This window comes from Oryx dammah, unplaced genomic scaffold, assembly GCF_014754425.2.
Source record: "Oryx dammah isolate SB20612 unplaced genomic scaffold, SCBI_Odam_1.1 HiC_scaffold_22, whole genome shotgun sequence".
In the NCBI taxonomy this organism is placed as follows: Eukaryota; Metazoa; Chordata; class Mammalia; order Artiodactyla; family Bovidae; genus Oryx; species Oryx dammah.
The window spans coordinates 24907565-24979653 of record NW_024070206.1 but is presented as its reverse complement, the minus strand read 5'-3'; the positions used below and the strand labels follow the sequence as shown (position 1 = coordinate 24979653).

Genomic DNA, 72089 nt, shown 5'->3' with positions numbered 1-72089 from the left:
AAACTGGTAGGATGGCAGATGGGAAAATTTTAAATTCCAGGACACCATGACATGGATTTTTAAACATACATTAAATCCTATAGCCTGACTCTGGAACTAACTTTACTCAATCTTGCTAACCTTCCAGAAGTCCAAAATAGAATTACAAATGGTACAGTAAGTGGTTGGACCAGAACTAAGTGCCTGAAAACAGGAAAAGCCTGTGTTATCACAATGAGACAGTATGAATCACTCTGTATCATCCAGAGATGCACTCCAGTGTATTTAAAGTAGACCAAGAAGGATGATCTATACATTCAAAAAGCACAGATTTGTAATCAGGGATCACCACTTTTCCTCCCCAACCAAACACATACACACATTGTTTGAGAAAACAAAACAATACCATTTCTTAAGATGTGAAATGCTCCCTATCTCATAGTAGGTGGGAAATTCCATCAGCCCTTGTTTGTAGTTCTACAGCTTTTATTAACAAAGCATACAAACAAACTTTCATTATTTTCTCAAAATTTTTATTTTCTTTTATCAGTTCAGTTCAGTCACTCAGTTGTGTCCGACTCTTTGCAACCCCATGGACTGCAGCACACCAGGCTCCCCTGTCCTTCACGATCTCCCGGAGTTTGCTCAAATTCATGTCCACTGAGTCAGTGATGCCTTCCAACCATCTCATTCTCTGTCTCCCCCTTTTCTTTTTGCCTTCAATCTTTCCTAGCATCAGAGTCTTTTCCAATGAGTCAGCTCTTCACTTCAAGTGGCCAAAGTATTGGAGTTTCAGCCTCAGTCCTTCTAGTGAATATTGAGGGTTGATTTCCTTTAGGATTGACTGATTTGATCTCCTTGCAGTCCAAGGGACTCTCAAGAGTCTTCACAAACACTATAGTTCAAAAGCATCAATTCTTCAGTGCTCAGCCTTCTTTATGGTCCAACTCTCACATCCATACATGACTACTGGAAAAACCATAGCTTTGACTATATAGACCTTTGTCAGCAAACTCATGTCTCTGGTTTTTAATACTCTGTGTAAGTCTGTCATAGCTTTCCTTCCAAGGAGAGGAAGTATATGAGAGCCATTCATTCACCTTACTCCTTGTTTCTTGCTTTCTTTACACCGCTTGTTTGCCAATTTGGTTGTAAACCCACATAAGCAGAAATGAATGCAGATCTACGCTATCATTCTCGCTGGACTTCAAAACTGAACTTGACTATGTGTTCTGTCACAAGTTCTGTTGGGTTTCTCAAAACTGCTTGCTATTTTTTGAATGATAATATCATTTCAATTATATAAATAGTATTTATTTCACCTGCAATATATCAAGCATTGAACTAGACAGTGGGAAAGCCAAAGGTGAATAAAAAATAGACCCTCTGCCTTCAAGGAACTAGGAATCTATTGGAGGAGACAAATAAATAAATGTGTTTCACAGTGATCTTCACTGAGGTCAGTGGGAACTCAGAGGGGCATCTTGGCCAACCAGCTGAGAACAGAAGGCCTGATGGAAGTGGAAAAGAACAGGAGAGATCAATTATCTTAAAGTCTTGCTAAAAGAGGAGATTGTTGAAAAAAAAATCTTTAGCATGGATAGTCAGAAGGAAATGAGGTGAAGCTATCCCAGAGGGGAGGGTACAAACCAAGGGGAAGAGGCAATAAACAGGGTGTTATGTTCAAGGAACCACAAACAGTGTGCAGCCACTACAGCATAAAATTCGAGGCAGGGAAAGCAGAAGATGACGTTATAGATGGTCCGTGATGGACTTTGAGGCGGATCCACAGGGGATGCGGATGAGTGAAGGCTTTACGCCAATGAGCACCATATTTGTTACCCACTGAACAGTCCGTCACCTGGGTAGAAGAGCTCCCTCAGTGACAGTTTACTAATAGGTCTTAATCCAGAGAAAAGAAGTCCTGTAGACACATTATCCAGCCCACGACCTTGCGTGTTACTGTGGTCTCCTGGCCAAAAAAGTTCATGTTCTTTCCTGTGTATGTGTATGCCAAGGAGATAGATTAATCCCTATCTAATAGTTTCTCAAAAACCACCTTTAGAAGAAAGTACACAAATATTATTGTGAATTATGTGGCAAAGACAGCAATGAAACCTTAGCTTATACTATAATTCTGAGAGCATATGATTCCGGAAGCAGTGTATGGAAAGGACTCTAACCACTATCACTCAGAGAACAGTGAGGTATAAATTGCTACTGAGACAGAAACCAGACCTGCTAATACAGTAATTACTGGAGGTCAGAATCTCCACAATTATCAGTAGTTCAGGGTCCACTCAGTTAAGGTGTCTAAATATAACAATCCCCTGAGGGGTTCTCTCAACTGAGGAACATGAGTCGGCCAGAAGTACTCATTGGGAATGACTCAACCCACACTCAAAGACAAAAAATATATATATATATAAATAGCAAGGCAATAAGGTTCTGAAATTGACTTTCAGGTCCTCTGAAGACACAGGCAAGCACACGTGGCTGGCATGACTAACAGCAGAGCATCACATGGTTCAGCAGGGACCGTCGTCTTCCTGGATGGCCCCAGACGTGCTGGGTATCTCTGTGCTGTGCTGCCCTAGGGCTGGCGCTACTTCCTTCCAGTATGGTCGGTCTTGGTATATGAAAATATTCATCATTCTTCTGCATCTGTTGATTTATACTGTTTCATACTAATATGCTTTGCAAAATGCTTGCAGTCTGCTTTACTCATTGTCTCTTGGAATAGCTTTTATTTGCCTACTGGCTCAGGCAGCTCTAACATGAACTTCACATGTTGAAGTCTCTAACAGGTGTAGAACTCTAGGGTGCTGGGGCCAAGAGGAAGGTTTCATCTGTTCCCTTGCCAGAAAGAGTTTCTATGGTGTCAGGGCTCCAGCTACAAATAAACCTACAATGTATATGCCCTTGATACTTTCTACCTTAATCATTCTGTCTCCAAGAGTAAAAACTCAGAAACAATATTGCATATACAGTACTTGCTACGTTCGGCATTCTCAACTTTCTCCCCAGTGTGACATATTTTACCTTGGTATCAAAAATTACTGTATTTTAAAAATATAACTGAGGAATCCAGCTTTTAGAAGCCACTGTCATGCTTTTCTGGGAAAAGAGACATAGTCCTACACTATAGTTTTTATATATTTTATCATGGAACTCTGTACAGTCTACCTCAGTTTCTAGGTCCCAACTTACCAGAAGCCAAATCTACCCAGGATGGGCTTGCTGATCTTGTACTCAGTAGTCTTCCAAATACTGATCCTGGATCTAAGTCTTTGTAGTCTGTAGTTTTTTTATGCTTTCTATACCATAATAAACTTCCTAGTTATCCAAACTTTGATTCTGAATTATTCTGCAACCAAATAGTTACAGCTGCCGCTGCTCACTTCTGCTCGCAACTGAGGGATATATTGAAAGTGTTAGTCACTCAGTCATGTCAGACTCTTTGCAACCCCGTGGACTGTAGCCCACCAGGCTCCCCTGTCCATAGGATTCTCCAGGCAAGAATACTGGAGTGGATTGCCATTTCCTTCTCCAAGGGATCTTCCCCACCCAGGGATCAAACCCACATCAAACCCTGCATCACAAGCAGATTCTTTACCGTCTGAGCCACCAGGGAAGCTCGTGAGGGATATATTGGGTTGCTTAATAATTAAGCACATCTTCCTCCACATGTTCACCTTTTTTGATCAGAAATTCAGGGGAGAGAATTCTATTGCTGCTCTGGTAAAATGCCTATGGAGGGCCATGAGTGTCCCATAATTTGAGAGGAGAGAAGGGTAGGAGTACTTATCCTATAAAGCCCAGAGTCAAGAAGATATGTTCTTTCAACTCCACAGGATACTGAAAATCTTCACGTCTCTAACAAAATGCTATAGTGTTCCTGGAACTCCATGAGTTGCAGAAACATTTATATATGTGTTTCTAAACAACTTACCACTCCAGACTTGGAGACACTGGCAACTATGCTACCAGTTCTGACTTCAGCTTCTTATACTGGCACTCTATTCCTACAAAAAAAAAACAACAAAACTTTCTTGTTACGGAGCTCTAGCCTTGACTTGTGGGAAACTGTCTCTGTGATGATGCTAATTAACTACCTTTCAGCTTCTGTATATGACTACGTTAATAAAACCTCACCCACATTCTGCATGGTGATGTTGTGATGGCAATTGATACATGTAGAAGTGCTTGGGAAAAAATATAACTTGATATTATATTATCAGCACTAGAGCAAGTAGTACAAACTACAGTGCCAGCTTGGTGAGGAAATGTGTTAAGGCAATGTGAGAGCTGAGGACCAACAGTGGGGAATTACCTCTTCCTCTAGCCACTGCCTGGCTTTGGTCCTCCCTCAAAGGCAGGGATGATTAATGGTAACCTTTGAAAGGAGAGATGCAGAAATGCATGCTTTCTTGCAATCACAGAGAGTTCTAAGTTGGTCTGGAATGGAGCATAGATCTTTGTTGTTACAGCATCTCCTTAGTTAGATCAGAGTCACATAACCCCAGAGACGGAAAAGATTCAAGTAACCATCTATCTCATTTAGCTGCCTCACTTTGCAGATGAGAACACCAAGGCATATGACCCAAACCTACATGGCCACCTACCAGCACAGTGCCTGGACCCAGTGCTTCCTCATCTTTACCTCATCACCTACTGCTCCCATGGTTCAGCATCGTTTTGTAATAGTTAGCAGAAAGGGCAACTGATTCGTTTATTCATTCATTCAACAAAAATTTACTGAGTCCTTATTTTGGACCAGGAATACTGAAGGCACTGGAACTGTAACAGTAAATAAAACAGTCAAGAATCATTGTCTTTGTCCCTTCAATAAGTGGCGCTGGGAAAACTGAACAGCTACATGAAAGAGAATGAAATTAGAACATTCTATAACACCATAAACAAAAATAAGCTCAAGACATACATCTTTGGTTAATTCATGCTGATGTGTGACAGAAACCCCACCAACGTTATAATACAATTATCAATCAATTCAAAATAAATATTTTTTAAAATAAATATATAAGGTCAAGATAGACTAAAGACCTACATGGATATATGGCAAAAACCAACACAATGTTGTAAGGCAATTATCTTCCAATTAAAAATAAATAAATATATATATTTTAAAAAGACCTAAATTTAAAACCAGATACTATAAAACTGTTAGAGGAAAACATAGGCAGAAAACTCTTTGACATAAATCACAGCAATATCTTTTTGGATCCACCTCCTACAGTAATGACAAAAATAGAAATAAACAAATGGGGCCTAATTAAACTTAAAAGCTGTTGCACAGCAAAGGAAACCATAAACAAAGCAAAAAGACAACCCACAGACTGGGGTTGATGCAACCAACAAGGGATTAATCTCCAAAATATACAAACACCTCATGCAGCTCACTATCAAAACAAATAAACAACAAACAACCCATCAAAAACTGGGTGAAAGACCTAAACAGTCATTTCTCCAATACAGACGGCCAAAAAGTACATGAAAAGATGATCAACATCTCTAATTATTAGAAAAATGCAAATCAAAACTACAACCAGGCATCACCTCACAGCAGCCACAATTGCCATCGTCAAAAATTCTGCAAACAATAAATGCTGGAGAAGCAGTAGAAAAAAAGGAACCCTCCTATACTGTTGGTGGGAATGTAAATTTGTGCAGCCACTGTGGAGAACAGTATGGAAGTTCCTTAAAAAGCTAAAAATAGAGTTACCATTTGATCCAGCAATCCCACTCTGGGGCATATATCTGGATAAAACCACAATTTGAAACGATAGATGCACTCCCATGTTCACTGAAGCACTGTTACAACATCCAAGACATGGAAGCAACACAAACGTCCATCAACAGAGGAATGGATAAAGACGTGGTACATATATGCAATGGAATATTACTCAGCCATAAAAAAGAATGAAATAATGCCCTTTGCAGCAACATGGATGGACATGGAGATTATCATACTAAGTGAAGTAAGTCAGACAGAGAAAGACAAATATCCTATGATGCCACTTACATGTGGAATCTTTAAAAAATGATACAAATGAACTTATTTACTAAACAGAAACAGACTCACAGACATAGAAAACAAATGTATGGTTACCAAAGAGGAAAGGTGGGGGAGAGGGGTAAATTAGGAGTTTGGGATTAGCAGATACATAGACGAAATAATCAATCAGACCTTATAACATAGGGAACTCTACTCAAAGCCACTGTTTCTGTGGAGTTTACCTTCTAAAATAAGGGACAGAAAAACAACTGCCAGGAGAAAATAAATAAATAAAGGAAGGTATGGGGGAGGAAATAAAAGTTGTACATAAGGCAGCCAGGGAAGGTGACTTTTAAGTAAAACCTGAAGGAATTGAGAAAATTAGCCAAGCAAATATATCCCAGACAAGCACTCCAGACAGAGGCAAGAGCAAAGGTTTTGAGTTAGTGGCTCCTGGTGTGTGCAAGGAACAGCAAGGAGGCTGGGGTGGCAGGTGTGAGTGAACAACGAGGGAGTCAGTGAAGTCCAAGAGGCTCAGCAGGGGACACGTGGATGGAGAGTTCTGTAGGTCACAGTAAGGACAGCAGTGGACTCAGATGGAGAGCCATGGAGGAACACCAGGACCATGTGTTCATTTGTACAATATCACCCTGATGATGTGGTTAGGAAGAGAACAAGAATAGCAGCAGGAAGGATTATCATAATAATCCAGAGAGATGAGAGTGGTTTGGGCCAGAATGGCAGCACTGGGGTGGTAGAGTGGACAGAGTTTGCTGATGACCAGATGTGCAGTGCAAGAAAAAGAAACGTACCACGCATGAGGCTGGAGTTTTCACACTGACAGCTGGAACAAGAGTTGCCATGAGCAAAGACAAGGAAAAATACAAGAGACGCTGGTTTGGAAAAGACATACTGAATATCAGGGGCTCCGTTCCTGACATAAATTTGCAGAGCTTATTTGATGTCTTTGTGGAGGTGTCAGCTGGGTGGTTGTGTATTTAAGTTTACAGTCCAGAGCACAGAGCCTAGCAAAGATACAAATTTAGGAGTAAAGCAAGTAGAAGGTATTGAAAGCCATGAGACTGGATCAGATCACCCACGGAGAGTGAGGACAGATGGAGGAGGGCCTCAATTACCAAGCCCCAGGGTTCTCCCACATGTAAACACTGAGCTGATGTGCTAGAAGAGAATATCAGGGTGCTAGAAACCCAACAGAATAATTATGACGAATTTTCTCTGAATCCCTATCTACACTCCACACATCCTTTCATGCTTAAATTCTTGTTCCCTTTTATTAGCTTACTATTGTATTATCCAACTTGATTGTTCGTCTTACTCATCAGTCTTTACTTCAAAGGACTTATGATATTTTCCAAAACCCACATATCCTCCTACTCTCTGGAAGAAAATATTTGCTGCCATCAATTACACTCAAAAAAATATGCCACAATAGCCTGGATAGGAGGGGAATTTGGGGGAAAATGGATACACATATATGTATACATGAGTCCCTGTGCTGTTCACAGCATTGTTAATCCATTATACTTCAATATAAAATAATAAGGTAACATTTAAAAAAAGAAAATGCCAACATGCCACAAGACATCACTAAAAATGTATAGTTTTCTCAGATGACCATATGAAGGGGGAAACAGTCATTTGTATACATAACTTCATGTGTGTATGTGAACACAGCTAATATTTATTAAGTGCTTACTAGTGCTGGTCATTCTAAGTAGATATGTATATATATCATCACAATATCTCATAATAATCACCTGAGGTAAACACTATTATTATTCACTTTTAGAGTTAACGGAAATGAGGCTTTCAGATGTTAACTAACTTGCCAAACTTATTAGCTAGGCTGGTTAAGAAGAACTGAGCCTGGACAGTTTGACTCCAGAACCCCTACTCTTTAAACTTTTGTCCAGAGTTTGCAAACTGGCCACCAATTTAGGCAATGGATTTAAACTCATATAGCTGTTTGGGTTTAGGCTGCAAGGTGTTTTCAAAAAAGAAATGTACTTTGAATGTGTTTAGGAGGTGCACGTGTTCATTGCATCACAGCCTGCACTAGTCCTTACAGGCTTCATCCTTCCCTCTTTGGCATGTAATTTGCCTGCACACCGAGTACATTTGAGTTGTTGACACTTGCTGTGCTATACATCTTTCTTTGATCTTTAACAGGCTTCTGAACCACATATTTTATTTCTTGCCCACATACACATACCACCAACTCGCCATCAGGAAAAATTAAACAAAACAAGGCTGTCCTTTCTTTCCATCCTTAATACTTTTCCCTGTGGTGGTCATTCATAATGTCTGAGATTATCACCTCAATTTTCCTCTCCAGACCTAGTTTGAATTTAACTTCCACAATGTAGGGGCAGCTTGATTTTTGCCTGGAAGCACAGAGCTGTACCCTGAGCATGTCCTATAACAGGAGGACTCAACCTCCAAAAGGGGCTTCATCTCATCATTTGTTTGATATTGTCAAAACTCATCTCTGAGCAGTAGCCTACGACACATATGTGCATTGTAATTGCGAGTAGATTCAAGTTATTTTTGTCTGGAAATGGCCAAATCACTGCTGACAAACATTGCCTTGTGAACTCTTGCTTAACCACACACCAATTAGACATTCAGGACTTAAGAATATTTTCTTACATTACCTACATCAGGAAGCTAACGTGTTTCTTCAACTCCTTCTGCTTCTTGAGTATCAGGAAGGGCACTATGGTTCTAGCTCTATTTTGGATTTAGAGGGGCAAAATCTGAGTTCTATGTGTAGCAATTTTTTTTTTTTTTTGCTTTCTTTACAGAAAGTAAGAAGACACTTTAACGAAAGCCAGATTGAAACTCTTTTTGCTATAAAAGGAAATGATGGAAGATATTATTTATTTGTGCACCTAAACTGTTGGGTATATTATCTTAGCAAATATTAAAACCAGTTTTTCAGAAGCTGCTCTTTGCATTTCGAGTTCCAGCAGAGCAAAATAAAGCCGGGTGCTGAGCACCAAATTGGGCATATGCCTTACCCACCTAATGGGCTGATTTCTGCACCTGGGGCACTGAAAGAGCACAGTTATTAACCGCTATGAGTTTTTCTCTTTTTGCCAGAGGAAGGGTTGGATTTCTTTTCCCTTTATATATTAGAACACAGACATGATTTTAACCTTCGACCTAAAGCATCACCTACTACATGTTTAATGATTCAGTTCATTAATTAGAACACCAGAATTCATTCTCATTTAGAATTGATTAAATACTTTACATATATAAAAAAATAACTAACACACTCTGCCAAGTTTGCACATGCAAAAGTGATTCTAATAATAAACAGCTATAGCAATTGCCCCCATTTCATACATGCAGCAACTCAGAGAACCAAATGACCCTCCCAAGATCCCATGGCTCCAAGTGATAACTGCAGAGACTCCAAGCCATGTCATATCATTCCAAAGCTCATGTTTCTTCCATGAGTTGGCTGTCCTTGTTGCTTGGCTGCCCTGATGCTGGTGGCAGACTCGTTAGATCAGTGACCCACTGTCTCAGCACTCTGAGTCAATAATTTGCATTAGAAATGGATAAGGAGAGCAGAAAATTATTTGCTTGCCATCATCTGACAACTTTCCCTGAGTCAGTAAAAAACATAAAAAGCTCCCACAGTTTGTTCCTAAATCACAAGGACAGTGTTCCCCAGGGGGCATCAGCTCTGCAGGGTGTGGCACACAGAGGAGTTTTGTGATCACATTTCCATTCCTTCCCTTCATCAGTGTGCTACTGGGCACCATGATGCTCCTGGAAAAGGGTCTAGTACAACATGTTTCCCAGGTATATTTCACCACAGAACCCACTTCATCGAGTAACCAGACAGATGAGTGTCCCTTGGATTCTCACGGGGAGCTGCGGTTCTTACGAATCCCGCAACTAACGAAATTTTGGAAAGTGCGTTCTCGGGAGCATCTCTCATGGCCTGGAAACACACTGTGTAGGACAGTTGGAAGTAAACTTAGAGAATTCATTCTCTTCCAAAATTTGGTATAGAATAAAAATATAAATAGATTCAGAAGCAGCTCAGAACAAATTTGTGAAGGGCACATTTATCATAGCTTACCGAGGGAGACTAGCAATGATGCAACCTAGTGTCCAGGCAAATGTCACTTAGCCAGCTTCTACCCCGCCACTCCGTGCCCCTCCCTGGGGTTAGGGTTCCAGACTGTGTGGCCCAGGCCTGACCCAGGAAGACAGCTCTTGGGTTCTTAACTCAAATTTACTTCAGGGTGGCACTGAGAGCTGTATGCATTCTTGTTAGCCATGATGAGAGGAACCCAAGGCTTAAAAATAAGTATATTTAAATTTAGACTCATCTACATTTAGAATGTCTCACCACATCCCAATATATTCTTTGGAGCGAATACTTATTATTTCTTATTCACTTTCCTTCAGAACTGAATAAAATAAGAAAGCAATACTTTATAAGAAATATTATATGGAACTCCCTTCTTTCCCTGAAATGAATTCCAGAGACAATATATAACTTACTTGCATACACGTAATCTTTAAAAAAAAAATCAATAAACCATTCTAACAGTATCCTAAAGGAGAAACGATAATTCATAATGGAACTATATGAATTTTCACGTACAAATGCTCAAGCATTGTAGCATTTCAGGATATGGAGAAATCCTGACTCACGCCCACTAAATAAGAGTAGCCCCACTTTCATTGTGACCACTCAAAACATCTCTTTCTCCTTTTGAAAATGCCTCTACACATCCATGTCTTCCCATTTAGAAGCAGAGTATTAAATAAATTTAAGTAGGAATCAATATGTTCCAATTACTGCCTTAACAGATCACTCTAGCTATTGAGTGGAGGGAGAAGGGTGCAAACAGTAAGACTGGCCAGGAGGCGGTGTGATCATCTGAGTAATAAATGCTACATTAGAGCAACTGACAACCACATCTACAGTTAGTCTGTTTTGTGGCCAGAAGCCCATTGGAAGCTGGTGATATGTGAAATATTTCAATCCTCAAATTAAATTTTAGAATCCCCCCATTCTCCTACAACAAAATAGCATCTCTAATTTTAGCACCACATCCATCCTGCATATCTTTTCTGCAGCATCTCTTGAATTTTTGCTTTGCTTTACATCCAGTCTGGGATGGCAATCTTTGAGCCATTCTAGGAACTTAAATTTTCACTGAAATCACCCAGAAATTGCAGCGTAAAGGTTCCTTTCCTTTCAGACCAGAAATTAACATTGAAAGAAATAGAGTTTTTGCTGTATTCCAAATAGGTTACTCTCTCTAAAACCAGAAACGTAACTTTTTTATCCTGCTATTAAAAGTACATTTCAGTAAAAGGGTATCAATAAAACATGCAGTTATAAAAAGAACATTTTGGTCAAACCCTCAAATGTTAATCACACAGAGAATTCCAGAGACAGGCTTTTCATACAATAAAAGTATAACAAAGGGGCTTGCTACTGGCGCTAGTGGTAAAGAACCTGTCTGCCAGTGCAGGAGACACCAGAGATGCGAGTTTGATCCCTGGGTTGGAAAGATCTCTGGAGGAAGACATGGCAACCCACTCCAGTATTCTTGCCTGGAGAATTCCATGGACAGAGGAGCCTGGCAGGCTACAGTCCATAGAGTCACAAAGAGTCAGACACCACTGAAGCGACTTAGTGTGTATGCAGTATAACAAAACTTTATGTGGCTTATTGTTTTCCTTGGCTCTTTAAGAATGCACCACATTTGGAGAGAAGGGACAAAGGGGAAAGACATTATCAGAGATGTCCCAGATCCCTTTCTTGAAGTGAGAGACAATAAAAAGCCACCGTGAAGCCTTCTTGTATAAAAAGAGTATCTGCTCGCGTAATTCCCGAGTCAGTGCAGAGGGTGGATTTGAATTCACAGCATTTCCAGCTGTCGGGACACAAGAAACAAGCAGGCTTGGTTCTGTTCCCCTCATGTTCAGTGACTCACTCGTCTGAACCTCTCCTCCAGGCGTCTGGGATCCACTGACCAGTCTCATCCTTTCCTCCAGCTCCCACTGTGGTCCTGGACGTGACTTCCTGGAGATAATGGTCCCTCGAAAGAACCTGCAGAGAGGCAGGATTCTGGGCCCCAGTCCATCTCAGAAGGATGGCGGCAGAAGGAGGATCGCTTTATCAGTCACTTTTCTGCAATGCAGTGGGAAGTCTGAGCTCTACAGTCAGGGCAGTAAAGTTCTGCTTGAAAACTCCCTGATTTTCCAGAATAGTGTGGCCAGTTCCCCCCAAAACAGACGCCCTCGGGGCAGAACTCACTTATAGCCTGTCCAGCTCAACCTCTGCCCCACAGGGAACTTTCTCCTTCTATGAATTTCCCCAGCAAGTGATTGCAAAGTGCAAACGTTGGCCCTTGTTAAAACCTGCCTTGCATTAATGCCTGAGCAATATCTTGTCAGAGAAACTGTGAGCTCCTATCTCCACATCAGCAGATAATGTCTTATATATCCTTTTCAAGTCCAACACATGCATGTATTAAATCAATATCAAACGAATGAATCAAGGTATTTGGGAGAGGATGGCTTTTAACTAGCTTAGAACTGTTCCCAACATCTCTGTGCAGTTTAGTGAAACGTCTTTAGATGTTCATCTCTGATAATGAAACCATTTTAAATGTTTTTAATTCATTCATTCAGTATGCACTGCCTGCCCTTCAAGGGTAAGGATGCCATGGAAGGTACAGGCAGAGTCCAGGTCATGGAGACCCTCGTAACTTATCTTTTAGAAGTCAGAAAGTCACTGAGGAATTTTGAAAAGTCAAAGTGTTAGTTGCTCAGTCATGTCCAATCCTTTGCGACCACACGACTATAGCTGGCTATGGGGCCCTCCATCCATGGAATTCTCCAGCAAGAATACTAGAGTGGGGTGGTAGCCATTCCCTTCTGTAGGGGATCTTCCCAACCCAGGGGTTGAACCCAAGTCTCCCGTATTGCAGGAAGATTCTTTAGCATTTTAGCCACCAGGGAAGCCCCTTTATGAGGAATTTTTTATGCACAGCATAAAATGGTCAGTTTTGCTTCATCCTCTGCTGAGCATATGAAATATGAATTTGAAGGGCAGAACCGGAAGCAGAGTATGAACTGGAAGCAGGAGAAAAATGATGAGGACTTCAACTACAATAGTCACAAGGATGTAGAAATGGGAACAGGTATAAGATACAAAATAAATACAATTTGATGAGCTTTAGAGGTCAAAATTCAAGAATGACAGTCAAATCTCTAACTTGGGCGACTAGGTGGTAATGGTTTAGGAAAATATAATTAGCTTCACTTCCAAAAAGAACTCTAGATTTTTCTCATGCCTCTTTCATAACACACATCACCCTGGAAGTGCCATGTGTCTTCACTGTGTGCCCAGGCTCAGTCACTGAGTCAGGTCCGACTCTCTGCAACCCCATGGACGCTAGCCTGCCAGGCTCCTCTACCCATGGAACTTCCCAGGCAAGAATACTGGAGCGGGTTGCCATTTCCTTCTCCAGGGGATATTCCCAACCCAGGAATGAAGCCCGCATCTTCTCTTTGGCAGGTGGATCCTTTAAAACTGAGCCACCTGGGAAGCCCATAAGTCTTTATTATTAATACCAGCCTACACTCTGCAAGAGGTCCTGAACCACCCTGCCACATTTACCACTGTCTCTGTCACCAGGTACAAGCTCCAAGACATTCTAGACATTTGCTAAATACTCCTTGAGTTAACATCAGCATACTGATTTGAGGTAACTCCTATATATCTAGGAAAAAGAATGTTTGGTAAAAAAAAAAAAAAAAAAGCCACTTTTAGCTCTGAGAAGTGACTTAGCAGCAGCAGCAACAGCTACCCACGTCAGCTTCAAGAGCAAGAAGTGCATTCTGTTTTCACTATCATTCCCTCCAAAAATAAAATTTCCACAGTCTCTCTAACTTAACACTTTCATGGTTAAGCAGAACTCACTGTCAAAAACCTCTTCCTAGAATATGGTACAAAATCAACGTGTTTCCATTTATTCAAAAATTCATTTCATGAGATAAACAGATTAGCTTTTTTAAAGCTGTCTCGTCACAGGAGTCAATAAAGATTGAAAGGAGACACACCTCAAAGAAATGCAAGTAAAAGCTAAAACCCAAGTAACAGCTTTTTGGCTGCACACACAAGATTTTATTTTCCTTAAGAATAAACTCATAAAAGCATGCCAGTTACATGGTCTTTGAAATCCTAACCATCTTGATTTAATATTCTTCTAGGTAATAGAAAATAATACTTTCTTTTTTGTGAGGTTAAGCATTAAACACTGATCCAACATAAATATAACAACATTCTGTGCTTAATATACACATTGTTAATAACTTTGATTTCTTGTGGATTAATAGAATTTTTACCAGAGTCCCAACAGGAAACAGGTGGCACGCTTCAAGTAGGCTAATTTGAGAGCTTATTCACAGAGATGAATTATAACGGCAATGCTGTTTGGGGAACCACAATATACAGGAGAATCACCAAGGGCTGGAAGCAGCCTGTGACCACGGCTGTGCCAGAATGAAGGAGGGGCTCAGAGACTACTGAATCTGCAGAGAGTCAAGGAGAGGACCAGAGACTTCTCTTGGAAGACACAGAATCAACTTCACAGTGTGGAATCCACAGGAATGAACACCCAGGCAGCTCTCTCCTCCTTCCCTCTGATCTTCTACCAGACCTCCCCACCTGAAGACCCCTCTGAAGACCAAGGAAATGCGAGCCATTCCAGTCAGCCTCCTGGAGCAGAGAACAGGTAGAAAAAGGTGGAAAGTGGATCTGGAGGAGCAAATAGAAAATATCAACTCAGAGTTATTCATCTGAGATTTTCTGCCTGGAAAAGACTACCTTGGTCCATTTTCCAGGGTTTAAAATGTTATCTATCACCTCCTCTTGCAAAGGAGAAATTTTCCTGGGTTAACATTAAATTTCTAAGTAAACAGTTATCAAAAATCTTGTGTTCCTCCAGCATAGCAAGCAGAAAATCTAAAAGATGAGTGTAATTATAGAACATTGGGGAAATAAGTACAGAGAAAGTACAAAGCAAAACACACAGTAAAACCATAAATAAACATTTATACATCAGAAAAAAGTCTTTAGAATTGTTTAGAAACTCCAGTACTCTTGCCTGGAAAATCCCATGGATGGAGGAGCCTGGTAGGCTGCAGTCCATGGAGTCGCTAAGAGTTGGACACGACTGAGCGACTTCCCTTTCACTTTTCACTTTCATGCACTGGAGAAGGAAATGGCAACCCACTCCAGTGTTCTTGTCTGGAGAATCCCAGGGACGGGGGAGCCTGGTGCGCTGTCGTCTATGGGGTCACACAGAGTCGGACACGACTGAAGCGACTTAGCAGCAGCAGCAGCAGCAGCAGAAAGTCTTTAGAATTTAGGGATGGCTTCATAGTTTGTGTCAGATGGCCAGAAACACACATATCAGGATTGTTAGATTGGAGCTAAAAGAGTCTTTCTTTTATCTCTTTTTGAAGATTTAAAATCCCCTCACTTGTGGAACTGTACTTCAACAGTCCTTTTATCTAAATGCTTAGATACTTCCTTAAAAAATACTGTTTCAAGTCAAAAAAAAATCATTTTTGTTACTGATTTCTACTGATTAGCAATAATACAAAATATTTTTCTTATCTTGTATGTCCATTTGTTATAATACGTCCGCTTATTATCATAATACAATATGTCCAAGGCATTAGATTTACATCTAGCATTTTCTTGAAGTAACTGATATGTTTATTGCAGAGCATGTCACTTAGTCATGCATAGATAGTTAGTGTAATGGTAGTAGGTAATTGTTGCTCTCATTTGTTCCTCTCTTGAAGACACAGTATTTTTTTCAAAGTATGCATTCAGAAATGCACTCTTAAGTGTGAGATTATGATTGATGTTTTGTCTTACAATATGCATTGTCATTAATGCAAAATTTTTTTTTTTTTAAATGCACTGCATTCTCTTACTGAGTATCTTAAAGTTTATGGTAAAGACAGTAAAATGCAATGGGCCACAGAGATTCTAGGTAAAGCCAGATGGACAAGAACTCTAAAATCAAAATAGTAACTCTAAAATATAGTTATTTTCTTTATTCGCATATTTACTGATGCTGAAGCTGAAGCTCCAATACTTTGGCCACCTGATGGGAAGAGCTGACTCACTGGAAAAGATGCTGGTGCTGGGAAAGACTGAGGGCAAGAGAACAAGTGGGCAGCAGAGGACGAGATGGTTGGATGGCATCACCGACTCGATGGACATGAATTTGAGCAAAGTCCAGGAGGTAGTGAAGGACAGGGAAGGCTGGCATGCTGCAGTCCTTGGGGTCGCAAATAGTCAGACACGACTGAGCGATTGAACAACTGGAGCACTACATCCTGCCTTCTCTTGAAAAGAAATGAAAGGCTTCATTGTCGTTTCCTCCTCATTTTCCCTGTCTTTCCTTAGATTAGAGGCTGACAGCTTAGATCACGTTCCGAGAGAGCAATGAAACCACAGCCTGGCCGTGTGTTATTTGAAGGCTTGGGTTTCATTCACTGTGGGTAAAGTTGGCCCAGAAGTGAGAGAGCCTGATTTGCATCACTGGGGCTGCCAGCAGGACAGAGATCTTAGCCCCTGCCTCCCATCGTGAACAAGATCTATAAAGGAAGCTGAGCCTCGATTCTTCCCACCAGGGCACTCATTTTATACCATACCAACTGACAGCATTTTCAAAAGCAGAATTTCAGCTGGTTAAACAAGAAAGTCCCTCTAACTGGTTTATACTATAACTAGTCAAAAGAGAGGAAATAAAGATTCATAGTGTAACCTCTCTCAAATACTAAACAGGTAACAGGTGTTGGGGGGGCAGTGAGGAAATGGCTGTTATTTAGAATCAGATATTGCAAACACCATTCAGAACAAGAGCCATATTGTTTAAACTTTCACTTGAAGTGCAAAATTTTAAATGTTTATCTCATTCACCGTTTCACGAGACTTTCATAACCAACCTACTTATACTCATGTTTAGCAGACCCAGGTTCAGTCCCTGGGTTGGGAAGATCCCCCGGAGAACAGAATGGCAACCCACTCCAGTATTCTTGCCTGGAGAATCCCTTGGACAGAGGAGCCTGATGGGCTACTGTCCATAGGGTCGCAAAGAGTCGGACACAACTGAGCGACTGACACTTTAACTTTTACCATAACGGTGCTACTTTAAAATATGCCAGTTCCCTCACCAGCAGCTGTACTGGCCAAAGTCTATCTTAACTGGTCCTCTATGACACTGACTTGAATAGCACCCCGAGTGTCAGTATTCTCAAAGTAGCTTTAATGAAGGATTTTTATCAACCTATTTTATTGTTAAAGGTATCAGATCAAATTCCACAGCTTTATTTCTACTTAGAGTGTAGAAAATCATAATATTGCTTCTGCCATAATAAGAAAACACCAGATAAACTATAAAGTATGTTTTCCTTTAAAACCATCAAATAACAGTAAACACAAAGAAATCATATTTATGGAGAGGAGTGAGCCCTTTCTAGGCGAGTTAATGGTGTCTGCTTTCATACGTGGGCTATGTCACATCTGGAGCTATCAACAGATGGAGGAGTTGGGCTGCCATAAGCATTATTTTTGGGGACAAGAAGAAAACCGAAAAAAAAACCCTGTAAGACTGTATGATCTAGAAATATAATGTAAAATCTAATTATCCTAATTCAACAATTCTTCCCCAATCTAGCTACTCAAGTAGCAACTGAGGCCAGGGGTCAAAAGTAGAGAGAGATATAGCTTTCAAGTTCCCAAGTCACAAATTTGTGCTTGTGAAGTGGGAGTGAACTCGCTCATAAGATATTTTAAAACAGAGATGATCTGAAATTAACTAAAGCTTCAACCTAGCAGTGACTTAGCTCAATTCTAATAAAGCAAAAAATATCAACCCTTCACCCCAGCTTTCTCACAAAGGGAAAGGCATGTCCTCTATTTTTTGAAAAAGTCTATCTCAACTATTTCTGTTTTTTACATACAATATCCAGTGTACAATAAAAAGTTATGAGATATGGGCTGAAATATGAAAATGTGACCCATAAGGGAGAAAAGAGTCCACAGAAGTAGATCCACAGTTAATCAAGATGATGTTATTAACAGACTTAGATTTTACAATATCTATTGTAAATATTTAGAGAACAGAGGAAAAATGGAAAAATGAGAAGAGCAAGTTTGGAGGAAAAAAATCAAGAACTCATTCTCAGATGTGTTAAGTTTGAGGTATCTATCTGATATCCAAGCAAAGATAGTTTAAGAAAGAGATCTAGACTGGAAACATACATTTTGGAATTATCAGGATACAGATGTTATTTAAAGCTACGAGACTGGGTTAAGTTTACTTAGGGGAAAGGGTGGAGAGAAAAATTAAGAAGTCTAAGGACTTAGACCTGACATATTCTAAAATTGGGAAGATACGGATGTCAGGAGGAAGTAGTGAACTGGGGTGAAAGAAAGCACCCTTCTTTTCCAGATATATGCCCTGGAGTGATATTTCTGGATCATATGGTAGCTCTTAATTTTAGTTTTTAAAGGCATTCCATACTGTTCTCCATAGTGGCTGTACCAATCTACATTCCCACCAACAGTATAGCAGGGTTCCCTTATCTCTACACCCTCTCCACCATTTATTATTTGCAGAGTTTTTTTCATGGCCATTCTGACCAATTCAAGGTGATACCTCACTGTAGCTTTGATTTGTACTTCTGTAATAATTAGTAAGGCTTCCCTGGTGGTTCAGTGGTAGAGAATCCACCTGCCAATGCAGGAGATGCCTGTTCAATCTCTGGGTTGGAAAGATCCCCTGAGGAAGGAAATGGCAACCCCCTCCAGTATTCTTGTCTGGGAAATCCCATGGACAGAGGAGTCTGGCAGGCTACAGTCCATGGGGTTGCAAAGAGTTGGACACAGCTTAGTGACTAAAACAACAACTGTTTATGTAAATTGGCAACTAATACATAGATTCATTCTTATCGAACATTTCAACAATACAGAAATACCTAGAATTAATATCAAAACTCCTTTTCCCCACATCCATCACAATTCTCTCCCAGAGGAACCGTTTTCATCGCTTGGGGTGTATTCCTCCAAACATTTCTCTAAGCATTTTCATACATGATGTGATATATTGGCTTGGTTAAAAGTGATTTTTCATAAAAGAATTCATGAATACATATTGCTCTTTAGCTTTCTTTTCACATATAATGAGGTATTAGTCGTATTTCTATGTCAGCACTATAGCTCTAATCCATTCTTCTAACTCCTACGTGGATTGTACCTATTCAATTGTGTGTAAAAAAAGTTTAAAAAAAGATATATCCACACCCCTTGATTGAAAGAAAGCTAAAGGAGCTTCAGTTTTATCTTTTGGACTTTGAGCGCTTTCCCTTTATTATTTTTTGCTTCCAGTGTTATCCTTATTCCCTGAAATTAAACTGTTTCATGTGAATGTCTGTCATGTCTTTCTCTTTCCTTGAAAAATATATTTACAATAGTTGCATTTTGCAGCATTTTTCTAAATTTAGCTCATTTCAGTACTTCATCATGTGATTAACTGTAAATCGTCTAACTCTTTAGGTGCTGTGATAAGAAGGGGATTTATCATCATAGATCAGAAATTATTGATGAGCTGCAAACAAATGAAGCAGAAAAAAATGGTGCATCCATCAAGTATGTATAAATACTTTAAATGTTTTTCTATGTGCTTGAGTCAGCATAGCATCAGACCTTCTCTGCATTGTTTATTAAATGTTCTTAGTACAAATTTACAATATTAAGTGGTAGTTCTCCCTAGGGAAGATTAGAAATTAAGGAGGAGCTCAGTGACTGAAACACATTCACACATTTCTTCTTGGTTTAATCACACTTTGTTGATGGAGTTTGTCCCCTAATTCTTGTTTCCCATATTTGTTTCATTCTGATGAAGACTGCCTATGGCTCAATTTGGTTGAAAATGAAAACTTGTTCTTACTGATGGTGATAGATACCTTATTGCATAAATTATGGCCTTTGAAGTTTACATAGTAGATTGGATTAGTTCTTTAGAGTTGAAAGATAAGCAAGTTTCTGATGGCTTGTCAATAGGATCAAAGTAGAAGTAGTGTTTCCATTACATAAGTTTGACATGAAATCCAAATAAGCAAGCACAACAGCAAAACACACATAGACACACACATACATATATGCTTTCTGTTAATAATTTTCAAAAATTTAATGAAAATATTTATATTATATAGGCCCTTGTGATTAGTCAGTTTGCCAGTGACTGAATAAATAAGATTTATGTTGTTAAAGAAAAGTTTTTGACGTGTGTGAATCATCACTACATTTTCTCCATTCTTCATCATAGTCTGTTTGAATATAACATAACGCCAAGTTCACTAGCACTTGCATTTGAAATGGTTTGCCATGCCACGTGCCTTCCTCACAAAGGAAAAGGCATGTCTTCTACCTTTAAAAAATATCTAGTTCAACTATTGCTGTTTTTTACATACAATATCCAGAATACAATAAAAATTATGAGACATGGGCTGAGTATGAAAATTTGACCTGTAATTAAGGGAGAAAAAAGTCCACAAAAGCAGAAAAGATGAAAACTTCTAATTTGAAAAGACACATGCACCCCAGTGGAAATAACCTAAGCATCCATTGCAAATGAATGGATAAAGAAGATGTGGTATATATACATATATATATATATATAATGATATATTACTCAGCCATTAAAAAGAATCAAATAATGCCATTTACAGCAATACGGATGGACCTAGTGAGTATCATACTAAGTGAAATAAGTCAGACAGAGAAAGATAAATATCATATGACATCACTTATATGTGGAATCAAAAAAATGATTTATTTACAAAAAAAGTTCGTTATTTACAATGAACTTATTTACAAAACAGACTCACAGACATAGAAAACAAACTTACGGTTACCAGAGTGGAAGGGATAAATTAAGAATTTGGGATTAACAGATACACACTACTGTATATAAAATAAACAATAAGAACCTATGTATAGCAGAGAGCCTATATTCAATATATTGTAATATTGTAATAATCCATAATAGAAACAAATCTAAAGTATATGTATATATATGTGTGTGTGTATATGTGTGTGTGTATATATATATATATACATAAAACTGAATCACTTTACTATACACGTGAAACTAACATAAAACCAAATATACTTCATTTTTTTCAAAAGTTCCTGTTTTACATACATACTCATACCATGAATTTATATATGCACAAACAGCCTTCAAGAGGAGCTCAAAACCAGAGTCATCTTTTGCACCTCTCTACAACCTTGACTTCAGCACTTAATGAAATGAAGTCTTAGCTTTGTTACCAAATAAGAGGAAGTAACGATTTGTGCTTATCTTTTTTAATTTATTCATTTTTAATTGGAGGATAATTGCTTTACAATGTTGTGTTGGTTCTGCCATACATCAACATGAATCAGTACATATGCCCCCTCCTAAACCTCCCGCCCACCTCCCCCCATCCCATCGCTCTAGGTTGTCACAGAGCACCAGCTTGAGCTCCCTGCATCATACAGCAAGTTCCTACTGGCTATCTATTTTACATACGGCAATATATATATTTCAATGCTAGATTAGTGCTTATCTTTGTTCACCATATTATGCTTCAATTCCATCTGGTATACCTCAATTAAATTCTGGTATGAACGATGTGGGGTTAACACAGACCCTACCAGTTAAAGGGCCCAGCCTACAAGAAGATTGCCTCACTTCAGACCAATGAGCTACAAACGTGGAGGGGATCCCACAAGCCCCCTAATGTTTGATAATTCACTAGAATGACCCACAGAATTTAGGAAAATGCTATCTTTATGATGACAGTTTTATCAAAAAGGAGTTGAACAGCCAAAAAAAGAGACAGACAGGATGAGGTCTAAGATGGTCCCAAACTCAGAGCTTCTGTGCCCTGTTTTCATGAAATCAAGGTATATCACCCTCCCAGGACATCAACATGTTCACCAACCAGGAACCATCACCGAGTTCAGTGTCCAGAATTTTAACTTGGGTTTCATTAATTAATGAAATTAAATTAAACCCAATTTTTACTTGGGTTTCATTACATAAGCATGAGTGATTGAAACACTGGTCACATGACTTAACTCAGTCTCTAGCCTCCGTCCCTCCCCAGAGGTCAGGCTGTCTCAAAGTTTCAATTCCATAATCATACGGTTGGTTTTTCTGACCCCATCTTGAAGCTTTTTAAGGACCCACCTCATTATCATAAACTCATATGTGATATAAGGGGCTCATGAATAACAAAAACACTCCTATCACTTGGGAAGTTCCAAGGGTTTCAGAAATCCCCAGCAAGGAACCTGGGACAAAGAAGAGAAATTTTATAATAAACAAAGCAAACCTACTGGGGACAGTACTTAAATTTGACAAATCCATCATTTTTACATTATCAATCTAGAACTGCCAGCATGTGTGTTAATCATTGTCATGTCCGACTCTTCACAACCCCAAGGGCTGTAGCCCACCAGGCTTCTCTGTCCGTGGAATTCCCTAGGCAAGAATACTGGAGTGGGTAGCCATTCTCTTCTCCAGGGGATCTTCCTGACCCAGGGATTGAACCCAGGTCTCCTGCACTGCAGGTGGATTCTTTGCCATCTGAGCTTCCAACATAGCATCCTTGAATATCTGTTCCATTGATTAATCATCTTTCAGCAAATACTGTAGTTAATACTTCAAGCTTGTAGTTGCTTTATGTATCCATAATCCTGACAGGCAGGACAGCATCATGGGTAAGTGTTATAAGCTACAGAACTAGATTTCTTGGGCTCAAATCTAGGACTCTGCCACATCTCAGTTCTTAGACAAATTACCTTTGTGTACTTCTGCCTCCCCAGAGGCAGAAAAAATGAGATATAAAATGAGATATAAAAATTACACCCATTTCCTATGGTGACTGTAAGGAATAAAAGTGCTAATACAGACAAAGATTTTAGAATGGTACCTGGCACTCAGTAAATGTTCACTTTTATTGTTGTTACTATACTAGAACTATTGAACACTCTTTACTAATTGTTTTATCTTGGCACAAAGAGCCTTGATGTATACTTAATTATCTTTAAAGTTGGAAATCTTTTCCCAAAAGCAAATAAATCATTGAGTTCTAAAAATAAAAGTGTTGGAGTAAACAATCTTAAGGACTCTTACAACTCAGAAACGTTATGATTATATAACTGGCCTCTTGACAGCTAAACAAGTTCTAACTATGTAGCCTAACTGGTGTGATATTCTTATATATTCCTTTCATTTCTCTGTCAACTCATTGCAAGTTATCATGTAATGCAGTGCTTCATAACTGATTTTTCACCATTGTTATTTGAATATGAAGAAATAATCTTTGCCAATATGTCCCAGACAGACTCTATTTCAGAGCCATATTGGTGAGATACGAGACAAAGATTGAGGACATACCCAGATCTGCAGGTGTCTATCAAGGTGGGAAAGAGCTATTTTCTCTTTTCTACAAAGGAAAGTTTACTTTATCCGCCTCCATTTGGGAACAGAGAAGGAAACCTATCTTCTGCCAAACTCATCCTTTATTATTACATATCCTCTGTGTTTGTCTTTCACTCTTTTTTTTGTCTGGAACCGGTTCAAACCAGTTGATGTGACAGATCATAAAATTTCATTAAAACCACTTAAAATTTCTAGCATCCTGCCATCTCTTTGCCTCAGGTTTTTTCTTATTATTTCACCTGTAGACTAGAATCCCACAAGCTACATCTGGATAGGAGAAAATTAAATCAATTTCTCCATTTCTATAGATCAGTTTCTGGAAGATAAAATGCTTTGTTTTGGTTTCTTTAGAAAGCTAACATTCAAATGTTAAGAACCACTCGAGCTTAATGCAGAAGAGGCATGATTCTTAATCCTCATATAAATAATCAGCAAGTAACCAAGCATATCATTTCCTTTGAGTATATATCTATGTGCCAGCACAGCTTCAGTTATGTGGTCCATTCAGAATGCCTCAAATTGATGACAGAGCAGAGTAATGAGAATGGATTTAAAAAGTACTTTGGGGGAAAAAATGACCAAATAGCTTAATTAAACATAAATGAAAATAATAGAGAAGAAATTAGGGGGAAAGTCAAATATTTAAGAAGGGAGTATTATATTAGAGAATGCTGTCTATGCCATATATCTTAATATTAGACATCTTTTCCATTAAAATGTGAGCTTACTGGTTTGCATGGCTAAAACACTGAAATTTTGGCTGCATGAGTTGCATGGATCCAAGGCCAGCTAACCTGCATGAAGTATCCAGAATGTTGACTCATGGCTAAACACCCACCTGGAAGATCTGTGCCATGCCATAAGACTCTGACCTTGCTCCTGTTTCAGTCAACAGCTATGTCATTTTTATCTAAATGAAGATATCCTTATCAGATTCTCATAGAAAGTCAAATAAAGCACTAGGGTGATGATTGATGGACCCAATTTCAAAATTATCTTGGTGCTTGAAACTACATCAAACAAAATTAAACAAAAATAAAATAAAATTCTATATTTAAATTTGGTTGCTTTTTTTTTTAATTGCACAAGAATAGCATAAGGAATCTGCTTTAACTGCATTTCTTATGAAAATTACCTGCTAATTTATTTTAGGATAAAATCAATATGAGCCAACAGTATAAACTAGCCTAAATAGGATGATGAAAATGATTTGCATTAGTCGAAAAAGCAGTCCAGATCAAGAATCTGAAAACACTATGTGCTCATGGTGCTGTGGTTTGGGTTTCATTTTGGATAATTATCACGAGGTCATTAAGAGGAAGACTGGCCACCAAGTGTACTTGGATTTAGATTTCAGAAACTGGACTAGGTTCTCTATCATTTACTCTGCCACAGAGAGTTTTTCCCAGTGCTGCTGAGAAACTAACAGCAGGGGTCCACCTCTCCTCCATCTTCTGTTTGTTCTGAAAAGAAAAACAGAGAGAGAAAGAAATGGAGAAGAGGGAGAGAAAGGGCACTGGTGTTTCTTCTCGGTCTTAACTTATTTAGTAATATTAAGGGTCAGACATGTCCCCAGAAGTTGGAGATGCAAACCATCTTCAAATAGGCTCCATCCTGGAACGGCTTTTTAGAGAATTTCATCTCGTACACTGGATGGAGGGAGCAACCTGTGCTGTCTTCCCCTCACCCAATGTGGAGGGAACCTTATTCCCCCACGTCTTGCACTCTAGGCCTCCTGTCCAAATGGATGCTTTCTATGTGTTATTACAGATTTTTTTTATTTGAGGCACACAACATCAACCCTCAACATATGTGTAATATTTTAATTTTGTTAAAATAAATTTTGTTAAATTGTTAAATGCACGTTTATTTTGTTAAATCAATGCTTGTGAGTAGATATGAATTTATACTACACAGATATGATGTATATTCTTAAATACAAATGACTTTATAATTTTACTCACTAAACAATCCATCCACATAAACTGTATTTTCACAGAATTCTCAAAAGGAAGTAAAGTAATTTAAAAGGGTATCGGGTAAATTAAAAAGAAGGGGAGGTTACAAGTAAAATTCTCCCTGAAAACCTTTCTTCAGAATAGAGATAACAAAGGAAGAAAGTGTGAGTGGAGAAGAATCAGGTTAGACATATTCTTCAAACTATTGAAAGACTCTCAAGAAAGAGAAGATGGACATACTCTCATTATATCAACTAATGATCAGAAATGACAATGACAGAGCTTTCTATTCAATGTAAGAAGAATTTTCAACAATGAAAAGATCTTCAGCTAAAATAGCAAGCTCTGGGAAGAATTCAAGCAGGGGTTAGGTAATCTCTCAATGATACTGTAAGAAGACACAAAATTCATGGAGTTCAAGGTTGATTAGAGGATCTCTAAGGGATTACCAACACTTAAGAGTCTGTTATCTGTGTGTATGATAAAACACAATAAAAACTTTTAAATGTAAAAATTATAAAAGGGATAATGTCAAGACTTTGCTCATAATTGTACAATTGCATTACTCAAAATATGGCTATTGTTGATGAGTTAAATGATAGTAACATTACACAGCCAAAGACTGCAGTACATGTTGTATAATTTTAAAGACTATGGTTGTATGAGAACCTTGAGAAAGGATGACAAATTTTGTGAAGCATACTGGGTTTTTGTTCAAAAAGAGATTTAAAATTATGTTTAATGAGCTCAGGAGGAAAAAAAAAGCAAATAAGACATTATTTAAAGGAAAGCAAGTGAACGCAATCCTTCTTTGAAACACTACTAAATGGTAATTCCAATCAAAGACAAAGTAAATCAAAACAAAGAACTCTGAAACAAAGAAGCCAAGGTAAAATGATGATAGTGGGAAGCTTTGAAATTGTTTGAGTAAATACAGACCAAAGGCTAAAATGACCATAGGGATTATGGCTCCATGTGAAAGGCACCTTCTCTCTACCAAGAGGACAGAAGACATCCTTATCACCAGAGACTGGGGATTCAGGGCCCAGGAGGCTGTATAAACAGACCTGTTAGGTTAACCCTTATCTTCCTAGTTACTACATTTTAAATTGGAGTATAATTGCCTTACAATGTTGTTCTGGTTTCTGCTGTGCAACAGTGAGAATCAGCTGCAGAGTATGCGTACCCCTCCTCCTGGAGCCTCCCCCACATCTCCCCCTTCCCACTCGTCTAGATCCTCACAGAGCACGGAGCTGGGCTCCCCATGCCATGCAGCAGCCTATTTTACACACGGTGGTGTCTCGTCACTACTTTTCCACTATTCACTACCCAGAGCCCAAACTCCTTTGTCATGTGACTTCTTCGCAAATTTATTACTTCTTTGTCTAAAAGATAAAAAGCTTCCAGCTCTGGTCACTTCATGTCTTCATTCCCTTGTGAAGGCTTCCCTGTTTATGTAAAAAGTCAACAAAATACATGTATATATACATTTCTCCTGTAAATCTGTCTTGCCTGCTCAGTCTCTTCTCAACCTCTTTGTGACCCTATGGAATATAGCGCGTCAGGCTCCTTGTCCAAGGGATTCTCCAGGCTAGAATACTGGAGTGGGTTGCCGTGTCCTCCTCCAGAGGATCTTCCTGATCCAGGAATCAGTGTAATTCTTAGGCCCAGACATCCAAGAGGGTAAAAGAGAGTTCTTCCTCCCTACATAAATAGCTCTTTGTGATTATGAATTCATTGCTTTGTTTCTCCCTGCATAGCTGGGTGTTGGCATTATAAATAAATAATTTTTTAATTATGAGTTTCAATATAAAAGTTTAAAGAATACGTTAACCTTGATCAATTTTGAAATAAACAGTTCACTAATGGAAAAAATCTACTTAGTTATCTCTACCCAATAAACTGTTAGGGCTTTCCGGAACAGGACTTCTAGAATTGTAAGTTACTAACATCAGAAGATAATAATAACAAATGCTATCCATAGTGTATGAGACTGTTATAGTTGAAATTCTTTGTTTAAAGGAAAAAAACCTTTCATCTGGGATGCTCAAGGACTCTTTCAAAATCTACGAATATGAAAAAAAAATCTAAGAATGTGCTTATATTATAAACAAGAGGAAGCAAAAAAGTGATAAGTATGTAGAAGACCTAAACCAAAGCTGCCACTGGGGTCTTGGTAAAGAGGAGACAAAGCCAGTAAGTCTGAGACTCAATAACTGGCTGGACAACTGAGACTGAAGAGAGGAGCAATAAATGGTAACTACAATCCTGAGAGCAAAGAAGGATGACAATACTCAAATCAGAATAAAGTTAGAGGCAGCTTGGTTCAAATCACATCTTGTTTTGGGGGTCAGTCAACATCTGAGGACAGCTGTCCGATAAACAGCAATAGGTAGAAGACTCAGAAGAGGACAGAGGTCAGGATTAGAGAGGTGCATTGACATTCATTGTCCCTCCAGACCCCCCCACAGGACACCCCCCACTCCCAAGCATGACGGATCTATGCATGCGTGTGCGCCAAGTCACTGCAGTCATGTTCCACTCTTTGCAACCCTATGGACTGTAGCCCTTCAGGCTCCTTTGTCCATAGCATTCTCCAGGCAAGAATAATGAAGTCTGTTGCCATCTCCTCCTCCAGGGCATCTTCCTGACCCAGCACGGATCGAACCCACATCTCATTATGTCTCGGCATTGCAGGCGGGTTCTTGACCACTAGCACCACTGGGGAATCCCCTATGTACCTATGACTGGATTACAAAACCCACAAAAACTACAGAAGTCCCAAATGGTTTAAGAGCAGAAAACACTGAGAGAGAATAATTTCTTTCTTTATTTTCTTCTAAAGAAATACCTACAATATAAGAAAGGGAAAAGAAAGAAACTCTCTAGTGGAGCAAAATAGATAGACTATGACCTTATAATGTGATTAAAGTCTATTGGTACTGATAAGAAAGGTGACACTTAATTACACAGTGCTTTTCATCCTCTAAGCACATTACAAGTATTATATCAACTAATTAACAATGGGAAACTTGATGTTTCTGGGGAAAGACTGCTTTGACTACTTTTTTTCACCCTTTAGATGAACTTTTTCTAAATCTCAAAATACAACTTGCACAAAATGGGTGATATTTATGCTTTTCAAACCAGTGGTTATGCCAAGCAGTTCATTTTCCTGGTACTTCAGAGCCAAATTACAATTTAAAAGGGATGTAGGTAAGCTATGTAAAAAGAAAAACAACTCTACTGCTCATAAAAGCCCATCTGGGGAGACAGCACCACTGGGCCCTGATAAATGGTAACATGAAGATGTTTGCTGTTGGCCTGTGACTTCTACATCCTCCAGAAGCAGATGGAAAAAGGGCACCGATTCCACATGCATTGAGGGCTCAAGTGTGGGTTCCAATTCAGACTTTCTTTTTCACCTCCAGTCATTTTAAAATTAGTGATCATCTGCTGGAGAAGACTCTTGAGAGCCCCTTGGACTGCAAGGAGATCAAAACCAGTCAACCCTAAACAAAATCAACCCTGGATATTCATTGGAAGGACTGATGCTAAAGCTGAAGCTTCAATACTTTGGCCACCTGATGCGAAGAGCCAACTCATTGGAAAAGACCCTGATGCTGAGAAAGACTGAAGGCAGGTGGAGAAGGGGATGGCCGAGGACATGATGGTTGGATGGGATCACTGCTTCAATGGACATGAGTTTGAGCAAACTCAGGGAGTTGGTGATGGACAGGGAGGCCTGGTGTGCTGCAGTCCATGGGGTTGCAAAGATCGGACACAACTGAGCAACTGACCAACAAAGCATGTGTCACAAGAAAACTGGGCTAATACAGTGTGTTGAACACCCTTTGAAGACAAATTTTTGTTCATGAAAAAGTCTCTTACGAGCATGTTTAAGAATCGGGATCAGAATTTTCAGCTCTTCCCTCATTCAACTAAAGGGTATTAAATACCTATTATGAGCAAAGTACTCCAAGGAGGGTTAGCCTTGTTTAGATTTGTAGGGGCACCTCTCTAATCACCTGAAGAAATAGGTAGCTATCATTCCTACATACTCTCCTTCTGTCTGTCCATAAAAATCCTGTCTGCCTTGGCTAGGCTTCAATTCCCAGTCGAGTGGAAGGCAGCATGAGATAAGGGAAAATCAGCAGGCTTAGGTTTATACATGAGCTCTGCATATACTGCTCTAGCAGTAAAAACTGAGAAAGTTATTTACCTCCTCTGGACCTTTGCTTCCTCATATAAGGTGAACATGATAACGCTTTCATGGCAGCATAAGCAGAGCATGTATATAAGGTGCAATTTGTTTGTCCCTTTGATTACGAAAAATGCTTTTTCATTTCTCTTTTTTTTTCTTTTCTTAAATGTATTTATTTATTTTAATTGGAGGATAACTACTTTACGATATTGTGATGGTTTCTGCCATACATCAACATGAATTGGCCATAGGCATACATGTGTCCCCACCCTCTGGAAACCCCCTCCCACTTCCCGTTCCACCCTCTCCCTCCAGGTTGTCCCGGATCCCTAACTGGATTCCTTCTGCTGAAATGGCTGGTTTCTTCAAAAATTATAAATAATTATCATTTCTTCGCAAGCTTACAGTAACTATTAAATAAAATAATGTAAGAGAAATGCCTAGCCAATGATATAGCATAGTAAAATATATAGGATTTAGAGAGGATTTAACAGGTAGACCTGGTTATAAATCTTGATTATGGCTTTTAGTGAGTAGGCGCCATGGATTATGCTTTCCTGACATCTCATAGTACCTTTCACAATGCTAAGTATACAGTAAACACTAAGTTTTGGTTGACTGACATTGACTTATTTGTCGGTCAAGTAAAATACACAGCCACTTTACCTCTTTCCAGATATACAGAAACAGGTAGGGTCTACCAGAGCCTTTGAGCTCCTTCTAGCCTGAGAACATTGACTCTAAAGTTACTGGAGTCAGAAATACCACTTTCTTTTTTTTTTAATATTTCTTTATTTGGCTGTGCTAGGTCTTAGTTGCAGCATATGGGATCTAGTTCCCGGGGCAGGGATCGAACTCAGGCCTCCTGTATTAGGAGTGCCGAGTCTTAGCCACTGGACCACCAGGGACCACCACCTTTCTGAAGCACATACATTGTCAGCTCAGCAGCTCCAAAATGAACTCCAAGGGGCAATAGAAGGCCTCTCACTTATCTTGTGACCTGAGCCTTAGGAATACAGATACATCTAATAATTCTCAGTCTATGTATTGTTCCAGCTCAGATATCTAAGGAATATTCTTTCTGACCTCTGCTTATGTGCCCTTCAATAATTTATTCCAGAGGTCATGGATTGCAGAGGCATGGATTATAATTCCAGTAAATATTTTCTTTGAATTGTTCTTTTCCCCATTCTTCCTAGTCATTCTTTAATCAAAACAAGACCTGAGCAGACATGCACAAATTCTCATTTGTTCTATCCAGACAAATTCTCAATTCCTCTTGCCTATATCTAACTTTATTATCTATATTTATGATATAATATGTTATATCTATATACATCTAGGGAAGAGCGATTGCAAAATTTATCAAGAATTCTCTTCAGAAAACTCCTCTCATAATAAGAACAAATTGTTAGCATTTATCACCATATGATGTAATCATATAAAAGCCTTTTCTTCTACCCTCATCCCCATAAGGTACCTCTCTATTACATTATAATGATAAATGGCAAAATGTTTTGCATGACACTTAAACTATTACAGAATTCTACAGGAAATGCTAGAATGCTACCCAGGGTTTCTGATAAGCAGCTACAGCTAAAAGTCAGCTTCACATTCTTAAGTGAAGAATGTTTATCTATCTCACACTGTTCATTTCCACAAAACAATTTGCAAGTGAATACAACTACATCGTAAGGTCAACACAAACATGTATTGGGAGTAAACATGCCATTGGGTGTTTAAACAGGTACTAGTTAAGTATTCAGCTTGGGGACAGACATAACACTTTGTTTCAGTTGAGAACAATCTAAGCCAGTCACGTTATTCCATCCTGCAATGCAGCTAACTCCCAATTCTCGCTGGTGATTTGATATAAGTAATTAGGTAAAGCCCAGATTTATATTAGTCAATAGCTAAGTCCCAACCATCTACTGCTACTTGAAGGAAGCATCCCCTCTGGTGTGTGAGTGCCCGGTTGCATCTGACTCTTTGTGACCCCATGGACTGTAGCCTGCCAGGCTCCTCTTTCTGTGGGATTTTCCAGTTGGACAACCCAATACTGCAGTGGTTTGCCATTTCCTACTCCAGGGGTCTTCCCCAACCCAGGGACCGAACTCACGCCTCTTGCATCTCCCGCATTGGCAGGCAGATGCTTTACCACTGCGTCACCAGGGAAGCCCAGCTAATATTTACTGCATATGTAATCTGTGCCAGCCACTGTGCTCATTGCTTTGCCTCCATCACTCATTTAGCCCTAGGCAAGTCCTATTATTATTCGCATTTAACATCAGGCAACTGAGACCCAGAAGGGCTAAACAATTTTCCCAGCTTCAGCCAGGTACTAAGAGATAGAAGAGAGAAAAACACCGAGGCAAATGGTTTCGGAGTCTAAGTTCTCAACTCCCCCCTGTATTTCTTCTTTGTCGCTGCTCAGATTTCAATCTACGTCTATAGACTTACCTCGTATATGTCCAGGGTATATTTGAAAGAATTAACTTATGGCTGATTCATGTTGATGTTTGGCAGAAACCAATGCAATACTTAAGGCAATTACCTTTCAATTAAAAGTAAATAAATTTAATTTTTTTTTAAAGAATTTTATGAGTAAACCATACGACAGCATTTTAGACCAAGCTGCACTGACAAATAGTTTAACCAATAAGAGACATGACAAAACAGACAATAAACAGGATTGTTTTACTGGTAGGATGGTCACCAGGACCTGAGTTCATTCCCCCTTCCACTCTGATGTATTAGTATTGCTTCTCTTCATGGTCCCCAGAGGCTGCAATTAAGCATCACAGTTGTTGAACAACATCCAGAGAAGAGGGGCACTGCATACTGGTGTCTGTTCTTGCTTGTTTTTTGCTGTTTTCTTTTTGAGTTAAAGAAACCTTTCCCAGAAGCTCCCCAGCAGACTGAACCTTGAGTTCCATTGGCCAGGAATGGGTCATCTGCCCACTGCCGAATCAAAGGAGGTAAGACCACATGATTAACTCTTGATAGATAGATAGATAGATAGTATTCGACTGATAAATAGAAGCACAAATTGTTAGCTTCTTACACCACACGATATAATTGTATAAGAGCCTTTTTTAACCAAAGTGCCAAGAAAAACCTCTTCCAGAGGAGTTGTTGTCATCCACCATGAGAAGTCAAGGCTTTTCCCTCATTGTGAGATGAGAAGCTGTTAAGAATTACAGTGAAAGTTTGGGTCCTGACCTGACTGTTAAGATTAGCTTGAAAATAAAACAGAGACACTATTCCACTGATATTATGTCTCCACTAGAGTTTCAAGGCCTGTTGTCCTTATTTTTCATTAAGAGCCTGCCTCGTCTCCTTCCCTCACCCCCAAAAAGCTTTATGCTCTTTGTCCTTCTAAAGAAAGAGCAACAGACAAGTGATTGACGACTGTGGGGGTGCGGAGACAATTGCAAACCTGACAGGGAGGGGAAGGAGGGAGCAGAGAGCAAGGAGAGGCAGAGAAACTGAGGTCCAGGCAGGGAGAGAAGAAGGACATGGAGTCTGGAAGTCAAGGGAAGAGAGACTGCCCGCAAGGAACCTCCAGAGCCTGCCTCGACAAACCAGTCTCAACAAGTCAGAGAAACCACAGCCACCGCACTCTCTTCTGGAAGCAAATCCAGGGCTTGTCGATAACGACAAAGACCTTTTCATTTCTTCTCTTCTCCCTAAGCATCCCCTTAGCAAAACCCTCACCTCAGATCCTGTCTTTGTGATCCTCCAGTCTCCGTGTTCCTTTTTCCAACCTCTGACAACCCCGAAGAAAGATTTTCTAACGAAATTTATATGTCACGTTCCAGCTAGAAGGCATGGCAAGCTGAAGCGTCCTAATATAAAAGCAACTAGTGAGTAACCCCACTTTACACTAAATTTATTTTTCATCCCCAGAGCAAACACACTTAAGCTGTATAGTCTTTAAGGCTATAAAATATATCTTTTAATATCTCTAGGAAATTTTCATAGGCAGCTTTCTGATTTCACTCTCCGCAAGCACTTAGGGAGCAGAATAGGGGTCGATCATACCAGCTGTTTCCCAGGTGGCACTAGTGGTAAAGAACTCGACTGCCAATGCAGGAGACCAAGAGATGCAGGTTCACTTCCTGGGTGGAGAAGATCCCCTGGAGCAGGAAATGGCAACCATCCCAGTGTTCTTGCCTGGAGAATTCCTGGACAGAGGAGCCTGGCGGGCTACCGTCCATGGAGGTCACAAAGAGTTGGACACGACTGATCACACACTCTATATTCTAGCTGCAAATTCATTTATTCAGCCAGAAGAGAAGAAAATGCAAGAATCTGTGGTTGGGGTTTGTGACACTACTGAGATAGCAGAGGCATTTTCTCTATCCAATGCTGACATGAGCTCTAAGGGCAAGGGAGTCTGTGTAGCAAAGATTCGCACAGCAGTTAGAGTCTGTGTAGCAAAGGCTGCATGGATGGTAAAATAGAGAAGCACAGAGAGTTCACATTTAGGACCCAGGGAATCAGAGAGCAAGGGAGTGCAGAGCAGGGGGGGTGGATGGGCAGCAGGGTACAAAGGACTGAATGGAATGAGCATGTGGGGCCAGAGCTGAGCCAGGCCCTGCAGGAACTGGAATGTCAGGATCAGAGCAACCTCCTACAGCTGGCTCTCCTGTTCCCTGCATCGCACTCACTTCTGAAAATGCTCCTTTGGCTGTTTCCTTCCCACAGCACATCTTTTTCTTCTCGCCATTTTCATAAGACTTCACCAAGATTTGCAAACGGAAATATTTCACCCTCTCTGCTATTTCCTTTCTGTTTCTAATTATTGTTACAGGAATTATTTCCCCATTTTTCTCCACAGCTAGATTTTTCAAGTACTTCACAGTTTGCCAGCAGCCTTATCTTTGTCTACAACTGAAGTGAAGTGAAGTCGCTCAGTCGTGTCCAACTCTTTGCGACCCCATGGACTGTACCCTACCGGGCTCCACTGTCCATGGGATTTTCCAGGCAAGAGTACTGGAGTGGGTTGCAATTTCCTTCTCCAGGGGATCTTCCCGACCCAGGGCTCAAACCCGGGTTTCCCGCAGTATAGGCAGACGCTTTACTGTCTGAGCCACTGTCCACATCTGAGAACTCCCAAAAGCAACTCCAACATTCTTAACCTTTTCCATCCCTAAAATTTCCATACTGTGCCCAAATCTTCAACAAAGCAAAGATAGCAAATTCCATATGCTATGCTTCTAGAATAGCAAATAGAATTATCTCTTTTGGAAGCTTATCAGTTAAATTGTGCCACACTCCCGCCACAAATTCATATGATGTAACTGCATTTGGAAATAAGTTGTTTACAGTGGTAATCAAGTTAAAATGAGGTCACACAAAAAAAATGAGGTCACTAGGGTGAGTCCAATACAACTGGTGTTCTTTTAAAAATGGGAAATTTGGTACTTCCTTGGCAGAGTACATCATGAGAAACGCTGGACTGGAAGAAACACAAGCTGGAATCAAGATTGCCAAGAGAAATATCAATAACCTCAGATATGCAGATAACACCACCCTTATGGCAGAAAGTGAAGAGGAACTAAAAAGTCTCTTGATGAAAGTGAAAGAGGAGAGTGAAAAAGTTGGCTTAAAGCTCAGCATTCAGAAAACTAAGATCATGGCATCTGATCCCATCACTTCATGGAAAATAGATGGGGAAACAGTGGAAACAGTGTCAGACTTTATTTTTGGGGGCTCCAAAATCACTGCAGATGGTGACTGCAGCCATGAAATTAAAAGACGCTTACTCCTTGGAAGAAAAGTTATGACCAACCTAGATAGTATATTCAAAAGCAGAGACATCACTTTGCCGACTAAGGTCCGTCTAGTCAAGGCTATGGTTTTTCCTGTGGTCATGTATGGATGTGAGAGTTGGACTGTGAAGAAGGCTGAGTGCCGAAGAATTGATGCTTTTGAACTGAGGTGTTGGAGAAGACTCTTGAGAGTCCCTTGGACTGCAAGGAGATTCAACCAATCCATTCTAAAGGAGATCAGCCCTGGGATTTCTTTGGAAGGAATGATGCTAAAGCTGAAGCTCCAGTACTTTGGCCACCTCATGAGAAGAGTTGACTCATTGGAAAAGACTCTGATGCTGGGAGGGATTGGGGGCAGGAGGAGAAGGGGACAACAGAGGATGAGATGGCTGGATGGCATCACCGACTCGATGGACATGAGTCTGAGTGAACTCCAGGAGATGGTGATGGACAGGGAGGCCTGGCATGCTGTGATTCATGGGGTCGCAAAGACTGAGCGACTGAACTGAACTGAATTGGCAGTCCAGTGGTTGAGACTCCATGCTTCCCCTGCAGGGGGCCCCAATTCAATCCCTGGTTGAACAACAAGGATCTCACCTGCCGAGTGGTGAGAGTAAAAAACAATTAAAAAATTTGTGACTGTATGATTACCCTTGTATTAGGTATCTAAAGTAATCAAATTCATAAAAGGAGAAAGTGGAATGGAGATTTTCTGGGGCTGGGAGATGGGGAAGCAGGGGTTGCTAGGGATTGAGTTCTGGAGATTTGCTACACAGCAAAGTGAATATGCTTAACACTGCTGAACTGTGCAATTAAAAAAAAAAGTTAAGATGGTTCTTTTTATGCTGTGCTTTTTTTAACCACAAATAAAATTTAAAAAAAAAACAGAATGAAAATGAAAGTGGGAAATGTGGACAGGGAGATATGCATAGAGGGAAAAAAGCAAGGGGAGGAGGAGGCATAGGGCGAATAGAGCCATTTACACACCAGGGAGGGGAGCCTGGAATGGCCTTCCCCTCATGGCCCTCAGAAGGAACCTGCCAACACCTTGCTCTGAGACTGCCAACCTCCAGATGGTGAGACTACAAATTGCTGTTGTTTTAACTACTCAGGCTGTGGGATTTTCTGCCATCATAGTTCTAACAAACTAATATAGAGTCACATCATGGAAAGGATAGAAAGGCAGGGTTCCAGCAGCAGGTGGGCCATCTGGAACATTCCATCCCCAGTGGAAGATGAAGACACGGGATCACATCTACAAAGCACACAACAGTGCTGACGTCCCATCAGAATACATGGGCTCTCACCACCATTCCAGGACCATACGACATAAACTCCACTCTTACTGCCCCATGAGATGACTGATGGGCTCATCCACCCAGAGAGAGGCCCTGGGGCAGGCTGCACAGGTCACCCATTAAGCCTCTCCTACCAGGTGAGAAAAGACCCTAGACCTTCAGTTCACATCGTCAAATATAATGAAACCACTTAATGAAGACACTGGGATGGATATTATGGGACAGACAAAATCAACAAAATAAATTCCTTCCTTCAAAGAGAACAGGTTCAGAGATATCATCAAACTAGAGACCACCTGGGGAAACGAATCCATAGGTTCACTACCATGCACTGAGCACGTGCAGATACTTCACAAAAACATCACTTTCAACTCCCAGGAGTTACCAAGATGACTCAAAGACTACTCAAAGCATCCTTGCTTGCTAGGAGCCCAGCACTTCCTGCAAGAGAGCATGGTGTTAATCTGCATGTACGCATGCTTCACAAATAACAATCCCAGAGGGACAAAGAAGCCACATGGCTCAGCATAAGGTCGTAGCATATGTCTGTTTTGGAAGTTCTAGTACATTAGTTTCTCATTTCTGCATTCTGAGAAATATCTTCTTGAAATAAAAACATTTAGTACACATATTTTCAGACATATTCAATAGTAAAGTGTGAAAGTCACTCAGTCGTGTCCAACTCTGTGACCCCATGGACTGTAGCACACCAAGCTCCTCTGTCCATGGAATTCTCCAGGCAAGAATATTGGAGCAGCTGGTAGCCATTTCCTTCTCCAGGGGAATTTTCCCAACCTCGGGGATTGAACCTCGGTCTCCCACATTGCAGGCAGATTCTTTACTGTCTGAGCCACCAGGGAAGCCCATTCAGCAGTAAAGAGAAGGGTATAGCAGACTCCCCAGTCCCCATGTATACAACACCCGGCTGCATGTCATTTTCAGGAGACTATTTCATCTATTCCCCATCCTCCTCCCCACCCACTAGATCATAAACCCCAAACACATCATTTCATTCACATGTACTTCAGTACACATCTCTATAAGACAGGACGCTTAATCAAATATCACACTTAAAATTATAGCAGCTCCTTAATATCAACAAATTTTTCCCATTGTTTTGTAACTTTTATAGTTTATCATTTTCACAGTTGGTTCTAAACCAGAGATTTGGTTGACAGTTCTCTTAAGTGTCTTTTCATCCAGTTTTCTCCTCCCACTTTTTTCTTATATCATTTAGTCATGGCAGAAATTGAGCCATTTGTCCTGCATTTCCCACATTCTGGGTTACTGATTACATCCCTAAAGAATAATGTAACATGTTTCTCTGAACAGTAGTTAAATATAAAGGCATGATTAGATTCAAGCCCAACACTTAAAAAGAATGCTTTATAAAAGGTGCGGGATACACACTGTCTGATTGCCTTTCTGCGACAATGGCGTGATCCAGCTAGCTCGTATGTTGGCAGCCTGTCAATCCATGGTAGTGTCTGCCCTACTATCTCTTCCCCCAAGTAGAGGTTGGAGTGAGAACATGGATGCAGCAGGTTTATTGGGGAGGTAATCTCAGAAAGCAGCAGTGAGCAAGCAGGGCCAGTGACGCAGAAGAGGAAGGAAAAAGCAATGAAAGTGGATACTTGCAATTCCACTGAGGCGCCCGCAAAAGACCTCCAAGAGTGGTCCATCAGGAAAACAGGAGACAGGAGCATCTGTCCCTTAGCTCCCATCTCTGGGATGAGGGTTGCTTCTAGAGACACTAACTCTTCCACACTCAGGACTGACTGACAGCTGGAGCCAGGGAAACTTGTGGGGTAACCCAGAGAAGGCTCTGGAGCAGGAAGTAAAATGACTCCATGTGCCCTGAGGGACACTGATAGGATAGTGGGTAAGGAATCTGAGTGCAGCATATCGTCTACCAGAGCGGAGGCTAAACTCAGAGGTGGTCCCAGAGGATACTGCATGAGCTTCAGAGACACCGGACACAGGCCCCATCAGGCTTTCCCTAATGCTAATGATTTTAGCAGTACTCTTGCCTGGAAATTCCCATGGACCGAGGAGCCTGGTAGGTTACAGTCAGACATGACTGAGCAACTTCACTTTCACTTTTCACTTTCATGCATTGGAGAAGGAAATGGCAACCCATTCCAGTGTTGCCTGGAGAATCCCAGGGACAGGGGAGCCTGGTGGGCTGCCGTCCATGGGGTCGCACAGAGTTGGACACAACTGAAGAGACTTAGCAGCAGCAGCAGCAGTGGTGAGCATTGCCTAGATGCATTACATAATTAAATTAGGGGCACAAAATGAAGGTAGTTTAATTGTGTATTATTCTTTTCATTTGTTAGGCAATATTCCTTAAAAAGAGTTTTTCCTACATGAACTATGTGGTTACCCTGAAATACTGTTGCTCAGGAAGCACTCTGCAGTAGTTTGAGTTTCCCCCCTTTATTCACCTGTTTTCAGAATAATAATATAATGACCAATAGGTGTTTTTTTCATTATTATCCTTATGGAATCATGAGTTTTTAAACATTTTCTATGTGTTTCAGTAGACTTTCTGATATTATTATTCTTTCCAATATTCAAATTGTTCATCATTAGTGGAAAACCTTCCAAGTGAGTCCTTTTGACATGACCCCAGTTGTCCTGAGAGTCACTCTGCTGTTTGATACAAAATGTTCCATGTCATCTTGAGCATTTTCTCCGTAAGATCTGAAATTAGCTCTTCATCCAAGGAATCTTGGTTCCTTTTAGGAGACACAGCCTTTTAGGAGATATTCGTAGACCAAAATCAGGTACCACAACAAGGTACTCTTAGCTACTGGGCTGATCATTGTTTCTAGATGTTTTGGGGAGCAGATGTAAATATACATCATGAGTCCACATTGAAATTTCCAACTCAAATTTAGGAGATTCATGTAACTATTTGATTTTATATTTTTATCTCTTTTCCTTCATGCTGAAAAAAAAAAGGTTCTTCATGACATCATGAAAACTACTCATTTTAGCCAACTCCATGTATAGTGTATTTTCAAAATAAGAATACCAGTATTATCAGCAATGGTATGAATCCTCAAAAAAAGTTTGATTTCTTTATGTCTTTAGGTTACATCCCACCAGTTTCAAATTGATGTGTCATAAATTCACTTGAAATATTTTTTCTCAATGTGGGTAAGCTACCAACTGTAAACACAAGCTCATTTGCTTCATTTTCCTTTCAGTTACTTAGAAGTGCTTTTTAATGTTGATTTAATTTTGTTGTATAATTACCAAAACTTTACATAACTCCCAGTTCAAAAGTAAATCAAGGTACATTCAGAGAATTCAAGTTTATATATCTGTTACCTCCATTCCCTTATAGAAAACCAATTTATTTAGAATCAGTTTTGTGGTTTTTTTCATTTGTTGAATTTTTTTTAAATAAAAGCAAGTACATTGTGTATAATATTCTTTATAGCTGTGATGGTTAATTTAATGTGTCAACTTGGCTGGGCCACAGTGCCCAGAGTTTTGGCCAAATACCATTCTGGATGCTTCTGTGAGAGTTTTTGGATGAGATCTGTCTATATCTACATAGTAGTCCCTCAGGTAACTGCATCAATATTTATTCACCAGTCCTCTATTGATGAATTATTGGGCTATTTCCATTTTTTCCTGTTACAGATGGTGCTGCTATAAATTACCTTGTGCATCAGTCATTTTGTTTTTTTGCCAGTGAATCTTAATAAATTTTAGAAGTAGGATTGGTTGGTCAAAAAGAAATAAATGCATATATAATTTTGCTAGATATTATCATATCCACCCTCACAGGAGTTATACAGCTCTGCATTCCACCAGCAATATATGAGGGGGTCTCCCAGGTGGCTCAGTGGCAAAGAATCTGCCTGCCAGTGTAAGAGCTGCAGAAGACAGGTTCAGTCCCTCAGTGGGGAAGGGCCCCTGGAGAAGGAAATGGCAGCCCACTCCAGTGTTCTTGCAGGATAATCCCATGGACAGAGGAGCCTGGCAGGCTACAGCCCATGGGGTCGCAAAGAGTTGGACACGACTGAGCGACAGAGCACATCACAACAATATACGACAGTGCCTATTTCTACCTAGACTCCGCCACAGAATATGAGTGTCAAACGATTATATTTACAAGAGCAGGTACTTTTGATAGGTAAGAAAAGGTATCAGTATAATTTTGATTTGTATCTCTCAAGGTGAGCAAGGTTGAATATCTGTTTACATATTATAGGAAATTTTTACTCCTTTTCCTATTAACTTCATGTTCAAATCTTGTGCCAACTTTTCTATAGAGTTTTAGAATTTTTCTTCTCTATTTTTAAAAGCTCTCATATATTTTTTAATGTTTGTTTAAGTACTTACATTTTCTTCCCCCTTTACTTTTTTGGTGGTGGTGGTGGTAGGTTTTATTGTTTTCGTTCTTATTTATTTTTAGGCCATGCCAGAAGGCAATGGCCCCCCACTCCAGTCCTCTTGCCTGGAAAATCCCATGGATGGAGGAGCCTGGTGGGCTGCAGTCCATGGGGTAGCTAAGAGTTGGACATGACTGAGCGACCTCACTTTCGCTTTTCACTTTCATGCATTGGAGAAGGAAATAGCAACCCACTCCAGTATTCTTGCCTGGAGAATGCCAGGGACAGGGAAGCGTGGTGGGCTTCCGTCTAGGGGGTCGCACAGAGTCAGACACGACTGAAGCGACTTAGCAGCAGTAGCAGCATGGGATCACACAGCATCGGACATGACTGAGCAACTTTCATTTCACTTCACTCCATGTGGCATGAAGGATGTTAGTTTCCTGATCAAAGATCAAACCTATACCCCCTGCATTGGGAGCACAGAGTCTTAACCTCTGGACCATCAGGGAAGTATTAACCTTTTGTCTGTGATATGTCTATTATATTTTTCACAGTTTATTTTGTTTCACACAAATATTTCAAATTTTTATCATTATTTTCCCCTAGTAACTACATCACATAAATGCCAGTGAGTTGTTATTAAAAGTTAATTCCAACCACAGAGAAAACCAGACATTGGCCTCATAGCATTTATGGCACTGTGAAATGTACTTTCACTTTCTATTCTCCGCGTTCAATTTCTGCTTTGATCTTTCACATAAGCCTGCTGTTTACCTTCTACCACAAGTGCTTAGGGTCAAATTCAAGATCACTATTGTAAAACAGAATTCCCTGTCCTCATTCATCTCCCAGGGAAGAGAAGTGCCTTTTTCTACCAAGCTAAGGTAGTCCAATCAGCCTAGACACCAGCCTCTTAAGTTATTAGCTATAAAAAGTAGAAGGGACACATTTCTTTTTTCTCAAAAGATTTTTAAATGTGTTGTAAACAAGGGATTTATTTGGGACCTTGATCCTGAATGATTTAAAGTCGAGAAGCCAAAACCCTGGGGGGGATTGGCTCTTGCAAGCAGAGTGCACAAAAGCTGGCAACTCTGACAAGGGCTCTTTCTGATTCATGAAAAAAGGAGTGTGTGTGTGTGTGTGTGTGTGTGTGTGTGTGCCCGCGCAAGCACACACACATGCCCAGGAGCAGTGGGATTGAGGGGAACACATCATTCCTGTGTTGGCTCATAAAGGCCAGGGCATTCCAGCAGCCCATCATTTCTCGGGTCATTCACATGTCATGAGACACATGTAGAGATGGGAAAATGCTGATACATTCTCCAACTGTAAGTGTGGAGAGTAGACAACTTCAATCAGTAAACAAGTGAGAAAAGTCTTTGAGTATGACCCTTTAATTCACCAAGTGAGCAGATACAAAATCATAACTTCTCCAATTGACTGATGGTTTTTGAAATTTTTCTTAGTGAGAACAAAACCGTTGATTTCTCTAACAGAATTAAAAAAAAAAAAAAGCCTTTAAATGTAAATACTCCCTGAGAGGTGATTCTGTGTATTATTGACTGAAGGCATCATTAAGCATTTCACTTTTTCCTAAGGGCCATTTTGAATTGGGGGTGAGAGGAAGGAGGGCAGCGAGTGACAGGTGAAAGTGAAGTAAGAAAGGAAGCTGTGAGGGAGGGGGGAAGGAGTAGAAGAGAGCCTGGAGGCACGAAAAATCAACTTCTCAGCTTCAACATTTTGCCTAGAGCAAGCCCAGGGTGTTTGATTTCTTAGCCTGCCTTAAAAATGAAAAAGAACTTCCCCTGAAAGCTTCATTAACTCCATAAGCCAGTGATTATAGCGGCCTTTAATAGAGGAAGAATGACTTCCCTTTTCACAGAAAACTTAAGGGAAGACAACTCAAATCAACTTCTGAAATGTCTGGAAGAGAAATGGGAAGGGGTAGGAGAGAGGCCAAGAGGAGAGGAGACGAGGGAAAAGGAGAAAGAAGGCAGGAGTTGAAGGGAGATGAGGCGGGTCATGGCAGAGCAGGGTCCACAAGGCAATCACGGTTAGGGTTTGGGGAGGGGAGGAGGGGGAACAAACTCCAAGATGCCCCCTAACAAAGCAAGGAGCAAAGACTCTTCTGGTTAATCATTCCAGCCTGCAGGAGGTCCAGCCACAACATATCAAGAACAAAAACTGTCCTGGACAAGTGTCCTTCCTTTTGTCTACTAGACAGTTGAACCCCTTCTTAGCTGTGGGCCTCCTCCATCCTGTGGATATGGAGGTGAAGCTGAGCTACCTACAGCGGTAAAGGCTGAAATACCTGCAAATTTGCCTCCCAGCCTCCTTGGCAGGTATGGGTATGCTACATGGACAAGCACTTCTCCCACTTCAGTGGGCCTGTGCTCAGTTGCCCAGTCATGTCCTACTCTTTGCATCCCCACGGACTGTAGCCCGCCAGGCTCCTCTGTCCATGGAATTTCCTAGCAAGAATACTGGAGTGGGTGGCCGTTTCCTCCTCCAGAGGATCTTCCCAACCCAGGTATGGGACCCTCATCTCCTGCATTGGCAGGTAGATTCTTTACCATGGAACCATCTGGGAAGCACTTATGTAAACTATCATCTTCAGTTAATAATAATTTATTGATATTGGCTTGTTAAGTATCAAACGTACCACACTAAAACAAAATGTAAATAATAAGAGAAACTGTATAAATAATAGGGGGAACTGTGCAGCAGAAAAGAGGACCTATAAGAACTCTGTAGTTTGGGCAGTTTTTCTGTAAACCTGAGACTGCTCTGTAAAGTAAAGTCTATTAAAATTTTTAAATCTCTGAACAAACAGTACTGCTTTCACATTGAAAATCTCAAAGCAAAAGTAGAACGTGCTTTACCAAAACAAAGTGGTGTCTATATGTAATTTTACAAGGGTGTTTTTCAGTAAATAGCCCTAAGCTCTTTTCTCAGACTCCAAGTAAATAAGCCAAGTTTGGTATATAGCTTGTGATTCATCCTGGCCTATTTTCTACAAAATAGAAAAATATTCCCCATGGTTACTTCGCTGAATTACTTCTTTATGTCTCATGCCCCAGAACCTTCTACCTCCGACATTTTAAAGCCCTTTCCTATGTGACATTTATTCTCTTACTTTTGTTGTTGTTGTTCTTTGATATCATCCTTCCACTTTCCTTCAACAGAACAAAGTTCATGTTCTCTTCAAGTGCCACGTGCTCCACTGTGTCCAACTCTTTGCAACTCTATGGACTGTAGCCCTCCAGGCTGCTCTCTCCATGCAGTTTTCCAGGCAAGAATACTGTAGTGGGCTGCTATTTCCTCCTCCAGCAGATCTTCTCAACTCAGAGATTGAACCAGCATCTCCTATGTTTCCTGCATTAGCAGGTGGATTCCTGAGCCGCTGAGCCATTGCGGAAGCCCCATATTCTCTTAGTCCCAAGATTTTCTTGCACATCTCAACATCTCACAGAGATTCCCTGGATTTCATGCCTCGTTATCTTCCTTGCAACTCTATCCTATCTTCCATAAATTATTTCTAGTTTTTGAATCCTTTCCTGAACTCTTTCTCTATTTCGTGAATTCTCTGAAAGTGCTGGTTCATCAAGCAAGTCTCAGAGAACTGACTGGGGTTAACGTATGACTAAGAAACTTTAAAATACAGTGGAAATGAATTACAGTGAGATTAAGTGATTCTTGGCTGAAGATCAGAGTGAGTAACTTTGAGGCTGAAATTAGACTGTGTCTTCTTTATTTCAATCTAATCCTCTTCCATTGGACAGCATTACCATTTTAAAGAAAGAGAAGAACAGCATGCATCTGCTCTCACATCATACAGCAGAGAGGAGAAAGATGGCTATCAGAAATGCTTAAATAATATTTATTCATAATGATCAGTATTATCCAGGAGCAAAAACTAAAACTTCTTGTCTGGAGCTACATATTTCAAGTATAAATTAAATTAATACTGTAGTCCCTGGGGTTCCCTGGTCGGTAAGATAGTAAAGAATCTGCCTGCAAAGGTTCAATCCCTGATCAAGAAGATCACCTGGAGAAGGGAAAGGCAACCCACCCAGTATCCTTGCCTGGAGAATTTCATGGACAGAGGAGGTCACAGACAGGCAGAGAATTTCACGGACAGGCTGGTGGGCTACAGTCCTGGGGTTGCAAAGACTCAGACATGACTGAGCAACTAACACACACACACACACACACACACACACACACACACTCCCATTTTATCTGTAGGGGATAATGCCCAAGGCCCCCCAGTGGATGCCTGAAACCACAGACACCATGAAATGCTACATGTACTATGTTTATTCCTACACATACATACCTATGATAAAGTTTAATTTATAAAATAAGCACAGTAAGAGATTAACAATTTATTGGCTATTGTTGGATTAACAGCCAATAAATAAATAAAAAGAATTTTTAAAAATTCTTACTGAAGCAGCCCCCAAACTTTTTGGCAAAAAGGACCAATACCTGCTAATGCCGAAGAAGCTGAAGTTGAATGATTCTATGAAGACTTACAAGACCTTCTAGAACTAACAACTGAAAAAGATGTCCTTTTCATTATAGGGGACTGGAATGCGAAAGTAGGAAGTCAAGACATACCTGGAGTAACAGGCAAATTTGGCCTTGGAGTGCACAATGAAGCAGGGCAAAGACTAACAGAGTTTTGCCAAGAAAATGCACTGGTCATAGCAAACACCCTCTTCCAACAACACAAGAGAAGACTCTACACATGGACATCACCAGATGGTCAATACCAAAATCAGATTGATTATATTCTTTGTAATCAAAGATGGAGAAGCTCTATACAGTCAGCAAAAATAAAACTGAGAGCTGACTGTGGCTCAGATCATGACTCTTATTGCCAGATTTAGACTTAAATTGAAGAAAGTAGGGAAAACCACTAGACCATTCAGGTATGACCTAAATCAAATCCCTTACGATTATACAGTGGAAGTGACAAAGAGATTCAAAGGATTAGATCTGATAGACAGAGTGCCTGAGGAACTATAGACGGAGGTTCGTGACACTGTACAGGAAGCAGGGATCAAGACCATCCCCAAGAAAAAGAAATGCAAAAAGGCAAAATGGTTGTTTGAGGAGGCCTTATAAATAGCTGGGAAAAGAAGAGAAGTGAAAGACAAAGGAGAAAAGGAAAGATATACCCATTTGAATGCAGAGTTCCAAAGAATAGCAAGAAGAGATAAGAAAGCCTTCCTCAATGATCAATGCAAGCAAATAGGGAAAAGTAATAGAATGGGAAAGACTAGAGATCTCTTCAAGAAAATTAGTGATACCAAGGGAACATTTCATGCAAAGATGGGTTCAATAAAGGACAAAAATGGTATGGACCTAACAGAAACAGAAGATATTAAGAAGAGTTGGCAAGAATACACAGAAAGATCTTCACGACCCAGATAACCAATATGGTGTGATCACCCACCTAGAGCCAGACATCCTGGAATGTGATGTCTGGGCCTTAGGAAGCATCACTATGAACAAAGCTAGTGGAGGTGATGAAATTACAGTTGAACTACTTCAAATCCTAAAAGATGATGCTGTGAAAGTGCTGCACTCAATATGCCAGCAAATTTGGAAAACTCAGCAGTGGCCACAGGACTGGAAAAGGTCAGTTTTCATTCCAATCCCAAAGAAAGGCAATGCCAAAGAATGTTCAAACTACCTCACATTTGCACTCATCTCACACGCTAGCAAAGTAATGATCAAAATCCTCCAGCCAGGCTTCAACAGTACGTGAACCATGAACTTCCAGATATTCAAGCTGGATTTAGAAAAGGCATAGGAAGCAAAGATCAAATTGCCAACATCCACTGGATCACTGAAAAAGCAAGAGAGTTCCAGGAAAAAAAACATCTACTTCTGCTTTATTGACTCTGCCAAAACCTTTGAGTGTGTGGATCACAGCAAACTGTGGAAAATTCTTAAAGAGATGGGAATACCAGCCCACCTTTCCTGCCTCCTGAAAAATCTATATGCAGGTCAAGAAGCAACAATTAGAACTCGACATGGAACAACAGACCAGTTCCAAATCAGGAAAAGAGTATGTCAACACTGAATATTGTCACCCTGCTTATTTAACTTAAATGCAGATTACATCATGCAAAATTCTGGGCTGGATGAAGTACAGTTCAGTAAAGTTCAGTTGCTCAGTCGTGTCCAACTCTTTGTGATGCCATGATCTGTAGCATGCCAGGCTTCCCTGTCCATCACCAATTCCAGGAGTTTACTCAAACTCATGTCCATTAAGTCAGTGATGCCATCCAACCATTTCATCCTCTGTCATCCCCTTCTCTTCCCACCTTCAATCTTTCCCAGCATCAGGGCCTTTTCAAATAAGTCAGCTCTTCACATCAGGTGGCCAAAATATTGGAGTTTTATCTTCAGCATCAGTCCTTCCAATGAATATTCAGGACTGATTTCCTTTAGGATGGACTGGTTGGATCTCCTTGCAGTCCAAGGGACCCTCAAGGGTCTTCTCCAACACCAAAGATCTTCAGCACTCAGCTTTCTTTATAGTCCAACTCTCACATATATACATGACTACTGGAAGAATCAAGATTGCCAGGAGAAATATCAATAACCTCAGATACGCAGATGACATCACCCTTATGGCAGAAAGTGAAGAACTAAAGAGCCTCTTGATGAAAGTGAAATAAGAGAGTGAAAAAGTTGGCTTAAAGCTCAACATTCAGGAAACTAAGATCATGGCATCTGGTCCCATCACTTCATGGCAAATAGATGAGGAAACGATGGAAATAGTGACAGACCTTATTTTGGGGGGCTAACCCTAAAGGAGATCAGTCCTGGGTGTTCATTGGAAGGACTGATGTTAAAGCTGAAACTCCAATACTTTGGCCACCTCATGCGAAGAGTTGACTCATTGCAAAAGACCCTGATGCTGGGAGGGATTAGGGGCAGGAGGAAAAGGGGACAACAGAAGATGAGATGGCTGGATGGCATCACCGACTCGATGGACATGAGTTTGGGTAAACTCCAAGAGTTGGTGATGGACAAGGAGGCCTGGCGTCCTGCAATTCATAGGGTTGCAAAGGGTCAGACACAATTGAGCAACTGAACTGAACTGAACTGAAAATCACTTCAGATGGTGACTGCAGCCATGAAATTAAAAGACGCTTGCTCCTTGGAAGAAAAGCTATGACCAACCTAGACAGCATATTAAAAAGCAGAGACATTACTTTGCCAACAAAGATCCATCTAGTCAAAGCTATGGTTTTTCCAGTAGTCACATATTGGAAAAATATGAGCTTGAGCAAACTCCAGGAGTTGGTGATGGATAGGGAATCCTGGCGTGCTGCAGTCCATGGGGTCACCAAGAGTCAGACACAACCGAGCAACTGAACTGAACTAAACTGACCAATACCTGTAAGACAATTTTTCCATGGACCCAGAAAGGTAGGGGTATGGTTTCGATTTCACCTGCCACTCACTTCCTGTAGCCTGACCCAGTTCCTAACAGGCTACAGGCCAATACCAGTTTGTGGCCCGGGGATTGGGGACACCTGTCTTACTACAGAAATGTAATGCCTTCACTATCTTAACTAAGCTCTTATCATGCACAATGATCATAGTTTTGCAGTTTGAGTGGGACAGCAAAATTTAAATTATTAATTTGATTTCCAAAACCTTTGTCCAGATTTATATTCCTAGTAATGGCAGAGAAAGCTGCTTATCCCACCATCTCTTCACCATATAGTATGTTGTTATGGTTGCTTTTAATCTGTGCTAATTTGTTGGGTGAAACTGGCAAAATTTTTATTGTTTTAATTTCCATTTAATTGATGACTAAAGAGGATGAATAATTTTCACTTCTCTTAGCTATTTATATTTCTGGTCTGCATATTTGCATTCATCTCCTTTATTCCAATTTCAGCTAGGTCTTGCTGTTTTGTTGATGTGTATCCTCTCTTTGTAAATTAGGGTATTAATCTTTTATCATATCATAACAAATATTTTTCTCAATATACCATTTACTTTTCCATTTTGCTTATATTTTGATAACCTAAATGGGGAAACAGCCATAATTTGTTACTTATTTGGTGAGAGGTCACCAGCTCAAGAATCTGATGGTCTCTCATTAGAAAATGAACAAATTCACACACACATACACATCTGCAAACAATTTTAAAGGGCTTGTAGGCCTCTGGAATTCCATTTATAGCCTCTTTAATTACAATACTCATTCATTACTCTTTCATCTGAGTCCTAACCATCTTAAAAACCCTTCAGGGTGATAGAAACTCATTGCAACGTCTTGCTAATTTTGATGTGTGAAAAAAAATGTAGAATTCATCGTGTGTACTGTCTTGGAGAAAGGCAATATGCAACTGTAGGAAGAAAGTGTCTTAGGGCCCAGAAAACTGAGCTCTCATCCTAATTCCGTCACTAAATAAATGAGCTGGGAAGTTACTTAATCTTTGTCTCCAGATCTTCAACAATAAATATGCACATGTATGTGTGTTTGCTCATGTGAGTGTGTAAGGTGTAGTGAGAGAATTATTCTCTAAAGTCTTTTTTATTTCTAAAAAGAACATATATTTCACATCAAAAGATTCTGTTATACAACACTTCTACTCCGAAATCATTAAAAAAAAAAAAAAAAACCATCCTGGAGAAAAGAAACATAAACTCCTAACATCACAGCTGTGACTCTTCAGCACTCCTTAGTTACGAGTAGTTATACTACCATTTAATGGTACCATTAAAAATGCATTGTCACCATAGTAACTGCAACATTACAAGACACCAAATCTCTCCCTGAAATACTCACGCTGAGCAGCATACATTGTCTTTTGTAATGGTTGTTTCTACCTTTGTTTTTATCTAAGAATGCATAGCTTTCCCTTCTTTAATTTATTTGTAACCATGAAAACCTATCAAGACTTGGCTTTTTTAAAAAGTTTTTATGATACTTGGAAATATATAGTACCAGTTGTCAACTGTGCCCCTGTCTTGCAGATTGGGAAACAAAAATGTTTCCACTCTCGGTAAAATTCTGATATAATTCTCCTCCTACCGCCATTCATCTCTTTATCACTATTTATCCCCTCTGATGGCCCTTTGCCTTTGGGTCTTATTTTTAATTCCCCCACTCCTGACACTCTGTCATTTGCACATCCTATCTCAGCTTCTCCCTAGGTGGTGACTAAGAACCAAAACATTAGTTGATACTGATTTGGGAAATAAACTCATAAGGTTATCTGCATTTTAAGAGAGGAATCTTAAAGGCTATGAGTCTTTCAAGACTGGACTAGATGTGTGAATGGGGTTTGGTGAGAGAGAAGTTCAAGAGGAAAGGATATATGCATACCTATGGCTGATACATTTCATTGTACAACAGAAACTAGCACAAAGTTGTAAAGCAATTATACCCCAATTTTTAAAAAAATTTTTTAAGAAGTAATGCTTTACTAGACCTGGGTCAGTAATTTGGAATAAGCCCAGCCTTAAGCCTTCTCAACTAACCATAAACAAACTACATTCTATGCTATCTACTTTTGAGCTATCTCTTTTTTCCATGAAAAAAAAAAAAATTTCTTGAGCACCTATCCAGAGCTCTCCTAGACACACTCAGCCAATGAGATAGATCAGTGCATATCAAACATTTGTATCTAGTTCAAGGGGAGGCAGAAAACCAAAAAGTGAACAAAAAGTAAATAAATAAATTCAGATCCAAAACAGTTTTCCAAGTAACGGGACCCACTAATGCCAAGTCCTGAGATAGAAAGGAATTCTACATGTCTTTGGAACAGGAAAAGGCCACTGTACCTGGAGCACAATGTATGAAGTGGAAATTTGTTCAGGATGAAATCAGAGAGAAAAGTATGGGCCAGTTCCCACAAGATCCTGGAGAGAAAAAGCAAAAGTCTGGATATTATTCTAAATCTAATGGGCAGCCAATAGAAGATTTCAAAGAGGGGAATACAATTACCTGAATTACATTTTTAAAAGATCACTCCAGTGTCAGGTAACATTACTATATGGACGGGAAACTTTACTTTGAATATTAATGATCCTAGAGGGCCGTTTCAAGTCATTTGCATATTAATAAATCTTACTCTGCTATAGCATGTGTAAAATTTCCTTATTCTTTACTGTATGGACAAGGGATTTGGAATGAAATTTTGGGAGTTATATCATGTTCTGATTGTAATTTGACTCAATGTATAAACCATTCCTGGTGGGAAAATGTTGAAAACAAGATGGTCCATTCCAGTAATTACTTTTTGGTTATTGTGAAAGCACGGACGGAACTCTGGTTGCCTGTTAATCTTACTCGACCTTGGTCGGACTCTTTTGCTGTCACTCATCTTGTGAATGCTGTACAAACTCTTCTCCATCGATCCCAAAGAATGCTTGGCATTGTCATCGCATCAGTTCTCGCCGAGGCTTCAGTAACAGCAACAGCAACTGTAGCAGGTCTTGTTTTGCATCAAGGCATACAGACTGCTGATTTTGTCAGGGAGTGGCATAAGGATGCTCATTTATTGTAGCAACAACAGCATGATTTGGACTCTCAATTGGCTACTGATGTATTGAATTTACAACACACTGTTTCCTGGTTAGGAGATCAAGTGACTGTGTTAGCTACAAAAAATGTGTTAAAATGTGATTGGAACTCATCCCACCTATGTGTAACCCCTGTTCCCTTTAATATCAGTGAGAGTTGGGAAAAAGTGAAAAGGTCTTTAGTGGGACACCAGAATTTAACTGCTAAATTATGGAATTGGAACAAACTATATTGTCAACTTTTAGTAAGATGCTGCCTGATATTACTGGTTCTGATATACTGAAGAGTCATCAAGAAGGATTAGATAACCTCAATCCTTTAGGGCATGTATCTACATTGTTAACAACATCCTTTGTGAATACTTTTGTTAATTGTTGCTTTATGTTTTATTGCTTTTATAGTCTACCGGCACTGGCGAAAAGGGAAACAATTGAAAGAAGAAGCTTTGCCTATTTGAGTGCTTATTCAGCACCTGCAAGAAAAGAAAGGGGGGGATGTAGGGAACAAAGTATAAGGAAGGTTGAGAAGTGCTTGCAAACGAGACTCTCAACCAGGGCTGAACATTCTTGCAAATGAGATGTCAAGAATCCTCTGTTTGTTCCCGTGGGAAAAGAACATTTCTTGCACACAAGGATGTTTCTCTGATTCCTCAAAAGGAACAGACCCAGGGACAAAACGGATTCTAAGTTGATAAGGAAGTTTCCCAAAACAAAGTCTTAGCTGCAGTAAATAAGGTAAAGGTTATCTTGCCCCGCACCTGTGCACTGTCTAGTCGCTGAATTATGGTGTTTGGCAACTTGCCCTGTAGATTGTTGTGCAAAAGATATAAAGTAAAGCAGCTGCAAGAAGCAGCAGTTGTAAAGTAAAAAGATTCAAACCAAAAAATAAAAAAATAAAAATAAAAGATCACTCCTGGAGAATAAACTATAGCAGGAGACAAGGGAAGAAAGGAGACAAATTTGAGGAAATTTCAATAACACGAGGTACAGTCTCTTAGACAGCAAGGAGATCAAACCAGTCAATCTTAAGGGAAATCAATCCTGAATATTCACTGGAAGGACTGGTGCTGAAGCTGAAGCTCCAATACTTTGGCCCAGAACATTCTTAGCCATCACTTTGATGTAAAATAGGGGTGTGTCTGAGAGGGTAGGAGATGTGAAGGGAAGAAAGAACAACTTTATAAAGTTATTTCCAGTGTTACTGAGATGAGAGGGGGAATTCTGGAAGAAGATGATTAAAATAGCTCCAGCCTGGAGCATAATTCCCTCTTGGAAAGATTAATAAGAACATCTGAAGATGTTAGGATGGTGTTTAAGAAGGCTTCTTTTTGCTTTCAGCAAATGAGTCATTGATATTTCCTCAGTTACTTTGATTGTGTTGGATTAAAATATGGTTGTAAATTACCTACAGCTTCTCCTAATAAGAGATATAGTCTCTACTCCTCTCTCTCAGTCTGGGCTGGCTTTGTAGCTTGCTTTGGGCAAAGTGGTTGCCAAGAACAGTTGGGGTAAGCAGAGAAAAGTGAGAGTGAGGGAGGGGTTGTTATATATAGTATATTCACTTAGTTTGAGTTAATGAACAAGCCATTTCAAATATTTCATTACTCAAATCATAAAACATGAGGAGATGGTAGAATTTCAAAGGTCTTCAATGGAAAAAAAACTGAATATTTAGATTATATTAGTCAACTTGGAAAGTAAATGATAGAAGAGGTGTATCTAAAGTTTGCATGGAATTTTGGGTGGAAAAAGAAAAGTAATAGATATACATTAGCTATTTAAATAAAATGTGCTGATACCGGGCCTTGAAAATGACCATAGGGAGTTCAGTTAATGAGGCTGTTGGTGTCATTTAGTTGCTAAGTCATATCTAACTCTTTTGAGACCCCATAGACTGTAGCTTGCCAGACTCCTCTGTCCATGGGATTTATCAGGCAAAAATCCTGGAGTGGGTTGGCACTGCCTTCTTCAGGGAATCTTCCTGACCCAGAGATCAAACCCACCTCTCAGCGGCTCAGACGGTAAAGCGTCTATCTACAATGCGGGAGACCCGGGTTCGATCCCTGGGTCAGGAAGATCCGCTGGAGAAGGAAATGGCAATCCACTCCAGTACTGAATCCCATGGACAGAGGAGCCTGGTGGGCTACAATCCATGGGGTCACAGAGAGTCGGACACGACTGAGCGACGTTCCTGTTCCTGTTCCTGTTCTCCTACATTGGCAGGCAGATTCTTTACCTCTGAACTACCAGGGAAGCTCTTTGTTAATGAGGAGAACAATCTAAATACATTGCATGTGTTCTAACACGTAGGAAACTGTATTCTCTTAGCAGTCAATACAAAAATTATTTTGTAGGGAGAGCACCACTTTTATTAAGAAGAAGCTGTGATGCGCTTTTGCAACAGAAACAAATTGGCTAGGCTCTGGTTTCTTGAGGAAGAGAGAAAATGTTGTTGTTACTGTTGTTCAGTCCCTAAGTCATGTCCAACACTTTGCGACCCCATGGACTATGGCCCATCAGACTCCTCTGTACTCCCTTACTCTCCCTTCTTGGACCACAGCCTTGTCATTGTGAAAGGGCTTACATAACTCAGTGAAGCTATGAACCATGCCATGCAGGGCCACCCAAGATGGATGGGTCATAAAGAAGAGTTCTGACAAAACATGATCCACTGGAGAAGGAAATGGCAACCCACTCCAGTATTCTTGCCTGGAGAATCCCAGGGACAGAATGAAAAGAGAGATAGTAGTCAGCATTAAAAAGAGAGAGAGAGAAATGTTCTGCCTGAGTGAGTAGAAAAGAGGAAAACCTAAGTTAACCCAATGCTGATGGGGAGAAGAGTCTAGAGAAAGACACTGGGCTCAAGGGAAGAAGAAACTGGGGCAAGAAGAGGCTGGAGGGAGATGATTTAAGGGAAATGTTGAGTGGAATAACTCCCCTCAAAAACAAAAAAAAACCAAGCCTATCAAAATCCAGAAAATTCTGCATATGCCTGAATTTTCTTCCTTTACAGACTCTTCAGATTGCAAGGGGAAAAAAAAATCCTAACACTAACTAGTCTAGGAAAGACAAGGGTAGGAGGAAGGTACAGGGCTGGACCCAGAGACTGGAGTGTGTTGACTTTCTCCATCTCTCATCTTGGCTGTCTATAGGTATCAGCCTCATCTCTTCTCCTTGCCAGGAGCAGGGAATATGAGCCTCAGCCACTCCAGGCCCCACATCCCACAAGTGCACCACCTCACTGAGGCCAGAGGCAACTTTATCAATGGCCCAGCTTGGATCCGACGTCCACCCCTAGGCTATCACTGTGGCCAAAAAGACGGCAGCTTCCATTGTGTGACAGTGGAAGCACTGGTCCAAAAAACAGGGCAGGGGTTTTGACACATAAAACAGTAAATGTCCAGTTCAGACTTTATGTGGAAAATACTGAAGGGTCTAAGTCTCCATGCCAGCTGGTTAGGGAGGGAGAAACAGTTACCAACTTTCAGTGCTACAAAGCCAAATACTGAATTACTTTTAATGTGAGAAACAGTTCAAAGCCATATACTAATCATTTCCTCTTTAGCCATCAAGTAGCATATTATGTCATTTCTGTTTTCTGGTTTTTTCAAGAAGAAAAACAGGTGGCAACAGACTAGGGTTAGGATATATTAAACACAGTAAATTAAAAGACACAATTTCTCACATTAACTTTTTCCTAGCTCCATCAGGGCTTAATATGTAAATACACACATATATTTCTATGATATCATTAATATATACAAATGTTCAAAGGAAATATTAAAGAAAATTTTAATTACACACACATGAAACACAAAAGGACAGGAACCTTGTATCTTTTATGCAGTTAAAGCAAATGTGAACTGAAATATAGCTATTTTACCTATTAGCAAATCTCTCTCATATATGGTATGAAATAAACCCTTTAGGTTTTTATCTAAGTTACTGCCTCCAAGTCTTTCTTGCTTGTTTTGATCTTAAAATAGAAAGCAGTAACAGTGTGGAGCAGAAAAATATGAAAAGGAAGCAAAACCAGTCAATGTCCATCTTTTTTTTTTTGAACCTGCATTTACAGTTGTTGTTGTTGTTTTTTTTTTTTTACTTTATTTTACTTTACAATACTGTATTGGTTTTGCCATACATCAACATGAATCCGCCACAGGTGCACGCATTCCCAATCCTGAACCCCCCTCCCACCTCCCTCCCCATACCATCTCTCTGGGTCATCCCAGTGCACCAGCCCCAAGCATCCTGTATCCTGCATTGAACCTAGACTGGCGATTCGTTTCTTATATGATATTATACATGTTTCAATGCCATTCTCCCAAACCATCCCACCCTCTCCCTCTCCCACAGAGTCCAAAAGTCTGTTCTATACATCTGTGTCTCTTTTGCTGTCTTGCATACAGGGTTATCCAATACCCATCTTTAGAGGTTGAGGTTTATATGTAACAATAACCATCACATAAAGGTAACTGTCCCGCTTCTCACTACACATGCCACATACCTCAGGGCATTCCTTCTGTCAGAAGCATCTTCACTACCACAAATCATTTTCCAAGAAGGGAAGAAAGAGTCAGCTATGACTTCTGGATAGTTTGTGACCAGAAAGATCTCGTTGTTTAGAATAGGAAGCTCCAGAGCCACTGCTGGCGTTTTTCATTGCTGGTAAATTACCAGGAGGGTTTCCCAGGTGTTTCAGCAGTAAAGAATCCACCTGCCAAGCAGGAGATGCAGGTTCAATCCCTGGGTCAGGAAGATTCCCCAGAGGAGGAAATGGCAACCCACTCCAGTATTCTTACCTAGGAAATCCCATGGACAGAGGAGCCTGGCAGGCTACAATCCATGGGGTCGCAAAAGAGTTGGACACAACTGAGCAACTAAATAACAACAAAATTACCAGGAAGGAAAGAGAGCATCCAGCTACTTTCTTAAACACCCTCCCTATCAAAAAAGGGCCTCATTTCCATGCCTTGTTAGATATCTGTGTGGGAGGATAACACAAGGGACCAAAAAGGAAATAAGCTTACTGCAGAGAGATGGGTTTCGAGCTGGAGTAATCACACCCAGGCTCATCTTTTCTTATCCTTTTCAAGGGGATGATTGCTTCTGATAAGCCTGCCACTCTTTTCCTACTGGGCGATCAAGTGGAACTTGTCCAGAGAAGATTTTAAACAGAAGGTGTACTGCCTGAAATAGAGTCCCATCAGCAGTTGAAGAGCTTTGCACTCTAGTCACTTGTACTGTACTTGTTATAGAAACACTCACATTGCTGATCCAAGCAAAACTACATGGAGATAGAAACAAGCCTAACTAGAGGCTTCTGTGAAGGGGTGGGGGTGGAGGGTGGAGAGGGGGGCGGCCAGGCAGTGCTGCATACCTGTTTCACCCACATGATTCAGTGATTTAGCCACTAAGTTATGTCTGACTCTTTGTGACTCCATGGAATGTGGCCCACCAGCCTACTCTGTCTGTGAGATTTTCCAGGCAAGAATACTGGAGTGGGTTGTCATTTCCTTCCCCAGGAGATCTTCCTGACCCAGGGATCAAACCCATGGCTCCGGCATCACAGGTAGATACTTAACCACTGAGCCACTAGGGAAGCCCACATGGCTAAACACAAATATCATCCAGAGTTGTTGATCCGATTCAGGTCTCTGTCCCGAATAATCTCAGAAGGCGTAGGGGTTTTTGTTTGTTTGTTTGTTTGTTGGCTAATTGATCAGTTAGTTGGTTCAGCATCCTAAAAATACAAGTTTAAGCAACGTTGAGGCTTCCCAGGTGGTGTAGTGGTAAAGAATCCACCTGCCGATGCAAGAGATGCAGGTTCGATCCCTGGCTCAGGAAGATTCCCTGGAGAAGGAAATGACAACCCACTCCAGTATTCCTGCCTGGGAGATCCCATGGACAGAGAGGAGCCTGGTGGGCTATAGTCCATGGGATCCCAAAGAGTTGGACGTGAATGAGCACAGCACAGCAAGCAATGTTGACTGGACGTACCTAATGGAATGTATTATAAAGAATACAGGAATATGGAGAGACATAAGCCTAGCTTACACAGACCCCACACCAACGTAACAGTCATTCTGGTGTTCCCCCGAGCACCTCTCTCCTGGGCACTGGTAAAGGTGCTAGCCGGGGGCAGCTGCGGGAACAATGCCTGTTCTGGTTCTGGACAGATCCTTTTTTCTTTCATTGTTCAATGCATCTAATTGGTTAATCCTCTTTTACTGTCCCCCCTTCTTTGGTCAGTCCTTTCACCAAAGCTGATTAATTTTCTCTGCAAGAAATTTCCCAAAGCTCAGATTCATAAACTTTTCAGTTGTTACAGCCTTTATTCTACTGCCCATAACAACATGGCCTGTTTTAAATTCACCCTTCATGCAGGTGATCTCAAGGACCACTACTCCTTCCACCACTGGTGAGAACTAAACAACTTCTGGGCTAAGTGCTACCTCAAGGTCTCTTTTCTTATTACTCAAAATAAAAGTTACTTTAGGATTTCTTTCTATCAAACACTCCACCCTTCACATTTATTGTTGAACAATTTCAGACCCATTAATGAGGGCACTGAAAAAAAAAAACACTACAAAATTATAAATTAGAGGAATTTATTTATTTTACAAATGTGTCTACTGTAAGATTCACTTAAAGAACACATTTTTTCACCTTCTGTGTATGGATAGGTGGGCTTAAAGCTGACAGCAAAATGAAAAGGAAAGCCTCCTTTTTCAACAATTAAGCTTTTCAAGACATGACATGAGTGAACTAAACCAAGCCCAGCGCCCTGTACAGTAGCACATGTTGTCCATGGAACCAGTCCCGCTGGTCCTCCTGTCTGCTGGACCAGGCATCTCCCCCTTCCTGCCCCAGGGCCTTTATGACACTAAGACACTCACAGATGTACCCTCCGAAAGCTTGAAGGAACTACCAGCCATGGAGCAACCCTGGAGCCACGGAGGATGGGAGCCCATGAGTAAGCACTATCCTCCTCTGCCACTCAGGTAGACAATTCACAGGTGCAGTGTACATGGCTCCTCGGAGAGTCCAGTAGGATTTGTCTTTAGCTGTCAAGCTGTCACTGTGGTAAACAGCCAAGTGATGGATCAGCTTTCCCTCCTTCCCTCATCCACACCCAAAGTCTTATCTCAGACTCTGCTCCCAGGCTGATACACAGGCACACCTTTGGTAAAGTGCTTTATCAAAGTGGCTCATCAAAGCTCTCTCTCTGCCCTTCTGAGTTTCAAGAGTCAGTGACCAGAAAAGAGAAGTGATGAACAAATTTTTCCCAGGGCCCAGGAGAAGAAAGCTGAAAGAAGGCGTTATGCTCATCCCACTCATCCATCTTCTCAGCTCACTCCTCTTCCCGACCATCCACCCTGTGTCTCTGGTTACTCCTTGTAACAAGATTCTAGAAATTCTATTTATTGAAGTCCTGTTTTTCCTGACATTCATCTGGCCTTGGTCCTGTAATAATCTCGCTGGAAGAGAAAACACGATCATGACTCAAGCTTTCAATGAGGAAGAACAAAATTTGTTATTTTACCAACAGTGCAATAAACTAATTTAAAGGAAGTAAAGGAAGTACTCTCAAAATACCACTTTAAAAGAATAAAAGACAATTGGGTTCTTGGCTACCTAAGAAGCACATTCTGATAACTAGAAAAATTATTATCTACTTTACTGACCACTATAAAAAATTATTATGTGATATGTTACAGTAGTATACTTTGTTCTCCCGAGACAGCATTCTTCCTTTCATGTCTTTTATTCATCTTCACAGTCATTCAATAACCTGTCTAAGGAGCCATATTAGAACAGGAAAATGATACAAAATAGCAAAATAACCTTGACTGCCAGAATGGCTGACCCTCCATCTGGGTTCTGCCCCTTCATAGACACCCACTCACAGGCAAGTTTCAGTAAAACCCCAATAATCCAACAGAGTCCAGACTGGTAATGTACTAATATGAGTAATGAATTTTTTTATACTACTGAGTGTTAACACTATTGATACCAGGTACCAACATATATCTCAGTTCTCATCATCAAATGTGCAATATCATACTTTGATATTTTATTATGAAAGTATAGTACTATAAGTAGTCGACATAACAGAAGAGTTTATTCTAGAAACTGCTAAATACAATGGACTATCAATACACTAGTAAGTCAATACCTATAAATGGTATAAATATTAGTTTGATTTTTCACAGGGTACTATCAAGAGTATATTAGATAATTCACTACAGGAGATTAGGATGCATAGTATCTACATACATGCTCAGTCATGTCTGACTCTTTACGACCCCATGGACTGTAGCCCACCAGGATCCTCTGTCCATGGGATTTCCCAGGCAAGAGTAGGGGAATGGGTTTCCATTTCCTCCTTCAGGGGATCTTCCTGACCCAAGGATCAAAACTGCATCTCTTGTGTCTCCTGCATTGGCAGGTGTATTCTTTACCACAGGGTCACCTGGGAAGCCCATTCATATCTTATGGCATTTGCAGAAAACAGTTTCAATAATTTTTCCATCTATGCCTCTTAAACAATGATGATAATTGATCTTTTGTCTCAATGTAGTATATTTTAAATAACACTGTAATACCAAATTTAATTTCTTTCTTATATATACTTTCACCATTTTCAGTTTCTGAGGTATCATCACAAAATTGTGTTGCTCTCATTCTATGAGTTACCACTGAAATCCACAACCACAGAGGGTTTGAAGAGTGAATTTAAAAGCTGAACATTAGGATTATCTAGCTTTTTTCAAATAAAGAATCGTTTAGATCTAACTCAGATCTATATATTACAGAATGACACCTTTTTCAGTTTTTATTTTGCATAACCTCTCCGTGGTTTAGGTTTCCTTGCTGCTCAAGTGGGGAGAATAATGCCTACTTTACTAACAGATGAAGAGTGCCTGGTGTTAAGTGTTTAACTGAGCTTACTGATTCACATAAATAAGGATGAAACACAGAGCAAAGACCAAACTAAATCATAATTTTTAATTAATATGAATTCCCAAAACTAAAGGCAAATGAGGGCCTTTAAGAAAGTAGCAGTTTCCTAGAAGATAGAGTTTATTTTTCCAGGTAGCTACAAACGTTTCAGCTTTCATTTGTCTCCCTCCGTTTATTGTAGCACAACTGAAGGCTTCTCCTGATGGGGACTCACAGCAGTTTCAATATATTTAGAGCTTCTAAATATACCATACTGTTATACAGATTTCCTTTCAGTGACCCTTCAATTCTTATCATGCAGCCAAGGAAAAAAGATGCTTAACCTCTGTATATATAAACATTCAGAACAAAGGTTCTACTATCTCTCTCAAATGTAAGCAGCATATCCTAGTCAAATACTGGCACATAATAGGATTAACTGAGAAAAAAACACAGTGTATCAAGTTCACTAATTTGGAAAGAACGTCCCAAAAAAATTGATAGGGAAAAGACCAATAAACTAGTAGGAAAATGGTCAAAACATATGAACAGTTTGTAGAAACGGAAAGACAGAATGACTCTGGAGTAATATGAATACACAACTTTCCTCAAAATAAGAGAAGTAAAAATTTTAACAACACTCAGCCACCTTTTGTCAACTATTAGATAAGAAATAACCCAAAAGTTTGAAGAAGGCAATAGCAACCACTCCAGTACTCTTGCCTGGAGAATTCCATGGACGGAGGAGCCTGGTAGGCTGCAGTCCATGGGGTCGCACAGAGTTGGACACGACTGAAGCGACTTAGCAGCAACCCAAAAGTTTAACACTCTGTGTTGGTAAGTGTATGGGGAAATAGGCATATCATATACTGCTGGTGGAAGTGAAAACTGATTCAACTTCTGTGAAGAGCAGTTTTGCAATATGTATCAGATAATCTACTCTTTTTCTGTTACTTTTTTTGAGTCCCTAGAGCAGTTTCCCTTATATTTTTTGTTATGGATGTATAGTTGATTTAAAATGTTATGTTAGTTTCAGATGTACAACAAAGTGAATTAGACATATATATATATATATATACACACACATATAATATACATACATATATATATTCTCTTTCAGATTCTTTTCCATTATAGGGTTATTACAAGATAGTCAATATAGTTGCCTGTGCTATATCTTTAACAAAGAAAAGTCCTTTTCTAGGAATTTATCAAATCATATTCAAACATGTACAAAATTTGTACAAAATTACACACAAGACACCTTACTGCAACATTGTTTGATATACCAAAGACTGGAAACAACCTATGTGTTCATCAGTAGATGACCAGTTAAATAAATTGTGATATATCCAGTCAATGAAATATGCTGGAGTTATAAAAACTAATAAGGAGTCTCTTTGTAACAATATGGAATGCTTTCAAATGGTGAGTCTTAAAAAAAAAACCACACAAGGTGCAAAATTGTATGAAGAGTATTTTATCATGTATATCAGAGGAGGGGAATATCTACATATGTATTTATTGACATTTGCATATATTTATGAAACTGATAGCACTGTTGGCTTCCAAAGAGAAGAATTGGATGGTGGAGATATGGAATGGGAGAGAGTTTCATTATAAGCCTTTTTGTAATTTTTGAATTTTTAATCATATATATGTATTTCCTATACAAAAATATACATAAATAAAATTTAGATAAAAAAAGAAAAAGACACTCTAAGCTGAACAGCAGGAACTATGATCACTGGTTCCATCTCAGTCCCTGCACGCTTATTCCATCTCCTCTGTGGCTCATTTTTCCTTTCAAAGAATACGGAAGTTAGAGTGGCAAATCTCTAAGGTCTCCTCTAAGTGTAGAGTTTTAGGCATGTGTAAGAAACCATAGCTTCAGAAGAAAAAATAGAAAAATACCTTTCTGTATTTTATATATAAAGCTTAATGGCAACTCCAGTCAACAGAATTGTGATTCACTTCTTCACAATCACAAAGTAAAAGCCCAGATTCGAAGCGAACCATCCTGATCTCTTCTACAAACAAATGGCATCAACATGGTCTTTATGGAAATTGGAAGTACCCATCCTGAGTCCCTGTAACCACATGTCAAGCAAGCAGGTGCCTGTCACTGTCCACCTCCTGAAGACAGGGAGTTTTCACTTTCCAGTGCAGCCCACTTGAGGAATGTCAAAGACCCCTAGACCCATTCATGCCTGTGTACTGAGTCGCTTCAGTCCTGTCTGACTCTTGGCCACCCAACGGATTGTAGCCCACCAGGCTCCTCTGTCTGTGGGATTCTCCAGGCAGGGATACTGGAGTGGTTTGCCATGCCCTTCTCCAGGGAATCTTCCCAACCCAGGGTCAAATCTGCATCTCTTACGTCTTGTGCATTGGCAAGCAGGTTCTTTACCACTAGCGCCACCTGGCAAGCCCAGACCCACCCACCTCATCCACTCTCACTGTAGGGTATATCCGCTTCATTTAATATATTAACAGAAGTATGCTGGTTTATATCTGTGCATACACAACTCAGTGGGGCACATACAACTCAGTGGTTGGCATACACAACTATGTATAGATATAAAGCTATGTCATGTACATATAATACATATGTGTATGTACTAATACACATTATATATACTTATCTTAAGGTAAACTTATATATATAACTTATACATATTGCATTACCTTAAGATAATAATTTACTTTAAAGTCTACTTAAGATGAAAAGTAAGGACCAAGAATACATTTGCTGCACAGATACAACACTTTATATTGTAAGGTTAACCAAACAACTCAGCACACTCTTAAAAGTAATTTATTTATAATTACAAAGCAAAAGAGCGCCATCTAAAAACCATCCCATACTCAAGATGATATCATCCATGGGTGATAGAGGGATGACAGTTTCTCCTTGATATCATGGCAACTGCAACTATCCACATGTGAACAAGTGCAACAGAAGTTTTATAAATTTGCCAAGCACTACATAGTAGCCCAACTAATGTACTAAATGAGGTCTTCCCTGTAGCTCAAAAGGTAAAGGGTCTGCCTACAATGCAGGAGACCCAGGTTCAATCCCTGGGTCAGGAAGATCCTCTGGAAAAGGGCATGGCAATCCTCTTCAGTATTCTTACCTGGAGAATCCCCATGGACAGAGGAGCCTGGTGGGCTACAGCCCATGGGATCACCAAGAGTCAGACTCAACTGAGTGACTAACACTAATATGCTAAATGAAAGGCCTCTGTGTTGGGGTTTAATTGCTAAGTCGTGTCCAACTCTTACAACCCCACAGATTGTAGCCCACAAGGCTTCTCTGTCCATGAGATTTTCCAGGCAAGAATAAAACTGGAGTGGGTAGCCATTTCCTTTTTCAAGGGATCTTCCAGACCCAGGGATTGAACCTGTGTCTCTAGAGTCTCCTGCATTGGCAGGCAGATTCTCTACCAACTAAGCCAGCAGGGAAGCCCATGAAGACCAAATTGTAGTTAACTTTAATAACTCTTTTAATAGATTATTGGTGACTAGCACTTATTCATAACCTAAAAATGAAAGTACAGAATATATTATTTGCCTCTGTTTTCCTCATTTGTAAAATAGTAACAATATTTCTACCTTACAAGATTACTTTAAGGATCAAATGATTAAAAAGTTTGTAATAATATTTTATAAACTGCAATGGAGTTGATATAGTTTGCAGATATAAATTTTTATTATTAAATCCTTAAATGACTCTGGCTACAACAGCCATGCAACCTTGAGTTGCTATGTACAGTCACTATTGAACTGTTAAGGGTTTCCTTCTGGAAGCCCAAGGAATTTTGACAAACATTAAAGTTTAGTTGAGTAATTGAAATTAAAGTTATTCATAAAACATTGTTTAGAAAACTATATATTGAGGGTGAACTGACAGATTTATACAATAAGCATATAGTTAATCAATACAAACAAATTTCCTAACAAGTGTGGTTTGCTGGTGCACTCAATCTCTAATTTCATTTTTTTTTTCTAATTTCTGATAAACAACTCTTAAAGAAACAAAATGAACCAAATTTTCACATTCCCTGCTTGGAAAATATGCCCTGTAGATATTTAATAACATATTCTGCTTTTCTGAAATCATTAATATTAGTATATGCAAACTTACCTTCAGGATCTGTTTTAATTACAAATGGGTCATGCATAAAACATGTGGAATCTTTTCAACATGTTCATTATCCTCTACCCCATTCTTCAGTTCACAAGGCAAGTTTAATTGTGGTCTATTCATCAACTCTCCTTTAGTCTTAAGGTTTCTGCAGATATTAGTTCAGCTGAAATTTTTAGAGAACAGTCCTCTGGCAGGTTACCCCTGATTGGGTTCCACTTGAGAGGACAGTATTAATCAATGCACTGGAAAACACGCAAGCACCAAAGCCACATTAAATCTATGCGCCATCCCACAGGGCTCTGATTATGGAAATAGATTCACATATTTTAATGATAATATTAGCAGCCACAATTCTTTCTCAAATGAAACCTGAAGCAGTCAAGCAGATTAGCACCGGTTTAACATTTTTAAAACTTTGTTTTTAAACGGGCTTCCGAGGAAACTACAGCCTCCCTGCTTACTTATTCTCCCTACTTCATTAGAGTAACATGAGCTTAATTAGATTTATGTTGAGGCTATGTGCTTCTCTGAAGTCTGAGTTTCTATGAACATTGAATCATTAAACAATTGCAGTGGAAACATTTAAAAGAAAAAAATCTTTTACCAAATCAAAAGAGATTCAAGAAATCCCAAGCTACCTGAGGCTAGAGGGTTTGAAATGCAATTAGTTGGTAGATATACTAATATTTATTTGAGACAATGGACCAGAATTTGATTCTCAGATGAGTAGCTAAAGTAAAAAGCCATAGAGGCAAACTTGTACAGAGAGCTAGAGAACTTCAGGAGAAAAACTAAAGTAAGAAGTTGTTAGAATTGGATAGTGGTGTTAAACATCGAGGACATTATAGGTGATTTTTTATAATAAGGGCTAGGTGTCCTGAGGAGAGAGGGTCTAATCGAATCGGCATTCAAGTGGTTGAAAGGAAAGCAATTTTGACCAGCCACCAAAAAGTGGTTTTGAGACCCAGATAAAAGAAAAACAAAAAAAACTTTCTCTCCCCAAAGGGAAGGAGGAGCCCAGGGAGAAATAGCTCTGTCCTTGTACTAGAGCGACTGTTTCATATCCTTTTTTTCTAAGACACATGACAGATGACCAAATGATGTTTCCTTTTAAGATGTATCTCCCACAAGCAATTTTTTTAAAAACCTAGGGTGTAGATTTGCAATTTTTCACCATATTTCATCCTTGTTTCTTCAACTCTAGAATTGTTAATGTGCGACTGTACCATCTTTGTGGGGTAAGTACTACATGGGGAAAGTTAAATTATTCATTGAAGTGAAGTGAAGTGACGTCGCTCAGTCATGCCCGACTCTTTGCAACCCCGTGGACTGTAGTTTACAAGGCTTCTCTGTCCATGGAATTTTCCAGGCAAGAGTACTGGAGTAGGTTGCCATTTCCTTCTCCAGGAAATTATTCATTACATGGAATATACCTCATGATTTACACAACTCAAGTTGTTATCCTACCAAGCAGAGAGTGAGACAAACTAGGAAGGGCAACTGGAGCTTCCTAGAGAAGGCCAAACTATCTGTCCACTTGTCAACAAGTTCATGGAAGCCCACAGGTTAAAAGATTTTCTGGATCTGAAACCAGTTAACAACCAGTCCTCCACACCAGGAGCCAAGACATCTCTATACACGTCACACTGCCTTCTACTTTGAGGGTGATCAATAATGCGTGCTCAGTCATGTCCAACTCTTTGTGACCCGATGGACTGTAGCCCACCAGGCTCCTCTGTCCATGGGATTTTCCAGGCAAGAATACTGGAATGGGTTGCTCAACCCAGGGATTGAAACCACACCTCTTACATCTCCTGCATTGGGAGGAAGATTCTTTACCACTGTGTCATGTGGGAAGCCCATTTTGCAGGTAGGAAATCAGAATAAACAAAATCGTCTAAATTTTTTTTTAATTACAACATATGAGTTTTAAATTTTGGAAACCTTTGAGAATCTATAAGCTCACAACTACCCCACATCACACCAACCAACATAGAATTTTCTTTAAAATACTAGGTAAAGAATAGATTGTGAAAACAAAATGTTGGCCACCGAGGGAACTTACCTGTGATTTGGAACTGGTTGAAAGTACACATGTTAAGTCGCTTCAGTCATGTCTGACTATTTGTGATCCTATGGACTGTAGCCTGCCAGGCTTCTCTGATTGTGGGGTTCTCCAGGCAAGAATACTAGAGTGGATTGCCATTTCCTCCTCCGGGGGATCTTCCAAACCCAAAGATTGAACCTGCATCTCCTGAGTCTCCTGCATCAGCACGTGGATTCTTTACCACTAGCACCACTGAGAAACACGGATAAAAGTATGAAACTGGGGGAATTCCCTGGAGGGCCAGTGGTTAGGGCTCAGAGCTTTCACTGCTAGGGTCTGGGTTCAATCCTTGGTTGAGAAACTAAGATTCCACAAGCTGTGCAGCATGGCCAAAAAAAATAAATAAATTTTTTGAAAAATAAAAACCCACCACAGGGTATTTAAATATACAGAGAAAAATCAAAACAATCTGCATCTTTCAGAAAGCTTACTTTCAAAGATGCAGTACTTACTGTTATCCCTCTTCAGATGCATCAACCCACATACTCCCAGCAAGTTTATTTACTGTTTCTGCTTTGTCTTATCACTCCAGTTAAGTTGCAGATTTCAAGTGATCAGGACTTCCAGCAATGCTAGACACCAAGAAGTCTTCTTACTAAATTCTTTTATGATTAATTAATTAAGCAAATTTGATTAACCCCTACATTTCTCTAACATTGTTCTCTTACCATCTATTATTTTTTGTGGTTTTATTTAAATGTAACTGCAATTAAAGTAAATAAAATAAGTTTATGGCAGATGTCATAAACTTAAAAGTAAGAAAAATATATCTACCTTTAATCAGACACATCATCAAAAATTAAACATACTTTTTATGTATTTATATATTCTCAGGTCTTAGTTGCAGCATGCAGGCTCTTCCTCGTGGCATGCAGGCTTAGTTGTCCTGACGCATGTGGGATCTTAATTTCCCAATCAGGGATCAAACCTGCATCCCCTGCATTAGACTCTTAACTACTGAACCACAAGGGAAGTCTCAAAAATAAATATATTTTTATTATTGAACAGCACCTGGTTTTAGCATGAGAATAATGATGAGCTCTTAGAAGAAATAGACCTAAATGTATATCTGATTAATAAGGAACGTTTGTCCTACATATTAAACTCCTAATAACATAAGTTCTTTTTTTATTTTAATATATCATTCTAATAGGTTCTTTTGCATTAATTTTACTATTGAAAGTTACCATCTTACTTCCAGAGTCACTTGCTTAAACATAACTTTTATCTCAATAAGTCTGAGACAATATAAATCTAAACAAGACAACTTAGAATAACTTAATTTATAGAGATTTGCATTTACAGCCACATTATTAAATTCAAAATTAAAGGTGAGCACTGCCTAATCGTATGTCCCTGGCCAGTTTTGCAGAAACCCCAATCTAGAAGACAGCACAAAGCCAGTGATTTGATTTCTCATGTTTTGTTCATTACACAGAAAATTACAATGAGGGAAAGAGATCAACAAAAAGTCATGTGTAAAGAACTTGAATTCCTCAAGGAACAGAGGCAAAATATTAGGTCAGATCAGTCATTCTCACCCTGTGCTGAAAGCTGAAACCTGACATGCTTCTGAAACATACCAATGCTTGGGTCCTAGCCCCAGAGATTCTAATTTATTTGTCTGGGAGAGTCCCAGGCATCTGTAGTTTTGAACGTCCCTCCAATGATTTTAATGTACAGCTGGAGTTGAGAATCATTAGATTAAATGATACAAGATTACATATAAACCTTCTTTAAAAAAAAAAAAATCTTACCTTTTTCCCTCTGTCTACTTCCAGTGCCAATTCAGGCAAAGTTAGAACTGTCCTTTAAGAATAACTTGCTTTATGTAGAAATAAAAATCAGCATACACACACACATAAACCTGTAGGTTTCCCTTGAAAACCATCATCAAAATTATTCTGTGTGTAGCTAGAGCCAAAATTGTAAAAACTAAGTTTATAAATAATGTTAATTAATTCTTTTATTCTTTTGTATCTACATGGACTCTTTCAATCTAAAGTGATAAAACTGAAATCAGCCTAGTTTAAATGAAAGAAAAGGGGGGAGTGGATGAATCAGCTAAAAACTGCAAAGGATCATCACAGATCCACATTACCCACATTAGATCCATAGCCCAATGTTACCAAGACCTGCTTTCTCACTCCCCTAGTACTCTCATGCTCCCATTCTTAGTTACGCTTTTCTGTGGATGTTGGCTGCATTCTCTCCATCAGTGAATCTCCTGCAAGTGACAAGAGCCCCAGGATCACATCTTTGCAGCAACCTTACCTAAAGGCAAAATGTGATCTCTCCTGCTCCTCCAGAAGAAAAGTTCCAGACAGTGACTCTGACATGAGCTATATCACAGGCCCATGCTAAAAATGTCAACATATTACCTATCTACAAATATATCACTTGAAAGCCAAACTGAGTTTTAAAATATTAACAGGAATGGACATAGGAAAGAAGTAGAGAGATTAAAAGACCAATCAGGAGAACTCTGTTTGTCTGAAACAAAATAACATGTTACAGGAGATACAATAGTTGATTTACAGAAATAGTCAAAGGTCATATCAAGAACAGACTTTTATCTTAAAGCAATGAACTTGATTTTTATTCTGAGAGCTGAGAGGGCCACAAAAGGATTTCAGTGGAAGAATAAGATGATCAGATTTGTTTTAGGAAGATTACTTTGGCATGTGGGAATAGACTGAACAGAAAGCATTTTAAAAATAGAAATCCGTTAGAAAGATATTTCAGCTTTCCGCATGAAAGGACATCTAAACTCATACTAAGGCAATAGTAAAACAAACAAAAACAGGAAATGGACTCAAGAGTTTAAGGAAGTGGTTATCTACATCAAACGAAGTGGTATACGGAGTACTCAGCAAGGGAGAGGGTACAGAATGACTCAGTGATTTCTGGTTTGAGAAACTTGGAAGATAGTGATGCTATCCACTAAGAGAACTGAGGAATAGAGGCAGATTTGGAAAGAGATTATAAATTCTGTTTAATATGTTAAAGTAGACTTAGCTATAGGATCCAAATGGAGATCAATTTGTACTATAAATTCAGCCTAAAGATCAACCTTAATTGTAAAGTCACGGTGTTAGATGATTTGTGCATAACTCCACTGATGTTCACTTTTCAGGACACAGGCAGAAGTAGGAGCAGTTAGCAGAATGGGGTACCATGTATTTTTAACAAATGGCGGCGGGGGGGGGGGTGGTAAGTACATAATCCCAACCAGAATGGTGTAAAGGGTATTCTAGCTGACAGCATAAGCCCCAAAGGAGGTCCAGTGAGAGAGGAGAGACATTTTGAAGGGTTAGCAAGGACAAATGAACACCGACTTCACCTCACCCCTTCCCAGGTCTGTAGTTTGTAGCACTGAAGAGAATGATAAGGAAGTGGGGATTCTGGAGGAAAGCCAGGTGCTCAGGTTTAGATTTCTTTCTTTTTCTGGCTCCCCAGTGTCCAAACAATACCTTGGCCTTGGGAAGAAAAAAGAAAAGAAGCCAAAGAAGAAGCAGTCTCCGTCCCCCTTGCCCAATGAAAAGAGAACGTGTGTCCAGGTCCGGCCAGTTCCATGGTTGACACTCCCCCTAGAGGCAGTCATGGAAGAGTGCAGCCAACCTGAGAAATTCTCCACGGTTCAGGTGGGGTAGGGGTTGTTGTTTTGAGGAAAGTCCTAACGTTTTTTAAGGTTATACTCCACTTATGTCTGGTTCTCCTCCCCCAGAGACTCACCACCCTATCAGCATGCATGCCCATTTTCTTCTGAGCCTGGTTTTCAATCCTTCCCATTATTAGACATCTTCACAATGAATTCTTTTTATTCTTAAGTTAACCAAAGTTGGTTTCTCTTGTTTGCAACAAGCAACTCTAACAGGTACAGGTGACAAGTACTTTCAGAGGCAGAATGAAGGATGCACTATGCTAAAGTCCCTGGCTCTCCTAAGACCTCTAAACTGTAATATTAGAAGCGTCACAGATTTGCTAGACATAAAAGCAAAAGTTCAAAGGAGAAAAGTGATGTGACCAAGGAAAAATTAAAGCATTTCCATGTCCAAATATACCATAGCTAAAATTAAAAGGCAAATCAAAAGTACATAAGAAAATGTTGAGATGTCCTACGGCTTTCCAACATTAGGAATAGTTCTCTTCTCTCGTAAGACAATGTGTTGGTTGTTTTGATCCCCATAAGAAAGAAATTATATGAGACAAAACTTGTCAAAAGATTTTAGTCTCTATTTCTCATCAAATGTGGAGCCTTGTAGTACTGCCTGCATGATTCCTACACGCTGCCTGGAGGTGAGATTCCACAACCAAGTAGGCTTTTCTGGGTTTGAGAGATGGTGAAACACCCTTGGCAATGAGTCTCTTGGATGATTTTCCTTGACCTTGACAGTGAAGCTTCCATTGATGTGTCTACAGTCTTTTCAAGGCAGGGCAGAGGATGGAGGGAGAAGTAGGAAGAGAATCATGTTCCCGTCGTTTCACTCTGGCAAGAAGTTACAATTTCAACTGCATATCTAGTTATAATTTCCCTTTACTTTACGTGGGCTACCGAAAGAAACACTTGTAAGGCAAACAACCATGATTGCTAACTGAAAAGGTTTTTAACAGATGAGTAGCCCTTCCATGTTTCCTTGTGATGATCACATAGCCCACCTCTGGGAAGGGCACAAAAGCGAGGGTCATCTCACTTACACACAGCAGGTTACGGTCACACTCTATAGTCTCCCATCTGCTTCCCATGAGAAGGAAAAATTATTTCACAGGCATTAGGTCTCATGGAGGGAAGGTTCTGACGTTCTTCCAATCCATATAAAATCACTTTGTCTCTGCTCCTTAGGCTCTTAACTGTTGGATTCAGCTTCAGTTCCATGGCAGTAAACTTATATATGACTGATAATGATAACTGATATGTTACACTTCAATGAACTCAGATTTGAAACTACAGAATCCTTTTCCATGATAGGCAGCCCTGTTGATCTGGATGATTCCAGCACATAGGAGATCCAAATAGCAGGTGGAAAAGCTGGCAAAGAGGGCAGTGAAGGGGACAGTTTGCGAGGAAAAGGTTGCAACACAGAGCCAGGCTGGAATAGCCACACTGGAAAGGGCACAGGCCTAAAGGGGCTGACATTTCAGGGA

The 72089-nt window shown here is 39.9% G+C and overlaps 1 long non-coding RNA gene across 1 annotated transcript; it reads right to left on the bottom strand.

Moving 5' to 3' along the window:
- Positions 1 to 52112: 52112 nt before the first annotated feature.
- Positions 52113 to 71654, bottom strand: LOC120881106. Its single transcript, XR_005725216.1, has 4 exons — positions 71643 to 71654; positions 63125 to 63132; positions 61580 to 61587; positions 52113 to 52194 (listed from the first exon to the last, which is right to left on the bottom strand). It is a non-coding gene; the product is annotated as an uncharacterized LOC120881106 (long non-coding RNA).
- Positions 71655 to 72089: the final 435 nt, after the last annotated feature.